The sequence below is a fragment of the Diadema antillarum genome, unplaced genomic scaffold, assembly GCF_040938485.1.
Source record: "Diadema antillarum isolate AM-2024a unplaced genomic scaffold, OU_Dant_1.0 scf00000006, whole genome shotgun sequence".
Lineage (NCBI taxonomy): Eukaryota > Metazoa > Echinodermata > Echinoidea > Diadematoida > Diadematidae > Diadema > Diadema antillarum.
The window spans coordinates 2,655,806-2,727,894 of record NW_027270895.1 but is presented as its reverse complement, the minus strand read 5'-3'; the positions used below and the strand labels follow the sequence as shown (position 1 = coordinate 2,727,894).

Genomic DNA, 72,089 nt, shown 5'->3' with positions numbered 1-72,089 from the left:
TCAAACGAGGACATCATAGCTGAGCTATCAGCATATTTATTGAGGATCCCTATAGAAACCCTTTGCAGGTATTACTTACCACAGATTCTTCCATATCTTCATGAGCATCTTTTCCGCTGTTTCCTCCATTTACTGGGGTTTCCTTAGCCAGAGTGGACTGCAATTCATAAGAAAAAGACATAAAACATTTCATCATTGAAATATAGAACTATATGAGGACATCACAACAGCAAATTCATCCAAGAAATTGTTTATATATAAGAATGAGGACATTACATTGCTTCCTGTGCTATTTCTCTTCTTTTCTCTTCTTTTTCTTTCTCTCTACTGCATTTTGGTGCAGTGTGCTGGAAAATATGTAGACATACCCCCCTACCCCTCACATATACAATAAAGGACACAGCGCTTGTTTGCATAAATGTGTGAAGATATTACACTGCAAATGCAACATTGACCTTGTTTCAATAAATGTATGAGGACATTACACTGCAAATTTACCACAGAAATTGTTTACATATATGAACGAGGACACAACATTGCTCCCTATGCTAATTTCTCTTCTTTTCTCTTCTTATTCTTTCTCTCTATTGCATTTTTGGTGCAGTGTGCTGGCAAGGGTGTAGACATACACCTCCCCCTCCCCCTCCCCCATCCTTATAGACTAAAGAACAAAGTAGTTTCGGAGAGAAATAAATGAGTGAGAATATTACACTGCAAATGCAACATTGAACTTGTTTCAATAAATGTATGAGGACATTACACTGCAAATTTGACACAGAAATTGTTTACATGAATGAGGACATTACATTGCTTCCTATGCTAATTTCTCTTCTTTGTCTTTCTCTCTATTGCATTTTTGGTCCAGTGTGCTGGCAATGGTGTAGACATGCCCCTCCCCCTGATACATTAAAGAACACACAACTTGTTTGCAAAAATGTGTGAGAATATTACACTGCAAATACAACAATGAACTTGTTTCAATAAATGTATGAGGACATAACACTGCAAATTTGACACAGAAATTGTTATCATATTCAAACGAGGACATACCATAGCTGAGCTATCAGCATATTTATTGAGGATCCCTAAAGAAACTCTTTGCAGGTATTACTTACCACAGATTCTTCCATATCTTCATGAGCATCTTTTCCACTGTTTCCTCCATTTACTGGGGTTTCCTTAGCCAGAGTGGACTGCAATTCATAAGAAAAAGACATAAAACATTTCATCATTGAAATATAGAACTATATGAGGACATCACAACAGCAAATTCATCCAAGAAATTGTTTATATATAAGAATGAGGACATTACATTGCTTCCTGTGCTATTTCTCTTCTTTTTCTCTTCTTTTTCTTTTTCTCTACTGCATTATTGGTGCAGTGTGCTGGCAAGGGTGTAGACATACACCTCCCCCCTCCCTTATACACTAAAGAACAAAGTAGTTTAGGAGAGAAATAAATGTGTGAGAATATTACACTGCAAATGCAACATTGAACTTGTTTCAATAAATGTATGAGGACATTACACTGCACAGAAATTGTTTATATATATGAATGAGGACATTACATTGCTTCCTATGCTAATTTCTCTTCTTTTTCTTTCTCTCTATTGCACTTTTAGTGCAGTGTGCTGGCAATGGTGTAGACATGCCCCTCCCCCTGATACATTAAAGAACACACAACTTGTTTGCAAAAATGTGTGAGAATATTACACTGCAAATACAACAATGAACTTGTTTCAATAAATGTATGAGGACATAACACTGCAAATTTGACACAGAAATTGTTATCATATTCAAACGAGGACATACCATAGCTGAGCTATCAGCATATTTATTGAGGATCCCTATAGAAACCCTTTACAGGTATTACTTACCACAGATTCTTCCATATCTTCATGAGCATCTTTTCCGCTGTTTCCTCCATTTACTGGGGTTTCCTTAGCCAGAGTGGACTGCAATTCATAAGAAAAAGACATAAAACATTTCATCATTGAAATATAGAACTATATGAGGACATTACAACAGCAAATTCATCGAAGAAATTGTTTATATATAAGAATGAGGACATTACATTGCTTCCTGTGCTATTTCTCTTCTTTTTCTCTTCTTTTTCTTTCTCTCTACTGCATTTTTGGTGCAGTGTGCTGGCAAGGGTGTAGACATACCCCTCCCCCCCTCCTATACACTAAAGAACAAAGTAGTTTATGAAAGAAATAAATGTGTGAGAATATTACACTGCAAATACAACAATGAACTTGTTTCAATAAATGTATGAGGACATTACACTGCACAGAAATTGTTTATATGAATGAGGACACAACATTGCTTCCTAGGCTAATTTCTCTTCTTTTCTCTCCTTTTTCTTTCTCTCTACTGCATTTTTGGTGCAGTGTGCTGGAAAATATGTAGACATACCCCCCTACCCCTCACATATACAATAAAGGACACAGCGCTTGTTTGCATAAATGTGTGAAGATATTACACTGCAAATGCAACATTGACCTTGTTTCAATAAATGTATGAGGACATTACACTGCAAATTTACCACAGAAATTGTTTACATATATGAACGAGGACACAACATTGCTCCCTATGCTAATTTCTCTTCTTTTCTCTTCTTATTCTTTCTCTCTATTGCATTTTTGGTGCAGTGTGCTGGCAAGGGTGTAGACATACACCTCCCCCTCCCCCTCCCCCATCCTTATAGACTAAAGAACAAAGTAGTTTCGGAGAGAAATAAATGAGTGAGAATATTACACTGCAAATGCAACATTGAACTTGTTTCAATAAATGTATGAGGACATTACACTGCAAATTTGACACAGAAATTGTTTACATGAATGAGGACATTACATTGCTTCCTATGCTAATTTCTCTTCTTTGTCTTTTTCTCTATTTCATTTTTGGTCCAGTGTGCTGGCAATGGTGTAGACATGCCCCTCCCCCTGATACACTAAAGAACACACAACTTGTTTGCAAAAATGTGTGAGAATATTACACTGCAAATACAACAATGAACTTGTTTCAATAAATGTATGAGGACATGACACTGCAAATTTTACACAGAAATTGTTATCATATTCAAACGAGGACATACCATAGCTGAGCTATCAGCATATTTATTGAGGATCCCTATAGAAACCCTTTACAGGTATTACTTACCACAGATTCTTCCATATCTTCATGAGCATCTTTTCCGCTGTTTCCTCCATTTACTGGGGTTTCCTTAGCCAGAGTGGACTGCAATTCATAAGAAAAAGACATAAAACATTTCATCATTGAAATATAGAACTATATGAGGACATCACAACAGCAAATTCATCCAAGAAATTGTTTATATATAAGAATGAGGACATTACATTGCTTCCTGTGCTATTTCTCTTCTTTTTCTCTTCTTTTTCTTTCTCTCTACTGCATTATTGGTGCAGTGTGCTGGCAAGGGTGTAGACATACACCTCCCCCCTCCCTTATACACTAAAGAACAAAGTAGTTTAGGAGAGAAATAAATGTGTGAGAATATTACACTGCAAATACAACAATGAACTTGTTTCAATAAATGTATGAGGACATTACACTGCACAGAAATTGTTTATATATATGAATGAGGACACAACATTGCTTCCTAGGCTAATTTCTCTTCTTTTTCTTTCTCTCTACTGCATTTTTGGTGCAGTGTGCTGGAAAATATGTAGACATACCCCCCTACCCCTCACATATACAATAAAGGACACAGCGCTTGGCATAAATGTGTGAGATATTACACTGCAAATGCAACATTGACCTTGTTTCAATAAATGTATGAGGACATTACACTGCAAATTTACCACAGAAATTGTTTACATATATGAACGAGGACACAACATTGCTCCCTATGCTAATTTCTCTTCTTTTCTCTTCTTATTCTTTCTCTCTATTGCATTTTTGGTGCAGTGTGCTGGCAAGGGTGTAGACATACACCTCCCCCTCCCCCTCCCCCATCCTTATAGACTAAAGAACAAAGTAGTTTCTGAGAGAAATAAATGAGTGAGAATATTACACTGCAAATGCAACATTGAACTTGTTTCAATAAATGTATGAGGACATTACACTGCAAATTTGACACAGAAATTGTTTACATATATGAATGAGGACACTACATTGCTTCCTATGTTAATTTCTCTTCTTTGTCTTTCTCTCTATTTCATTTTTGGTCCAGTGTGCTGGCAATGGTGTAGACATGCCCCTCCCCCTGATACATTAAAGAACACACAACTTGTTTGCAAAAATGTGTGAGAATATTACACTGCAAATACAGCAATGAACTTGTTTCAATAAATGTATGAGGACATAACACTGCAAATTTGACACAGAAATTGTTATCATATTCAAACGAGGACATACCATAGCTGAGCTATCAGCATTTTTATTGAGGATCCCTATAGAAACCCTTTACAGGTATTATTTACCACAGATTCTTCCATATCTTCATGAGCATCTTTTCCGCTGTTTCCTCCATTTACTGGGGTTTCCTTAGCCAGAGTGGACTGCAATTCATAAGAAAAAGACATAAAACATTTCATCATTGAAATATAGAACTATATGAGGACATTACAACAGCAAATTCATCGAAGAAATTGTTTATATATAAGAATGAGGACATTACATTGCTTCCTGTGCTATTTCTCTTCTTTTTCTCTTCTTTTTCTTTCTCTCTACTGCATTTTTGGTGCAGTGTGCTGGCAAGGGTGTAGACATACCCCTCCCCCCCTCCTATACACTAAAGAACAAAGTAGTTTATGAGAGAAATAAATGTGTGAGAATATTACACTGCAAATGCAACATTGAACTTGTTTCAATAAATGTATGAGGACATTACACTGCACAGAAATTGTTTATATATATGAATGAGGACATTACATTGCTTCCTATGCTAATTTCTCTTCTTTTCTCTTCTTTTTCTTTCTCTCTACTGCATTTTTGGTGCAGTGTGCTGGAAAATGTGTAGACATACCCCCCTACCCCTCACATATACAATAAAGGACACAGCGCTTGTTTGCATAAATGTGTGAAGATATTACACTGCAAATGCAACATTGACCTTGTTTCAATAAATGTATGAGGACATTACACTACAAATTCAACACAGAAATTGTTTACATATATGAACGAGGACACAACATTGCTCCCTATGCTAATTTCTCTTCTTTTCTCTTCTTATTCTTTCTCTCTATTGCATTTTTGGTGCAGTGTGCTGGCAAGGGTGTAGACATACACCTCCCCCTCCCCCTCCCCCATCCTATACACTAAAGAACAAAGTAGTTTATGAGAGAAATAAATGAGTGAGAATATTACACTGCAAATGCAACATTGAACTTGTTTCAATAAATGTATGAGGACATTACACTGCAAATTTGACACAGAAATTGTTTACATGAATGAGGACATTACATTGCTTCCTATGCTAATTTCTCTTCTTTGTCTTTTTCTCTATTTCATTTTTGGTCCAGTGTGCTGGCAATGGTGTAGACATGCCCCTCCCCCTGATACATTAAAGAACACACAACTTGTTTGCAAAAATGTGTGAGAATATTACACTGCAAATACAACAATGAACTTGTTTCAATAAATGTATGAGGACATAACACTGCAAATTTGACACAGAAATTGTTATCATATTCAAACGAGGACATACCATAGCTGAGCTATCAGCATATTTATTGAGGATCCCTATAGAAACCCTTTGCAGGTATTACTTACCACAGATTCTTCCATATCTTCATGAGCATCTTTTCCACTGTTTCCTCCATTTACTGGGGTTTCCTTAGCCAGAGTGGACTGCAATTCATAAGAAAAAGACATAAAACATTTCATCATTGAAATATAGAACTATATGAGGACATCACAACAGCAAATTCATCCAAGAAATTGTTTATATATAAGAATGAGGACATTACATTGCTTCCTGTGCTATTTCTCTTCTTTTTCTCTTCTTTTGCTTTCTCTCTACTGCATTATTGGTGCAGTGTGCTGGCAAGGGTGTAGACATACACCTCCCCCTCCCTTATACACTAAAGAACAAAGTAGTTTAGGAGAGAAATAAATGTGTGAGAATATTACACTGCAAATGCAACATTGAACTTGTTTCAATAAATGTATGAGGACATTACACTGCACAGAAATTGTTTATATATATGAATGAGGACATTACATTGCTTCCTATGCTAATTTCTCTTCTTTTCTCTTCTTTTTCTTTCTCTCTACTGCATTTTTGGTGCAGTGTGCTGGAAAATGTGTAGACATACCCCCCTACCCCTCACATATACAATAAAGGACACAGCGCTTGTTTGCATAAATGTGTGAAGATATTACACTGCAAATGCAATATTGACCTTGTTTCAATAAATGTATGAGGACATTACACTGCAAATTCAACACAGAAATTGTTTACATATATGAACGAGGACACAACATTGCTCCCTATGCTAATTTCTCTTCTTTTCTCTTCTTATTCTTTCTCTCTATTGCATTTTTGGTGCAGTGTGCTGGCAAGGGTGTAGACATACACCTCCCCCTCCCCCTCCCCCATCCCTATACACTAAAGAACAAAGTAGTTTATGAGAGAAATAAATGAGTGAGAATATTACACTGCAAATGCAACATTGAACTTGTCGCAATAAATGTATGAGGACATTACACTGCAAATTTGACACAGAAATTGTTTACATGAATGAGGACATTACATTGCTTCCTATGCTAATTTCTCTTCTTTTTCTTTCTCTCTATTGCATTTTTGGTCCAGTGTGCTGGCAATGGTGTAGACATGCCCCTCCCCCTGATACATTAAAGAACACACAACTTGTTTGCAAAAATGTGTGAGAATATTACACTGCAAATACAACAATGAACTTGTTTCAATAAATGTATGAGGACATAACACTGCAAATTTGACACAGAAATTGTTATCATATTCAAACGAGGACATACCATAGCTGAGCTATCAGCATATTTATTGAGGATCCCTATAGAAACCCTTTACAGGTATTACTTACCACAGATTCTTCCATATCTTCATGAGCATCTTTTCCGCTGTTTCCTCCATTTACTGGGGTTTCCTTAGCCAGAGTGGACTGCAATTCATAAGAAAAAGACATAAAACATTTCATCATTGAAATATAGAACTATATGAGGACATCACAACAGCAAATTCATCCAAGAAATTGTTTATATATAAGAATGAGGACATTACATTGCTTCCTGTGCTATTTCTCTTCTTTTTCTCTTCTTTTTCTTTCTCTCTACTGCATTTTTGGTGCAGTGTGCTGGCAAGGGTGGAGACATACCCCTCCCCCCCCCCTCCTATACACTAAAGAACAAAGTAGTTTATGAGAGAAATAAATGTGTGAGAATATTACACTGCAAATGCAACATTGAACTTGTTTCAATAAATGTATGAGGACATTACACTGCGCAGAAATTGTATATATGAATGAGGACATTACATTGCTTCTTATGCTAATTTCTCTTCTTTTCTCTTCTTTTTCTTTCTCTCTACTGCATTTTTGGTGCAGTGTGCTGGAAAATGTGTAGACATACCCCCCTACCCGTCACATATACAATAAAGGACACAGCGCTTGTTTGCATAAATGTGTGAAGATATTACACTGCAAATGCAACATTGACCTTGTTTCAATAAATGTATGAGGACATTACACTGCAAATTTAACACAGATATTGTTTACATATATGAACGAGGACACAACATTGCTCCCTATGCTAATTTCTCTTCTTTTCTCTTCTTATTCTTTCTCTCTATTGCATTTTTGGTGCAGTGTGCTGGCAAGGGTGTAGACATACACCTCCCCCTCCCCCTCCCCCATCCCTATACACTAAAGAACAAAGTAGTTTAGGAGAGAAATAAATGAGTGAGAATATTACACTGCAAATGCAACATTGAACTTATTTCAATAAATGTATGAGGACATTACACAGGTCTGCAAATTTGACACAGAAATTGTTTACATATATGAACGAGGACACAACATTGCTCCCTATGCTAATTTCTCTTCTTTTCTCTTCTTTTTCTTTCTCTCTACTGCATTATTGGTGCAGTGTGCTGGCAAGGGTGTAGACATACCCCTTCTCCCTCCCCCTCCCCCCTCCCCCTCCCCCCTCCCTTTACACTAAAGAACAATGTAGTTTCGGAGAGAAATAAATGAGTGAGAATATTACACTGCAAATGCAACATTGAACTTGTTTCAATAAATGTATGAGGACATTACACTGCAAATTTTACACAGAAATTGTTTACATTTATGAATGAGGACATTACGTTGCTCCCTATGCTAATTTCTCTTCTTTTTCTTTCTCTCCATTGCACTTTTGGTGCAGTGTGCTGGCAATGGTATAGACATGCCCCTTCCCCTGATACACTAAAGAACACACAACTTGTTTGCAAAAATGTGTGAGAATATTACACTGCAAATACAACAATGAACTTGTTCCAATAAATGTAAGAGGACATAACACTGCAAATTTGACACAGAAATAGATATCATATTCAAACGAGGACATACCATAGCTGAGCTATCAGCATATTTATTGAGGATCCCTATAGAAACCCTTTGCAGGTATTACTTACCACAGATTCTTCCATATCTTCATGATCATCTTTTTTGCTGTTTCCTCCATTTACTGGGGTGTCCTTGGCCAGAGTGGACTGCAATTCATAAGAAAAAGACATAAAACATTTCATCAATGAAATACAGAACTATATGAGGACATTACAACAGCAAATTCATCGAAGAAATTGTTTATATATAAGAATGAGGATATTACATTGCTTCCTATGCTAATTTCTCTTCTTTTCTCTTCTTTTTCTTTCTCTCTACTGCATTTTTGGTGCAGTGTGCTGGCAATGGTATAGACATCCCCCTCCCCCTGATACACTACAGAACACACAACTTGTTTGCAAAAATGTGTGAGAATATTACACTGCAAATACAACAATGAACTTGTTTCAATAAATGTATGAGGACATAACACTGCAAATTTGACACAGAAATTATTATCATATTCAAACGAGGACATATCATAGCTGAGCTATCAGCATATTTATTGAGGATCCCTAAAGAAACCCTTTGCAGGTATTACTTACCACAGATTCTTCATGAGCATCTTTTCTGCTGTTTCCTCTATTTACTGGGGTGTCCTTGGCCAGAGTGGACTGCAATTCATGGGAAAAGGCATAAAACATTTCATTATTGTCTTGATAGTTTCATAGTTGCACAAATAAGACGGTCATATTCTTAAATATCAACTGGTCAAATTTATTATTTCTCTTCTAAAATACTTGTACGATTGAGGGCATTATATTGCTGAGTTGCTTATTTCTCTTCCTCTCGCTTTTTTAATTCTCCACTGTTTTATTTATGCAGAAAATTGTCGCCATTTTGTGTTTTTTTTTTTTTTTTGGGGGGGGGGGGACAATTGGGGAGGAAGACTTGAGAATCAAGTTTGGCAAACAATTTTTTTTTCATTAAGCACTCTGGAATTTTTTGAAACAATTGATAAATTACCACTTAACAGAATATTCCTAAAGGACGTTTTCTGAGGGTTTATTCTGAAATGTGGACCTGTCTATCAAAGTGAGATCCTTTTTTTATAGCTAAGTTTAGTCATTTACACACTGTAAGGACCACCTGTATTACGTAAGTTCAGCAGGGTTTTTTTTTTTTTACAATGGAATTACCTTGAATGTCAAAGGTCTACTAATGTTAGGTTACTTTATAAGCAAGTTTTTCACATTTAAGGTCCACCTTTTAACAAGTGCATACACTAGAATAAGCAACAAAAACATATATATTCACTTACCTGTCGCCACGGTAAATTCTCTACTCCATAGTCGTATGTCAGTTCAACACCTTCTTTAAGGTCCACCAAAGCAAACAGGCACAGATGGGGGAAGCTATCATCAAATGTGACCTTTTTCATGATGCTATTTGGACGGATGTGTTCATCGTTGACCCACCTTGCCAGGCAAGAATTGCTATCTGATGCATCAATCCTGGAGAGAGTGAACATACCCAGAACAGGAACTTTATATACAGTACTGGAAGTTTTCAACTCCCCTATCTGTCCCAAATGGTAAATCACTGCACTAAAATGAAAAATTAACTAGAAAAGCTGTGCTGTGTCCATAGGACACGGATGCCCAAGTTAATGTGATTAGTAAGCATTTCTTAGTTCTTTGGTGTGAAAAAGTTCATCAAAAATGTTGATCAATTTGCATATATAGGACTGTGACCTCTGGCCTCAGACCTCTGACCTGCAAACTCTGAATTTAGAAATTGACCTGTTTTAGTGTGCTCTACCTATACTCCAAATTACTTAAATCTGCCCAATATTTTTCAAGTTATTGCATGGAAACAAATTTGCATATATTATGACCTGTGACCTTTGACCTGCCAACTTTGAATTCGAACTTGACCTGTATTTCAGTGTGATATTTTACAAACCAAAAATTACTTAAATCTGTCCAAGATTTGTCAATTTATTGTGTGGAAACCAATGCGCATAAAGAATGAGTTGCGACCTGCCGACTCCAAATTCAAACGACCTGTATTTTAGTGTGATGTACCTACACAACAAAAATTATTCAAATCTGTCCAATATTTTTCAAGTTATCGGGTGGAAACCAATTTGGGGGATGGACGGACTAACAGGTGCAAAAGTTAATTCACTCTCCAGACTTCGTGGGGGGGGGGGGGTCATTATAAAACAACAAGTGATATACATGTACCAAAAAATACTAATATCCATCAATCATTTAATCAGTTTTGTGGATGGAAAACCACATTTGACCAATTTGTAAATATAATGAAGTGTGACCTTTGTATGTTAGTTTCGTCTCCCCCAAACCAACAATTATTGAAATCAGACCGATATCCCATGGAAACCCAATTTGGAGACGGAAGGACAGATGGACAGAAGGATAAAAAGGTGCAATGTTTTAATGCTCCCTCAAGACTTCATCTACAGAGGCCTAAAAAACAACAACATTTAAACAAACAGGACATTCGTTAGCTTTGTACCATATGACAGACAATACACATCAAAATAAAGGGAATAAAGAATAATTCTTCATATCCATATTTCGAGTAATCATAGCACTTTAGGAAACACAGTCTGTATGTCTGAATCAGGAACCTTATCAAAAGTCTCGTCTTGCGTCTTTAATCGTCTTCTTCTTTTACTTACATCGGCTTTCCCGATCCCCTATTGTCTGTCCATAGAGCTTTGGGAGCTTGAGCAAGACGCTGTGCAGGAGAGACACTAACAAAACATGTTCCAAATGGGCTCTGACTTTTGATAAGGTGCTTAACATTTATCCATGAACTAGTGAAAATCTGTTTACAGTGCAATTAAATTAGTAAAATAAATTAGTAAACTATTTCATGGCATCAAATCTTCCCTTTCAGATTGGTGATGGGGGGGGGGGATTTTGCTCTTCTTGTTTTGGGTAGGTAGCTAACGGATTGCATTTATTTGCTCTGTTGAGAATTGACCTATCCAAAACACTAAAAAATGCACTTGCGTCAAAGTTCAAATTTCGCGTGCGCGTCTATGTGCAAATATAGTGAAAAAAACATGTCTTTGTTTATTTCGCCATAGCTCTTTAAAAACGTCAGGTGACCCTATGTTTTTATTGCATATTACAAAAGCATATAAATTGGACATGACGTTTCAAGTATCATTATTTCCATAATTACATTATGACGTCATCATATCGTCATCTGAAATCAAAAAAGTGAATTAATTTTTTTGAGGTACTGTTTCTGACATTCATTTGCTCGTATCTCTGTTGTTTAAGCTCAATATTATCCCAAATTCAGATATGTTGTACTTTGAACATTTGCCTTTCAAGTCCATGTCATGGTTTTGAAATTTGATGACGTCATCATGCTTTAAATTGTGTTTAAAGGTAAAGACGCAAAATCGGACAAGTTTACGTGTTATGTCTATGGGAGGTGATTTTTTTAGAAACCATGCATTGACTTGACAACGTTTAAGCACCTTTATCTCAGCTGATTTTGCTTCATTTCCTCTGAAACTTATTTATGTTGTAGCTGTGACAATAAGCTGCAGTAATCATGCATTTTATTCTTTGAAATCTCCTCATGAGGTTGACAATTTTGCAATTTAAAACTGAAAATGAGAATGGAATGCGGACCAAACGATTCCTGATTCATCTTTCACGTACATAAGCTTACGTTCCTCTAATTTTCTCGTCGAGACGTATGGTCGAGTGGTTAGAGGCGTCGTCTTAGAAACGTGAGGTTGCACACGTACGGGTTCGATCCTCACAAGAGCACGAAAGAAAATAATATATTTTTTTTACTTTTTTTCTTCAATAGAGTACTACACCTTCGTCCATGTAGAAATCACGTTTGCATGTAAACACACCTATACGCACACACTCACACAGTATACCTTTGTTTTGCGTTGGAGACTGCATTACTTCGACTGCTGCAAAAATTATAGTTTTGCAGGTTGGGCTTTTCAAACTGATATAGTATACTGTCACAACATGAAATTTGTTCATATTAATTCAGTAACACAATGTAGTCGTGGTTACTTTGTGCTGATTTATACATGTAACAAGCTATACATTGTAAAAAAGGTATTCAGTCTTCTGTATTGATGATTATTTGTCAATTAGTGGTTTTTGTGGAGTTTCAGATAGTGATAAAAAGTATGGATGATAAGTGCAGCGATAATTCCTATAGTTAGTTCAAAGCTGTGTTACAGATGTTTGATACATACATTTAGCATTGTGTGTGTGTATATACGTGTGTATACAGGTTGGCCATATGACACATGCTAGACAATTACTCTTAATTGATTAGCAAACGTGATCAGCTATGGAACTGAATATGGTACTAATGTATGATGTTAATGATTCTGATTAAACTGTGACGAGTTTAAAGGGATAGCGTAACTGTGTGTAAAAATAAGGCAATTATAAGGATATTTTAGGGCAATTTGATAACCATGCCTATAATAATTTCATACAGGTACTAATGCCTGCCTCATATTCAAATGATAGATCGTCATGTCAATAGCAAACTGACAACGTACGATGAATGTGTGATATATTGAACAACTGTCTTTCAAGTCCATAACGTTCCCCATATTTTCCCGTCGAGACGTGTCGCCGAGTGGTTAAAGGCGACGTCTCAGAGACGTGAGGTTGCGGGTTCGAACCCCACAAGATCACGAAACAAAATAATTAGCTACTTTACTGTTTTTTTTTCTTCAATTTTGTATTACATATTCGTCCATGTAGAAATCACGTTCGTATATAAACGCACCTATACACACACACAGACACACACACACGCCATATCCCTCTTTTTTGTGTGTTGGAGACCACATTGCTTCGACTGCAGCAACATTTTGCAGGTTGACTTTGTCAAACCGATCATAGTATGTAATGACGACGACTGAGGTGTTGTACTTTGAACAATTTTCTTTCAAGACCATGTCATTGTTTTGTAATTTGATGACGTCATTACACTGAAAATTGTGATTAAAGGCAAGGTATCAAAACCAGCCGATTATAGGTTTTATGTCTGCGGGACGTATTTTTCCCAAGTTGCCAGAAATGGCATAGCGACCTCAGTCGTTACAAGGCCGCTTTTCCGTCTAGCAATGCAATAGATGTTCACACGGCCACGTTAGTTGAGTGGGCATTGACTTTCCCCCCGTTATATCTATACATTGTTGTTGTTTTTTTGTCTTACCATTTCCGTGGATGACCCGTGGCCGAGTGGTTACAGAAACGGTTTCGCATGCACGCTCAATATAACTTCAAGGTGCCTATATCACATTCTTTTCTTTGTCGATCACAGATGACTGTCATCTGATGACCACAAGCGTATCACCTAACTCGTCCTCAATGTGACGAGTTTTCATGTCTCGTTATTCTTCTTTCTTTCTGGACAATTTTGTGTCATCAATATCTCAAGAATGACATTACGGAATAACATGACATTTTCAGGGAACATGTCTCATGACAATATCTAGCCACAATAAGGTTTTCATGACAGTAACATATCTATGACGTCGTCTAGGCGCCATTTTGTGATTTTTGGACCATGTTACATGATCGATCATAACTTCATAACTAAAGGTCATTTCTGTATCATTTTTTGTGGACATAAAGTTCAGGTCACGTTCTATCTTACTTCTTTTGATGCTAATTACCTAGGACATCATTAAGTGCGCGTAAGCGCGCGTCAAAATTTTAAAAGGCTCAAAACAACTTTCCAATGGGAAATCTCGAAGTTTCAGACAATTTTATGCGTTTCAAACAATTTTGCGCGTGCGCGTCCGTCCGCGCATTTTCGCGCGCACAGCGCGTCAGCAACATGAAAATACACTTTTTTTGACAGATTTGGATTCCTGATACTTTGAGCAACAATATCCATTGATTTCTAATCGATTCCTACAAATAACAAAGCAATGCACTTGCGTCAAAGTTCAAATTTCGCGTGCGCGTCTATGTGCAAATATAGTGAAAAAACATGTCTTTGTTTATTTCGCCATAGCTCTTTAAAACGTCAGGTGACCCTATGTTTTTATTGCATATTACAAAAGCATATAAATTGGACATGACGTTTCAAGTATCATTATTTCCATAATTACATTATGACGTCATCATATCGTCATCTGAAATCAAAAAAGTGGAATTAATTTTTTTGAGGTACTGTTTCTGACATTCATTTGCTCGTATCTCTGTTGTTTAAGCTCAATATTATCCCAAATTCAGATATGTTGTACTTTGAACATTTGCCTTTCAAGTCCATGTCATGGTTTTGAAATTTGATGACGTCATCATGCTTTAAATTGTGTTTAAAGGTAAAGACGCAAAATCGGACAAGTTTACGTGTTATGTCTATGGGAGGTGATTTTTTTAGAAACCATGCATTGACTTGACAACGTTTAAGCACCTTTATCTCAGCTGATTTTGCTTCATTTCCTCTGAAACTTATTTATGTTGTAGCTGTGACAATAAGCTGCAGTAATCATGCATTTTATTCTTTGAAATCTCCTCATGAGGTTGACAATTTTGCAATTTAAAACTGAAAATGAGAATGGAATGCGGACCAAACGATTCCTGATTCATCTTTCACGTACATAAGCTTACGTTCCTCTAATTTTCTCGTCGAGACGTATGGCCGAGTGGTTAGAGGCGTCGTCTTAGAAACGTGAGGTTGCACACGTACGGGTTCGATCCTCACAAGAGCACGAAAGAAAATTATTTTTTTTTTTAACTTTTTTTCTTCAATGGAGTACTACACCTTCGTCCATGTAGAAATCACGTTTGCAAGTAAACACACCTATACGCACACACTCACACAGTATACCTTTGTTTTGCGTTGGAGACTGCATTACTTCAACTGCTGCAAAATTATAGTTTTGCAGGTTGGGCTTTTCAAACTGATATAGTATACTGTAACAAAATGAAATTTGTTCATATCAATTCAGTAACACAATGTAGTCGTGGTTACTTTGTGCTGATTTATACATGTAACAAGCTATACATTGTAAAAAAGGTATTCAGTCTTCTGTATTGATGATTATTTGTCAATTAGTGGTTTTTGTGGAGTTTCAGATAGTGATAAAAAGTATGGATGATAAGTGCAGCGATAATTCCTATAGTTAGTTCAAAGCTGTATTACAGATGTTTGATACATACATTTAGCATTGTGTGTGTGTGTATATACGTGTGTATACAGGTTGGCCATATGACACATTCTAGACAATTACTCTTAATTGATTAGCAAACGTGATCAGCTATGGAACTGAATATGGTACTAATGTATGATGTTAATGATTCTAATTAAACTGTGACGAGTTTAAAGGGATAGCGTAACTGTGTGTAAAAATAAGGCAATTATAAGGATATTTTAGGGCAATTTGATAACCATGCCTATAATAATTTCATACAGGTACTAATGCCTGCCTCATATTCATGTGGTAGATCGTCATGTCAATAGCAAACTGACAACGTACGATGAATGTGTTATATACTGAACAACTGTCTATCAAGTCCATAACGTTCCCCATATTTTCCCGTCGAGACGTGTCGCCGAGTGGTTAAAGGCGACGTCTCAGAGACTTGAGGTTGCGGGTTCGAACCCCACAAGATCACGAAACAAAATACTTAGCTACTTTACTGTTTTTTTTCTTCAATTTTGTATTACATATTCGTCCATGTAGAAATCACATTCGTATATAAACGCACCTATACACACACACAGACACACACACACGCCATATCCCTCTTTTTTGTGTGTTGGAGACCACATTGCTTCGACTGCAGCAAAATTTTGCAGGTTGACTTTGTCAAACCGATCATAGTATGTAATGACGACGACTGAGGTGTTGTACTTTGAACAATTTTCTTTCAAGACCATGTCATTGTTTTGTAATTTGATGACGTCATTACACTGAAAATTGTGATTAAAGGCAAGGTATCAAAACCAGCCGATTATAGGTTTTATGTCTGCGGGACGTATTTTTCCCAAGTTGCCAGAAATGGCATAGCGACCTCAGTCGTTACAAGGCCGCTTTTCCGTCTAGCAATGCAATAGATGTTCACACGGCCACGTTAGTTGAGTGGGCATTGACTTTCCCCCCGTTATATCAATACATTGTTGTTGTTTTTTTGTCTTACCATTTCCGTGGATGACCCGTGGCCGAGTGGTTACAGAAACGGTTTCGCATGCACGCTCAATATAACTTCAAGGTGCCTATATCACATTCTTTTCTTTGTCGATCACAGATGACTGTCATCTGATGACCACAAGCGTATCACCTAACTCGTCCTCAATGTGACGAGTTTTCATGTCTCGTTTCTTTTTATTCTTCTTTCTTTCTGGACAATTTTGTGTCATCAATATCTCAAGAATGACATTACGGAATAACATGACATTTTCAGGGAACATGTCTCATGACAATATCTAGCCACAATAAGGTTTTCATGACAGTAACATATCTATGACGTCATCTAGGCGCCATTTTGTGATTTTCGGACCATGTTACATGATCGATCATAACTTCATAACTAAAGGTCATTTCTGTATCATTTTCGGTGGACATAAAGTTCAGGTCACGTTCTATCTTTCTTTCTCTGATCCTAATTACCTAGGACGTCATCTAGGACGCGTAAGCGCGCGTCAAACTTTTAAAAGGCTCAAAACAACTTTCCAATGGGAAATCTCGAAGTTTCAGACAAATTTAAGCGTTTCAAACGATTTTGCGCGTGCGCGTCCGTCCGCGCGTTTTCGCGTGCACAGCGCGTCAGTAACATGAAAATGCACTTTTTTTGACTGATTTGGATTCCTGATACTTTGAGTAACAATATCCATTGATTTCTGATCGTTTCTGACAAATAACAAAGCATTGCACTTGCGTCAAAGTTCAAATTTCGCCTGCGCGTCTATGTGCAAATATAGTGAAAAAACATGTCTTTGTTTATTTCGCCATAGCTCTTTAAAACGTCTGGTTACCCTATGTTTTTATTGCATATTACAAAAGCATATAAATTGGACATAACGTTTCAAGTATCATTATTTCCATAAAACATTATGACGTCATCACATCGTCATCTGAAATCAAAAAAGTGGAATTAATTTTTTTAAGGTACTGTTTCTGAGATTCATTTGCTCGTATCTCTGTTGTTTAAGCTAAATATTATCCCAAATTCAGATATGTTGTACTTTGAACATTTGCCTTTCAAGTCCATGTCATAGTTTTGAAATTTGATGACGTCATCATGCTTTAAATTGTGTTTAAAGGTAAAGATGCAAAATCGTACAAGTTTACGTGTTATGTCTATGGGAGGTGATTTTTTTAGAAACCATGCATTGACTTGACAACGTTTAAGCACCTTTATCTCAGCTGATTTTGCTTCATTTCCTTTGAAACTTAAGTATGTTGTAGATGTGACAATAAGCTGCAGTAATCATGCATTTTATTCTTTGAAATCTCCTCATGAGGTTGACAATTTTGCAATTTAAAACTGAAAATGAGAATGGAATGCGGACCAAACGATTCCTGATTCATCTTTCACGTACATAAGTTTACGTTCCTCTAATTTTCTCGTCGAGACGTATGGCCGAGTGGTTAGAGGCGTCGTCTTAGAAACGTGAGGTTGCACACGTACGGGTTCGATCCTCACAAGAGCACGAAAGAATATAATTTTTATTTTTACTTTTTTTCTTCAATGGAGTACCACACCTTCGTCCATGTAGAAATCACGTTTGCATGTAAACACACCTATACGCACACACTCACACAGTATACCTTTGTTTTGCGTTGGAGACTGCATTACTTCGACTGCTGCAAAACTTTGCAGGCTGGGCTTTCAAACTGATATAGTATATTGTAATAAAATGAAATTTGTTCATATCAATTCAGTAACACAATGTAGTCGTGGTTACTTTGTGCTGATTTATACATGTAACAAGCTATACATTGTAAAAAAGGTATTCAGTCTTCTGTATTGATGATTATTTGTCAATTAGTGGTTTTTGTGGAGTTTCAGATAGTGATAAAAAGTATGGATGATAAGTGCAGCGATACTTCCTACAGTTAGTTCAAAGTTGTGTTACAGATGTTTGATACATACATTTAGCATTGTGTGTGTATATATACGTGTGTATACAGGTTGGCCATATGACACATTCTAGACAATTAATCTTAATTGATTAGCAAACGTTATCAGCTATGGAATTGAATATGGTACTAATGTATGATGTTAATGATTCTAATTAAACTGTGACGAGTTTAAAGGGATAGCATAACTGTGTGTAAAAATAAGGCAACTATAAGGAAATTTTAGGGCAATTTGATAACCATGCCTATAATAATTTCATACAGGTACTAATGCCTGCCTCATATTCGTGTGATAGATTGTCATGTCAATAGCAAACTGACAACGTACGATGAATGTGTTATACATTGAACAACTGTCTTTCAAGTCCATAACGTTCCTCATATTTTCCCGTCGAGACGTGTGGCCGAGTAGTTAAAGGCGACGTCTCAGAGACGTGAGGTTGCGGGTTCGAACCCCACAAGATCACGAAACAAAATACTTAGCTACTTTACTGTTTTTTTTCTTCAATTTTGTATTACATATTCGTCCATGTAGAAATCACGTTCGTATATAAACGCACCTATACACACACACAGACACACACACACGCCATATCCCTCTTTTTTTGTGTGTTGGAGACCACATTGCTTCGACTGCAGCAAATTTTGCAGGTTGACTTTGTCAAACCGATCATAGTATGTAATGACGACGACTGAGGTGTTGTACTTTGAACAATTGTCTTTCAAGACGATGTCATTGTTTTGTAATTTGATGACGTCATTACACTGAAAATTGTGATTAAAGGCAAGGTATCAAAACCAGCCGATTATAGGTTTTATGTCTGCGGGACGTATTTTTCCCAAGTTGCCAGAAATGGCATAGCGACCTCAGTCGTTACAAGGCCGCTTTTCCGTCTAGCAATGCAATACATGTTCACGCGGCCACGATTGTTGAGTGGGCATTGACTTTTTCCCCCTGTAATATCTATACATTTCTTTTTTGCCTTACCATTTCCGGGGATGTCCCGTGGCCGAGTGGTTAGAGAAACGGTTTTGCATGCACGCTCAATATAACTTCAAGGTGCCTATATCACATTCTTTTCTTTGTCGATCACAGATGACCGACACCTGATGACCCCAAGCGTATCACCTAACTCGTCAGCGTGACGAGTTTCATATCTCGTTGATTTAGTGCTTATCGATTCATATTTTGACAAACATTCTGAAACAGGCATAATGAATAATTACATATCCAAGTGCACGAAGAGGGTCCAACTGATATACTGGAAAAAAAATAGAATATTTGCTAGGTAATAAGGGGCATGGTCAGTTTCTTGGAATTGTTCTGGTTTTGAGGTTGTCGTTTATATTTGACATTCAAAAAAAAAGGGTGTATTAATTTAATTATTTCACCTCCTGAGCCGTTATATACCGCTCAAAGTCAGTGATCTAATTAAACGTAGAATTAGTGATCGTTGGTGCGTTTTAAAGTGCTGATATGCAGGGTAATGGACGTTGGTGTTAATTAAGGGGACGCAGGTATATGTTCCACAGAATTATTAATTTTCTTCCGCTTATCTGAATCTTAATCTGGCAGAGAAAAAAAGAAAGAAACTACACTGTATTGTTATTTTAACCCGTTCCGCAGCTAGCCTTTCCTGCAACGTGTGTATAGAAATACAATTATCTATTCTGTCAAATACCTTCAGAATATGATTATGTTATAACAATAAGCGGACAATGTAGTTTTCAAATGAACTGTCAATTTTGTAATACTAAATTTCGATTACATGTTTGAAATGTAAGCGCTTATTCAAGTCTGAAGTGGTATAAAAGATAGTTTTCATTGCTTTATCAACTGACCATTTTTCTTTGTCAGTGAAGAACGAAATAAAATATGAAGTGTTTCAGCACTTAACAAAAAAAAATTGTGGGGATCGATTTTATCATTTCTTTCGTACATTCTTTATTCAACCTTTATCATGTGGATTTGGTTTTGTTTTGCTAGTTTTTTTTTCTTGTATAGACGAATGAAAGTAGTGAGTATTCTATTAGAATAATAAGTATGATAAAAAGAGACTGAATACGGGCAGTTGATGGGGTATGAGGAGGGCATGAGATTGTTTCCAGGAGAGAGAGAGCCGGAGAGAGAGAGAGAGAGAAAGTAGACTTAACTGTAAAATAAAGTCTGCATGTGAAGTTATGAGACGTTAATCATAACTGTGAGCATCGTGAAACATAGAATTAAGCAAGAAAAAAGATCAGTATACATTAGAGTAAATGTACAGAAGTGAATAATTCTGATTAGGAATCAGCCCCTTGTCATTATATAAAAACAGAAAGCCCTGAACATAACAGCAACACTACTTGTTTTTTATTACATGCAATTGTTCTTGTGATATATAGCCAAGAAGACATTTGGGGTTTATAATGAAATGGCGAAACTGTCTACATTTTTACTGTAAAGGCTGCACAAATGATTGCAAGTAATTTCGGAAATTGCAACACGCGCGAATACCTCATTGTTGTGAACAAGGCGCACGTACGGTACGTCGTGCGCGCGTGCAATGTGCCACTTCGTGGAATTAATGAAACCTCGATTTGGGCGTGTGATTTCGTTCACGAAGCGGCACAATATGTTTGCAACTTTATGGTGCTAATATATTTTCTCCTCGATTTGAAAAAATCATAGTAGCCGGTGAGAAAAATACCCTTCTTGCTTTTCTGGTCAATAAACCATACATATATCCCCTAAAACCGATCGTAAGAGCAATTTCAAGATAGCATCTCAGAAAACCTCGTATTGTACTCGATAATACACAGGACACAATGGGGCGCGGCCCAATGTGCCACTTCGTGGAAACAATCGGACCGCGGTTTACGCGTATGATTTATTCCACGAACCGGCACAATTGTTTCCTGCCTCGCCGTCGCAATATTTCACCTTCATTATTTAGAATTGGTATGTGACTGTAAAGAAGAAGTTCTCCTCTTTCCGTTCATGTACAATTTATCATGTTTAGTTACAGAAATCCACTCGATTTGACGATTTCAAAAATCGTAAAACTTTAATTGCGTTTTTCTCGAAACGCGGTATTCGTGAACCCCGCGCCAAAGTGCCACTTCGTGGTGTCAACGACGATTTTACAGTCCAAAAACTGCCGTTTGTAGCTATATTCTTCGCTTTGGAAATTAAGGGGGGCACACCGGGCGCAACTGCTTAATCACTGGCAGCAACATCAGGAGAATGGCATAGCGGTTTACTCCCTGATTAATGCGAGCGAACGGAGCGAGCGAGCTTGAAAATTGGCATTTTACAGTCCAAAAACTGCCGTTTGGAACTATACTTTTTCGCTCTGGAAATTAAGGGGGGCCGCACCGGGCGCAACAGCTGTCAATCACTGTCAGCAACATCAGGAGAATGGCATAACGATTAAATGCGAGCGAGCGAAGCGAGTGAGCTTGATAAAAAAATTTGGATATTTTACAGTCCCAAAAACTGTCGTTTGTGGCTGTATTTTTTCGCTTTGGAAATTAAGGGGGCGCACCGGGCGAAAAATGCTGGCAATTACTGGCAGCAACATCAGGAGAATGGCATAATAATTAAATGCGAGCGAGCGAAGCGAGTGACCTTGAAAATTTTTGACATTTAGTCCCCCAAACTGTCGTTTCTGGCTGCATTTTTTCGCTTTTGAAATTAAGGGGGCGAACCGGGCGAAAACTGCTGGCAATTACTGGCAGCAACATCAGGAGAATGGCATAATGGTTAAATGCGAGCGAGTGAAGCGAGCGAGCTTCAAAATTATGACATTTTACAGTCCAAAAACTGCCATTTGTAGCTATATTTTTCGCTTTAGAAATTAAGTGGGGCGCACCGGGCGATCGAAAACTGCTGGTAATTACTGGCAGCAACATCAGGAGAATGGAATAATGATTAAATGCGAGCGAGGGAAGCGAACGAGCTTCAAAAGTTTGACATTTTACAGTACGTCCCAAAACTGCCGTTTGGAGCTAAATTTTTCGCTTTGGAAATTAAGGGGGGCGCCCCGGGCGCATCTGCTGTCAGTTACAGGCAGCAACATCAGGAGAATGGCATAGCGGTTAAATGCGAGCGAGCGCAGCGAGCGAGCTTTAAAATTTTGACATTTTACACTCCAAAACCTGCCGTTTATAGCTATATTTTTCGCTTTTGTTTGTCCCACTTTTATGGGGGAACCATACCCCCCCCCCCCTATCGACGCCTCTGCATATGAGGGTGCTTTTGTTAGTGAAAGATCTGCTGCACACTCTTAAATTAGGGAAATATACGTCAATGTCAAAAGTGTACAAAGTTTATCGAAAGGGATCCTGTATAGCGGAGCTTTTGCATGTTATGATTGCAATACAACGATCTGGTGCATAGTTCTGGCAATATTTGGACAATTTTCCATTAAGAAAGTGCGGGATCTGTCCTCATCTAGGGAATTGCTTGGGGGATAAAATGATTTGTCTGCCTAAACACTCCCGCAGGGGCGGGGCAAATGCCCCTTCCACCCCCCCCCCCCCCCCCCCCCCCCCGGCCCGAGATAGATTCGACGCCCCTGATCTTCCCTGAGTATGCCAATATGTATCCTGACTGAGTCACCAGTCACTGTCGTTTCTGAGGAATGATTCAGGAAATGGAGGGGGTTCAATTATGGCGATATAGTTTCTGTTATTGTTTGTTTATTTGTTTGTTTGTTTGTTTTCGTACATATTTTGCAGATGGTCCCCATGCAGTTACTCGCGTCATAGCATGTTTACATGTAGGTCTAGGGCCTACTATTTTGACGTTGTCAACGTCTGAGCCAGACCTCACAGTGTATGTCGATGTATTCAGTTCAAGATTCTTCTTTTAACCTACAAGGCTTTCAATGGACTCACACCATCATACATCAAAGAACTCATCAAGCCCAAGACGCAGACCACTTCCATCCGGCTCCGTTCATCATCATCAATTCACTTACAGCTAGCGACGGGTCCACGTACTAAGACTCGCTACGGTGACCGTGCTTTCTCTGTGTGTGCCCCCAAGCTTTGGAACGATTTCCCAGTGATAATCCGTGACTATCCTTCTGTTGACACCTTCAAAATCAGACTCTATTCAATGGACTGTAGTTCGATTCACTGATTCCATGTCATCCAATCTATTTCGTTCAATCACTTATTATAATGTCATGTAACATAATGTAATATAACGTAATTTAATGTAATATTATGTAACGTAATGTTATATAATTTATTATGTTTTTCATAATCCTTATACATGTATTAATTTAAGATTTAAATGTTAAGCGCTTAGAAACTACTGTAATAAGCGCTATATAAGTGTACATTATTATTATTATTATTTATCCTAGCCAAACTTCTGAAAACAACAACCCCAATTATGTCGGGTCGTCTAATTTATGTCTTTTTTCTGCCTCTGAGTCAGGGTGATACTGATTTTAGATTTATTTATTCATTTATTTATTTATTTATTTATTAAAGGGGCATTCCAGACGATTTTCATGATTTCACATCATGTAGGCCTAGTACATAAATCGACAGCACTATGTATAAATTCGCGGAATTTATTGTGGTCCTTGAGGAGAGAAACCAATGAAGTGAAAATTTTAAACAAATTACACTGAACAGTGTTGATGACATCAGAGCCTCACATATTTCAGAAATGTAGCAGTGTAGTTCCATTGCAATACCGCTTGCTCAACAAGTTCACCTGTGAAGAATCTATGCATGCCGTCTTCTTTTGTTCTGCTCCCTGAAGCCCTAACTCGTGCATTCTTATGGCGAGGCTGCCATGTCATCATCCTTGTTCATTGCAATTTGTTATAAATTTTGACATTCTCATTCCTCATCCCAATCACTATAAATTCTGAAACTCTGTACTCTATTTAACCAATTTAGAGTTGTTCAAATGTAAAAGTCTGAAAATCATCCGGAGGTGCCCTTTAAGTTTTCTTTTAGCAGGGTAGCCCTTCAGATGTGCACATTTTACATCGGTACACAAAGGCGGTGATGCCACACTCTAATTGCAGTTCTTTCAGTCCTATAACGTATAGTACATCGTCAATTGACATACCTGTATTTCTTACTTGAGAGTAGTTTAGTAAGGCCCCCATCGATCCGGCTTCAGAAAAGATCGCGGTACAGACACTAGGCCTATACTTGCATACATTGCATAGGACCTACTTTTCTGACACCTAACTATATTGCAAGGGTCAATGAATTATGGTCAGTTAACAGGAGTTGTTTTATGGGGAATTTCCCATGGGCCTTTGATAACTATTGGTCAACCATAATCCTCCTTTAGCTGTCGAAGAATGGGGCGATAGAAGCAGAACTGACATGGTTCAACAAGTCTCATTTGCAAAATAGGCTGCTACAAAAGACAACAGTTGAGGACAACAAGGGATCGTGGGATCAGGTACAGGTGCTACAGGTATCAGCCCACTTTGGTTCACGATAATAGGGAGGTTTAGATTTTAGACGCGCGGACGTTCAAAGGGGAAAAAAACATGTTCTGAGCGTGCGCAGAAGCGCGGGTCAAATTGACGCACGCTTCTGCGCACGCTCAGAACATTTTTTTCCCCCTTTGAACGTCCGTGCGTCTAAAATTTAAAGCTCCCTAATAGTGAATGATGACGGGTGGGGGGGGGGGGGGGGCATCCCCGGCTTACAAGTTGGGGGAATGACATGTGGAATGATAGGCCCGCTTTTTCTATAAATAAGAAACTCGTGCAAATATTTCACCCAAACTTTGTACCAGATCAATGAATTTCAATTCTGAAAATGCAAAATCACCCTCTCGCGTGCATGACAGGGGGAATATAATAACACCTCCCACACCTTTCCGTAGGCTTAGTACATTTTGGAAATGGACAATTTCCCAAATATTCCATCAAAAGTGTGCACTGGATCCTCCATTTCAATTCTAAAAGCGCAAGAATTCCCTCACGTGGAAATGTGTGTGTGTGTGTGTGTGTGTGTGTGTGTGCGTGCGTGTGTGTGTGTGTGTGTGTGTGTGTGTGTGTGTGAGGGGGGGGGGGATGAATATCCTCGGCCAAGCACCCAAACCCTCAGCTAGGTCTCCTTCCGGAGATTTTTTTTTTCTACTTCTTCTTGGACAATTTCCCACATATTCCATCAAAAACGTGTATGAGCTCATTTCACATCACTTCTAATTCTAAATATTATGCTAAAGCTTCTTCATATATTATGGGAGGGTATATACTCCCTTCCACCCCCTCCCCAGCCCCCCCCCCCCACTTCCTTCCTCTCCATAGAATTACATTTATTACTAAGTGATTGGTAATTATCAAGCATTTCACCAAAAGACAGATATTCGATTTTTAAATCATTTGGTTTAATGGCAAATGAGAAAGTCACCCAACAATTACAGAATTTTATAGTATGATGTTTGACAAATGTTCACGATGTTTGAGGCTTTTTCTTGCAGCTTAAATGCAAAACTACCATAACTATCGTCTTACTTTTTTCATTGAAACTTCTGCAAATATTCTACCGAAAGTGGGCATCAGATCGATGAATTTCAAATCTAAAAATGGAAAAGCCCTCGTGCAAGATTTTGCGCTAATGCTTCCCCCTCAATGTGATTAGAGAAAGTCGCCGATCGCAAACGCCATCTTTCTGTGCGTTTTGAATCAGCGTTTTGAAACGACGTTTATAGTGTTTGTATTATAATTACTTTTCAAATTGGCCCAAAACAAAGTTATGCGCAAACGCACCCTCACACGTATTTTTTTCTTTTCATCCGTCGGTGGGTGTGTTTCTTCGACGTTCACCGATTGTAAAAGGAAATAGGGCCGAGGTCACAAGTCACCATCTATTTAGCAGTATCCCACTACTTTGCTAAATCAAATAAGCACCCAGACTAGCCAGAGCATTTTGGGCATGGGATTGTGTTTGGAACTTCTTTGGTTTCAATGACGCCCGACATCCATTAATTATAATACTTAGAAATATATCTGTCTCTCTTATTTTGATTGAGCAGTTCAGAATACAGTTATCCCAGTTGAAGTTGAGGGACGCTCAGTGGACATTTTGTTCTGGCATCATGCAGGTTTCTTGGACAGCGAAAGAGAAAATGCGGGTTCACAGGTAGCCTTTTGCAAAGGCAGCTTGCAATAATTCGTGGACATGCACAGTCGCCAGCGAGTGTAGCGAGATGAGAGCAGAGCGAGCATCGCTCCTCTCGCTTTTTGCGAGTCCACAAGCTGCCTTTGCAAAAGACCTGTTCATAGGAAGATGTGAATGTAATAAAAGGGGAAAGAATGACGTTTTGGGTGTGTTTTTTACTCTGCATTAGTGCCACCCCTGAGCAGAGCTAGAGTTTTGTCACTTGGAGCTTAAGAAGGAATTTACTTTTAAAATAGACCCAAAGAATGCAATAAACTTAGAACACATTATTGAAATTTGAGGATAATCGCACAATCCATTCAAACGTTGGGCGTTGTTTAATTTATTACAAATTACACTAGTGGAACGAAATATCAAAAAAACTAAGAAAAGAGAAATCCAAAATCCTTAATATGCTAGAAAATGTATATTGGCCTACATCGTAATTGGCAGAATTACCTATCCCAGGAGGAAGCCAGTGTATTTTCAAGACTCTCGATTTAATACAATAGCTGAACATAACGAGTACTAGCAGGACCGGCGCACTGTTTTCAAAAGTGTGGGGGCCCACTTCCGGGTTTCAAGAGCTAACAAGCAAAAAAAAAAAAAAAAAAAAAGGTCCTCAGCTCATTCTCTCCCCTCCCATTGTAGTGCCTCTTACGTACTTCCGGGTTGAAAAAAAGTGTGGGGGCACAAAGTGATGACACCTTATGTATTCCTTTGTATGGTGCACAAAAAGTGTGGGGGCCCGAGCCCCCACGGCCCCCACAGCTGCGCCGCCCCTGAATAGTAAATAAATGTTCATGTATCGTAAATAGAGTACAGCAAACTCCCTCAGAATTATATGGGCACGAATATAGAATCCAACAATAATATATCAACAACAAGACCACCACCACAAACAACAACAACAACAACCACCATCAAACAACAAAAGTCCCAATTTTTCCCAGGTCAACCCTGTACAAACTCTTCCCCGTATCACCCCCCCCCCCCCCAAAAAAAAAAAGAGAAACAAACAAAAATAGTCGGCTAGATCAAAATTGCTGGAACCATATTTCACATACGGTGAAGGAAAAACCAAGTCCTCTTTATTATTTTGAATTACAAAATTGAACTGAATTTTGAATTATATGATAATCGAATCATGCAAGTTGAACCAGAAACATCATTTTGCCAGATACACTACATTCGCCTAAAATCAACTAGTGACTAGGAATGGCCGTCTTCCCTGTTAGAGGCGTAATTTACTATTTGCAGATGAAACAAAAACCCAGCATTAGTGCTTTACAATAGTTCTAAACCATGAGTTAGGGATAGAAACAACCACGGGATAATTTTGAATCGGTAAAATCGTTGTAAAGTATTGTTAATTATACAAAATGTGAACAAAAGTTATAATAGAAATGTTTCCAGACTAAACCATTCACAGTTACGGTTTATATTGAGAAAAATACAGATATCTCCTTATATTTTAGGCTTTATCATAAAAATTGTATATGACAGGATGTTTGGTGGTACAACAGACCTACAACTATGCATTAAATGTCAAATCTGGAATTTTTTTTAAACTACTGTTACCAAAGGTAAACAGGACATTTAATATGATCGCGCAAACGTGCAGCACACTACTTTGATCACTACACATCACTATCCTTGCTGTTGGTGTTTTTTTTTTTTCACGCTTAGTGTGAAGAATTAGATGGTCTGATTTGATGCAAATCTTGTTGTGAGGATGTTTGCACGTGTGTCACGATATAAGGGAGCAATGTTCATTGACAGGCTAGTGGTGTAATAACGCAAAAGTACTAGTTTCTGTTGTTTGTTGTTGTTGTTTTTTTGTTCCTTGTGTGCCTCCATGTGTGATACTCTGCATATTTTAAAGGCATCATTTACCATTCACAGATGAAACAAAGCCCCAGCTTTAGTGCTTCAAAATACATGTAGTTCTAAAATATGACTTAGGGATAGAAGATAGAAACGACCAGTGTAAAAATGTCAATGTTAAGTATGGTTAAATATCCAAAATGTGAACAATAGTTAGAAGATTTCTTCTAAAATAAACTGTCTACAATTATGGTTCAGTGAGGAAAATATAGATATCTCCATATAATTCAGGCTTTATTGCAAAATTTGATATGGTAGGATGTTTTGTGATACAACTGACCAACACATATGCATCACATATGATAACTTGAACATCTTGTTTAAATCACTGCTCCCAATAGTACACAATACACTTAACCATGAAACAGTGAATTTTAGATGACTGTGGTGACAGTGGTAAGGTGGATGGTAAGGTATAGCTAGATGGGTGTGGTCCAATGGTACATGTTACTTTGCCATGGAAAACAGTAATGATCTGCAAATATACAAATAAAACACATCTGTGAGGTCATTAGTGAAAATTACCCACGCAAGGTACATCTGGAACAGTCAAAAAGGCCTGAGGCGATAGCTGAGGACATTTTGACTGTTTGGAAGGTACCATGTGGGTAATTATACTAATGCCCAAACAAGATAATATGTATTATTTGCTTTATGAAGTGATGAAGCAGATCCTCATCTTTGATAGGTCACGTACATCATGAGTAAATGAATATAACGATGAAATCTCTCCCATACACCATTATGACATGCGAGTGCCAATGACTGGTCATTATACTTTACATATGACCGGTCATAAGCAAAATTATGTGTTAGGCCAAAGAAATGCCTGGTCAATTGCACACTCTCAAAATCATCTCTCTCCCTGGATTTCTCTGGTCCTCTACTTTTCACATCATTTGTGAGGCGGGATGAAGCTTTCCATACAAACAAAAATTTACAAACATAGAGTCTTCTGGAAAATGTCAAAGCTTTATTGTTAAAACTGAAGCAGTTGAGTTCATTTCCTTCTTATTTGGAATACGTACATTTTTACAATTCTTTTTACAAACTGGAAAATATGAATTGTGTTTCATAACCTGATTGGTGTCAGCAAACACTAATTCAACGCGGGACATGATTCTGCTACAATAAACATTTGTCCCTCTTTACAGTCGTCCCGTTTCCTGCTAGTCCTGCTATCAGTCATACTTACTTTCCACTTCCAATAGTACTATCTAGTCAGGCCCTGCTATTATTTCTGTCCATGCCTTACACTGTTCCAATTCCCGCCTTGCCTTTATTTCTGTCCCTGCCTTACCCAGTTCCCATTCGTGCCTTGCCCTGTTCCTATTCCCCTCTTGCCCTGCTCCCATTCCCGCCTTGTTTTGTTCCCATTCCCTCATTGTTCCCACTCCCATTCTCGCCTTGCCCTCATTCTATTCCCGCATTCTTGTCCCTGTCTTACCCCTTTCCCATTCCCGGCTTGCACTTATTCCTGCCCATGGCTTATCTTATTCCCATTCCCGCCATGCCCTCATTTCTACCCTTGCTTAACCCAGTTCCCATTTCCGCCTTGCCGTCATTCCTACTTTGCCCTTAATTCTGTCCCTGACTTACCTTGTTTCAATTCCCACCTTGCCCTCATTCCTATCCCTGCCTTACCCTTTTCCCATTCCCGCCATGCCCTCATTTCTACTCTTGCTCAACCCTGTTCCCATTCTCGCTTTGCCCTCATTTCTGTCCTTGTCTAATCCTTTTCCCCTTCCCGCCTTGCCTTGCTCTTGTTGCCCTCTCCTGCCTGACTGACTTCCATTTCCACAATATCTCACCATGGTCCACATCAGAGCTGGATTTGTCTTGGTCATAAACCATCTACTGAATACTCCTTATATTTTGCGAAGTTTCTATTTTCACAAACTTGGCAAGTTGGGTGCTATTAGTACTCGTGAATTCAACAGCACATGAAAGTATCAACCATGCTCCCGACACGACTTTGACGTACAAACAAACAATTCTTCGTTCACTACTGTACTCCTCAATTGCAAATTGTACTGTTCACCAAATTGTCAGGGAGTCCCGATTCACAAAGAATTTTAGACTTAATAAATAAAAGGTGTATACAGTATCTCTGCCTGACAAAAAATCTGCATCATGACAGTCACTGGATATATATACTATACAGCGACATACACCCACACATAACTCTCACTTTTCAACCATTCCCACTTTAACTTTACCTCCCTCTTTTCCCTCTCTGGCAAGCAGAAGAATGCAGTGTACCAAGCAATAACTATACTGCTAAGATTTGATTGGTTGCTTCCTGATCGCTGCCATGGCAACCACACCTATGGCGGCTTGCAGTACTTGTAAGCCTCTTGAAGCAAGCTGGCCTGAGATTGGTTCCCAGCAAGCACTGTACAATAATAACCATAATTACAATAATAACAACAATAATCATTATCATCATCATCATCATCATCATCATCATCATAATAAGGTCTTCTTCATCCAGGGTAGCCTCTGAAGTGTTGCCACTGCTCTACCAGAGGGCCCTGCCATTATTATTACCCTAGCGTTGCCAGGTACCCACTTCTATACCTGGGTCAAGAGGAACATGGTGGGTAAAACATCTTGTCCAAGGACGTAAAGCACTAGGCGAGAATCGAACTTGGGTCCTCCGATTGGGAGTCGGGATTCTTATCCACTATGCCACAGCGCCCCCACAGCAACCCCACATCTTCCCCTCCTTTCTTGACCCCCCCCCCCCCCCCATCATCCCTCCCTGCCTTCCATCTCCCTCACTCAGAACCAGGGACCTTCCACTTGAGTTTGCGCCCCTCCTCGTACATCTTCTTCAGCTGCCCCTCCCACTCCTTCTCGTCCTGCGCCTGGTTGCGTAGCTCCTGGTACTTCTTGTAGAGCCGCAGTGCTGTGTAGGCATCCTCTATGCTATCGTGGGTCTTGGACTGGATGATGGAACCTGGGAATACCAAAGACAGACGGTCACATGATTACCACAGCTGAGAGGGAGGAGTTGCATCAGTGAAGGAGGGCAGAAATACTGAATGTCCAAAAAAAAAAAATTACAACGGGACTCTCCGCATAATAACTTTAAAAATAGTGAATCAATCCAAATACAATTTTAAGGCATGAAACTGTAACTCATTGCCCACATCATACAGAAAACTCCACTCGCTTTGCTTCAGTGGTCAAAGAGAAATTATGAATTTTGTAGAGCATGTCAGGAATCTGTTCCCTCCAAGTTCTGTCTTTATTGTGTTCACACATGAATGTGCAGTTCCAAGAGCATCCAAGTGCTGAACATGGAAGAATCAGACTAATGACATGCTTTACAAAATTGACATTTCTCTGTGACCGCTCTACCAAATTGAATGGGGTTTTCTGCAAAATAGAGCTAAGATGTTCTGTTTTAAGACCTTGAAGCAGCATTTGGACAGTTTAATCATATTGACGGTCATCAATGCGAAAATCAGATTGTAATTTTTTGGGACGTACTGTAGAATACTTTCCAGAGCAGAGGAAGTTTAGTCTAATCTATCAACAAAAACAATACTGTAAATCCAAAAATATATGCAGCATTTTTGGAATTACAGAACTGTTTTTGTTGATAGATTAGATTAGACTAAGCTTCGTCTGCTCTGGAAAGTATTCTATTTCTACCCTCCATCACTCAAGCATTGGAGACAATGGTCTTTTTCCCAGCATGAAACTATCGCAAATTGTCATGGGCATTTATTGTCTTGTGTAGACAAAACTTATCTCATGCATTTTACTTCTGCGAATCTTTACTCCACACAAAATGTAAAACAGTGTAATGTAAGTATAAATTTCTATGTGTGTGTGGGTTTTTTTTTCAGGTATTTGGCCAATCATTCCACCCTGTAGTGGAATATGATGGCATGTGCTGCCACAGTGTGGTTTTAAAACTTTCAGTTATTTGAATAAATATGTCTTCAGCCTGCATGGTACAACTTCCAGAGAGCAAAAAGAAAAGAGAAAAAAAGTAAGCACACAAAACATGTGACCGTCATTCAAGCAATGCAGAGTATATACAACTGTGACATTATTGTTTATTTTTAGTACCAGACTAATATCATCTTTGTAACCCGCTGAGGACGAGTCCCGAGTATACTCAAGACAGGGGTTTATGGGAAATGCATGTTGAAGCAAAATCAGTCCATCCTCAACGGGTCAAACATGCCAAAAACGACAGCCCTAAAAATAGAAAAATACTAAATTTCCTGCCCAGATATGCAAAAGACACAAAACAATAACATCCTCTTTTATGGCTGATTACTGCTTCTTACCCAGGAAAAACCAGGCAAGGAATTTCAACGAGACGATTCGTTGCTTTGGCAGATTGTAGAGAGCAGCCGTGTCGACTATTTGCCGGTGATCCACCTGACAAGAGAGAGAAAAAAAGAAGAAATGTCAGTTTTCTCTTGTGAAATGAATGACACACACAGCATGATGTGTGATGGACACCGGACAATGAATGATCACAATATCCCACTTGAACCAGTCGGCTCAAGTGAGTTAAAAAAACACACAAACAATGGAACCTTAACACAGCTGCACACTAACCCGCTTTTTCTACTGGTCCAACCTGTCTGTCGGACCAGTAGGTACCCAATTTTTCCATTTCTTACTGGTCATTTCTTGAAAAAGTTACTGGTCCGACAGTGATTTTTACTGGTCGGGGACCGTCGGACAAGTGCCAGTGTGCAGCCTTATCTTACATCTAAATATCACTGACACATAGACTTTACAAATGCTTGAATGGATGGAATGGTATTTGATGGATTAGGAATTCTTGGCAAAAGGATTAAAAAGAATGGCATTCCCCACATTTTTGCTGACAGTTGCCAGAACGTATGAGAAAACTGAAGGGGTAGCCCTCATCAATCTTAAGCCCCAGTCACATATAAACACGGATGCTCAAGGATCTACACGGTGATCCGGGGAGATCCGGGGACGTCCGGGGAGATCCGGGATTTTGGTATGACTGTACACACGGTATCAACACGGCAGCTACACGGATAAGGCCGGAAGAGCGCGGCGTCTACACGGACAAACACGGCATCTACACGGATCAACACGGCAGCTACACGGCAGCCACACGGACCACCCCGGATTGCTCTGCCAACACGGCAATCCCTGGATGACGCCGGATGTTTTTGACCTCCAAAAGTTGCCGTGTTGGCCTCCCGGCGTCAACACGGATCTCTCCCCGGATCAGATCCATGGTGGTCCGGGGTGATCCGGGATGTCTATGTGACTGGGGCATTAACAAATTCTGTCTAAAAGAGGTCACATAAGAATCTTTCTATGAAAAAAATGCCAAAAGACCTCCAGCTTCCAAACTCACCAGAAGATTAATGACGCGGAAGTCTTTCCGCAGACCGTGACCAACGTAGATGGCGCCGACGTCCAGCAGGTATCGCAGCTTGAGGTATGTCGCCTTGAGGGTCGTCAGGTGTTTGGAGGAGATGGTGACGTCCAGGTCCCCAGGCTTGATGCCAGAAAACCTAGTGAGGTAGTCTACCACCTAGACACAGCACAAATACGAGGGCAATCAGGAACATATGAAGATTTTTATAGCGAAATGGGCTAAGCGTCAATGTTAAAGATTCAAAGGCCATCATCATACGGGGCAAAATAAAACCTTACTTTTGTAGCTCCTCAACGATCAAACAAAACCATGTATTCTACAATACATTAAGGTACAACAAAATAGAAAAATGATGGGGTGATGACATCCTCGCCTCAAAATCTACACAAGTGGTTGCAAACATGATCTCTATTCTGTGGCAATGTCGTTTCCTGGTTCTCACCTGTTCCTGTGTTGAGATGTAGTCATCCACGAAGGGCTCTCCCTCGAGGTCACCCTGACCCCGTACACACGTGATCCTAGCAACGGACATCTGGCTGGGCTTGATGGTGGACCGCGTCCCGTCGCTACGGATTTCAGCCTCTTCCTGATCCGAGAAACAGGGGCAGAGATGAGGATATTTATTGTGCACTTCAGCCAGCAGGCAGTGGGAAACAGTATGACATGTTCATAGGTACTTCATGATATTCTCTGGAATGGCTTTATCATTCACAGAGTATGAACAAGTATAAAGGTCACAAAAAACAACACAAATAATATAAATCACAGCACTGTAACAGCAGCTGCCAGTGTCAGATGACTCCTTTATCTCACACAATCACATTTTGTAAACAACTTCAGCGACCTCTGAAGCAAATTACAAAAAGTCACATCTCTACAGTGCAAAGTTTTGGTGAATTTCAAGTCAAGTGAAAGGTACTGAAATTCCTTAGGTACGAGACATTACCGTAAACATAGGAATACATTGATCAAGGTATGGATTTCCTTTGTTTTATCATGTTACAGTTTGTACAGCTTTTCTTGCCTGTGATTGCTTTATCAAAACATTTTAGTCAAACTTATAGGATGCATGAAGGGCACACTGATAGATTTGATAAATATTTCATAAAAACTAGAAGATGACTGATATCAGAAAATGGCATCCATTCCCCTCCCACCTGATTGAGGGAGACAAACTCGGCATCCAGTCCAACCAGATACTTCTCCCCCAAAGACTCCTCTGGACTGAGGGGGGTAAAGGTCACGTGAGGTTTGAATCCCGTTGCCTTGGAGATACCGCTGGGCTGCAGCACCGATGCTGTGATGGGACTCTGGACTGGTAGTAAGAATACAACAGGGCAAAAGTGAAGCATTGGTTTGTATCACAACCACATAAATAATCAGGCTTTTTCTGTACTCTTGAGAGAAATACATTTGCTCTCTTTTGTTCATTTCTGTGACTTGGCACTTGCTGTATTTTGTTCAACGCATCACAAATTACTTTGAAGCAATTGTTGAAAAGGACCAAGTTATTCCAATCATGTTTATCACATAAGATCTGTACTATGATACCACACATATTTCTCAAATATGTTGTTTCTCATATTTTGTAAATATCTCATTTCCGATATTTGTACGGATTTAGCAAGTGTGCACTGTAAAATGGCCAACTGGCTGGGATACTTCCTGGGGAGGGGAATGAAGGCGTGAGATTGATTCCTGTGATTGAGGTATCAAAACATTTGACAACTGCTTCAAGCACCACCTGGCGTGGGGGGGGGGGGGGCTGCTATTGAGAAACAACTATCATATTCCACTGTATCAGGACAACTAACCCCCTCCCCCCTCCCCCATGGACAATAACCCTCCAGCTAAACAATACCAGTTTAGTGATAAGTTTAGGGTGAAAATTAGAGTTTCGGTAAGAGCGAGGGTCAGGGTTGGGTCCAGGATTATGGTTAGGGTTGGATCAGGGGAGGGGGGGGGGGGTGTACTTGTCCAAGGGGTAATTGTCATAGAACCACATCCCGCGATGTGCCACATATGCATTATTTATGCAATACCAGTATAATACTTTGATGTGTAAGGATTCTTACTTGTGATGTCATAGCGGCTGGTGACATCATTTCTCATGTAGTAGAGCACACACGGCACCTTCCAGTCCAGGTTGAACTGAATGGCGTCCATCTTGTCAATTGGCTGGATGGAGAAGTCGTTGAAGATGTACCATTGCATGTGGGTCACACCCTGTGATCATATCAACACATAATATGAAATTGTAAGGCAAAGCTATTCTTCAATTCATGATATGCTACATGGTCAGAGGAAACCACAAAGGCTTGGGAATGATTACTTGACTCAATATGACTCAAACCATGACTTAGCTTCAAACACATTAAACAAAGGTGAACACATTATTTCTCATATATTCAATGCCCCCACCAAAAAAAAAAAAAAAAAAAAAAGAAGAAGAAAGAAAGGCAACATTACATCATGTCCCTCACATATTCTCAGTTTGCACTATTTGTTCTTCGTTAATAATCTTTATACTAACTTTGAAACTCTTAGGCCAAAGTCCATAAGAGCAGTATAAATCAGCCCGCAGACTATGTAAATTTTGTCTGTGTAATATACCTGAAAGATCACCATTTGCCAACAGACATCCTATAATGGACATGCGCTGATACATGCATGTGAAAGGTACATGCATGCTTATTTCACCTTTGTTTGAGTCCATGGACCAGATTTAAACCATGGATTTGATATAAACTTCCTTTGTGAATTTGAGCTTACACTGCAAATCTCATTGACCCTGCACACCCTCCCCTAGAACCAAAGGTGGGGTGGGTGGAAGGTGGGGGAGGGTTGGGGGTGGGGGTGGAAGAAGGGGAGGGGGAGAACAAATCATACCTCTTTCCTCTTGTGGTAAGTCTTGCCAACATTGATGTGAGCTACCAGGTTACCCCCTGTCCTCGGATCTCTCACATGGCCAACGCTGGCATGGAGGTAATAAGTGGCATACCCCTCCTCATCCACATCGTCTACCCTGTCACTCTGTTAGACACAACATGGAAATCAGAATTGAGACGAGGTTGAGCCAAAGAGGTTGAATACTTATTATCGCTAGATGGCAGACAATGTAAAACTTCTGTGATAACACGGAGCACTGTCCAACATTACTGAGCAGGGCACGATCACAGGGTAAGATTGACGCTACAAGAAAAGGTCACGTATATGTAAGCTCTTTGAAGCCACCGCAGTTTGCCCATTTTCAGTCATGCTCACAGAGTTGGCCTACATATAGTCTCAAAATTACTGTTTTTAGCAAGAAAAACAATTATTTGAGAAAGAAAAAAAAAAGAATGCAGCAGCTCAAACGACTCTAAGACTGATCACTCACACACATCTTTGGTTTCTTACAAAATACATAAGTGAAATTATCTAATGCACATAAAGAATTTAAGTTTGTGTGAGTAATCTCTTTAAACCTCCAGACTCCCAGTCAAGTGATCGCAGGACCCACACCTACACGTACCTCTGGCTTCAATTCACGAATGTCCACCTTCTTCTCATCTGAGAGCCGGACTTTGATGTAGAGCGGAAGCCAGGATGTCATCTCTGGCTCGGACCTGGATGAGACAAATGTGATCAAACTATAAAAACTGGAAGGAAGTAAAATTTGAAACTAAAACTACTTAGTCTGCCTACCTTTGCTTTCCTCCAATTAACCTTTTTCTTCTTTGAGTCTGTCTGTCTGTCTGTCTGTCTGTCTGTCTGTCTGTCTGTCTGTCTGTCTGTCTGTCTCTCTGTCTGTCTGTCTGTCTGTCTGTCTGTCTGTCTGTCTCTCTGTCTGTCTGTCTGTCTGTCTGTCTGTCTGTCTGTCTGTCTGTCTGTCTGTCTGTCTGTCCCTCCCTCTCTCTCTCCACTTTTCTGAATCTCACACACAAATTCTCAGCATTATGTAATGCCATGGACTTTCCCAGAGTGTGGGTTGACTGCGATATTCATTTCTGAATTTGGCCGGTTGAAGACTAGTCTGGGGGAACTGTGTGTTATGGCAAAAATCAGCTCATCCTCGACAGGTTGACACTAGTCCTGTAGTCATGATCTCTTTTACATTCGTTTGTCGCTCTATACAGCTGCTACTATACTATCCCTCTAATCGCTAAGAAATGATTCATATAATGATTATCTTAAAGGGATCGTATAGCTTGGGTTGAGCCCTAACTTCAGGTTTCTAACATTTTCTGGTGAGATAATGAGAAACTTCCTATGAAATGTGAAAGAGCATGTAATTTCAAGAGGATTTCAAAGCTTATATTTTGATAAAAAGTGGTTGTGAAATGGTCGAGATATCCAAAACAGAGCGATCCTGATAAAAGGTGGGACCAACTTTTACTATGATCACCTTGTTTTACTTTGGTTTTTTTATGTCTCAGCCATTCCAAAACCGATTGTCATCAAATAAACTTTTAATTCCTCTTAGAATGGTATGCTCTGTACTATTACATAAGAGGTTTCTTGATATCTCGCAAAAAAGTTAAAAGCCCAATCCTTACCTCCACCAATACTATACTAGCCTTTTAACCTATACAAACTCCAACACAAACTGATAGGTCCTCTATAACGTCAATGAAAATTTGAGAATCTCACAGGGATTGGGTTAATTTTTACACGTATGGTCCACGATTTCATAATTTAAATCCCTTTACAATACACATTAGTACCGTAACCCTGAAAAAAGCTTCCATATTTCAATTCACAAAGCATAGTGTCCATTCCTGGACAGCACTTCTTGACTCAGCCATACAGTTACACAACTCTCCTGTGAGATCCAAACCATTCAGGCTGAGGAAAGATGTTGTTTCTACGGTTTTCATGGACAATGGTCAACAATCAAAATTTGCATATTCATGAACCACAAAGTTTTCAAGCATGCGAACTCACTCCGTGCTGCTCTGAACGTCGTGTCTGAATCGACAGTCGGCCCTGGTGCAGTTAGCTCCATAACGACACGGCTTCACCTGGCTCTGGCTTGATTCCTTCACATCGTAGTTCACGCCTGCCAGCTGTGTCACACCAAGACAAAGCAAAAAAAACTTTGCTTTAAAGTTGACGAGTGAGATTCAAAGCTACAGAATGACAGCATCTTGATGTAAATCAAAATAGTAAATTGCTCCATCAGATTTTGTTGTGAACAAAAGGTGGCATAATCCCCCGCAATGTTGCTGGGCAAGGGGGTGGGTCAAGGGGGAAACAGAAAGGTAGAAGAGAAGGACAGGAAAAATTTTCAGGTGAATTCAGGAGGGTCTGAAGGTCTGCATCACTCAACATCATCACTGAATAACAAGTTAACATAAAACATGCACATAGACACAAAAGATTCGACACATGCTGCCAAAATTCAATGGAAAGGAAATTGAGCTGTCAAATTCATTCCTGTGAAACCACTTAAAACTAGAGGAATATGTCTGCGAGACAAATCTACTCTCGTAACACAGCTTGCGACATAGTTAGAGCAATATGACTGCCTGCTGTAGATATGTACTCCTAAAGATGGTCCTCTTGAGTTTGCTTTGTTTCTGAAAGTCTGAATTTAGTCACTCAACCGCTCTCCATCCTACCTCCTCTTGTTTCCTCCAGAAGTTCTCATCGGACTGCGTCTCCAGGTTACAGTTGATGGTGACGACATCGGGCAGTCTGTTGTAACTACGCACCTGCATCTGTATCACCAAAGTACACATATTATGATGCCCATTAACACACACCTTATGCCACATGAACTATGAGAAATAATCTACACCAGTGCCGCATATATTTACTGCAAAAGTGAATATTTTTGCGCAAGTAATCTTTCACGCTCAGCCAAGTACGATGAGTTTCACATGTTTTTAATTCCACGGAATCAAAACATCCATTACTGGAACATATGGCAAGCAAAATATTCGTGCTAGTTTCTGGTTATGCAAAATGTGCAAAAATTTGAACACTGCAAAAATTTCCACTTTTACAGTATGTATATTCCAGCACACGACAGCCAGCGCTTTTTAAAAGGATTGATGACATTAACATGATTAAATTGCAGATTCTCCGCTCATCAAAAATACCAAGTCATTTTCAATTCAACCGTAGCTCGGAACAGATGAATTATATTCCCACAATTACTGTAATTAAACTGAGGAGACCTATATATTAAATGTATTGACAAGCATACCAGGTACTAGAATCTTCGAGGACTGCTTTCATTATCTTTATGGCAGAGTGGAGGCAAAGAAAGGCGCAGAGTCTTCAGTTAATTAAGCAAATCCTTCGCATCATTAAGTAGTCACAAAGTTTTAACATCTTGAATGACATAGTGCCGAATGGCTGAGTCGAGATAAAATTGGAATGATCAATAAAACTCCTTATTCAGGCGATGGTATGAATTGAAAACACCTTAAATATATGACAGTCAAACAACATGAATAATGTTTCAAATTGAAATCATAGTCTACATATTAGGGAATAAAAAGATAATTGAAAGTCAAGATTTCAATCACACACAAATGCACACACTTTTTTCAGCCCAGTTTTCATTTCTTTGGTCAAGTTTAACTGCAGGTCATCAGGCAATACAAATGTGTCATGTGATTCACTACAAAGCTCAACACTAACATCTTTCTCTGGTGGCCTGTTCAGGTCATCAAAATCTTAAAAGCAAAATTTTGGTGGCCCGAATTGAAAGGAAACATAACATTCTGTTTTGAATTTTAAAGGGATGATAGGGTTTTGGTAGAGATGGGGTTTTGGATTTCCAATTCTTTTTTTTTTTTTTTGGTGAGATAATGAGAAACCTCTTATAGAATATGACAGCACGAGTAGGTCTAAGAGGGATTCAAAGGTTTTAGATGAAAATTGGATTTGAAATGGCTTAGATATCCAAAACAAAGGGATCCGAACAAAGGGGGGGGGGACCCACCTTATATTAAGATTGCTTTGTTTCACTGTTTTTTCATGGTTCAGCCATTCCAAAACCAACTTTCATCAAATAAACTTTGAATTCCTCATAGAATTGTATCCTCTGTAACATTCCATAGGTGGCTCCTTAGTTTCTCGCAAAAAGATAAAAGCTCATATCCTCATCTCAACAAATACTATACCATCCCTTTGAGTGCCTGATCGTGCCACCAATGGATAGCTTTTCTTTTTCTTTTTCTTATTCTTTTAGAAATTTTGTGGCCCAGCATCATTTTTTAGTGGCCCCAGATCACCGAGCTACCACTAATGTTGAGCCCTGCACTAGACGTCACACGTTTGGGTAATAAATTGGACACCTGGGTCATACAAATGACGCACAGGTCTGAGTGCGTCAGTCGGAATTGTATGCATAAGGTACTGTAACTATGGAATGCTTAACCCACGAGGCGAAGCCGAGTGGGTTTAGGCTATATTCCATAGTTACCGCATGCACACTATATTCCGACTGACGCACGAAAAAGACATGTGCGTCATCTGATTTATAGAATGGGTAATTTTCTTGTCAAAAACCCATTTTTCTATCATGTTACCCGATGACAAAATTACTGGCTGCATTTCCTTTTGGCTTGCGTAAACGGGCATGCATACCTTGCTGACCGTTTTTACTGGATGCATGGCCAACCATGCATCAGTTTTTACTGGACGCATGGCCAAGCTGAGTGCGCGAACGCTTGCTTTAGTGCGCGAACCTTTGTTACAAGTACGCGTACTCTTGCTAAGTGCGCGATAACATGTTTACCACTGTGACTCAGCGTGCGGCCAGTAAAAATGAACACATAGCTCTCGACCAATCAGACTGCAGGATTCTCGCTACCCATTCTATAATGGCTCCTTACCGATGGCTGATACCTCTGGCAGTCATCGCACCAGGCCTGAGTGGACTGCTCAATGTTCATACTGGCTTGTAGGACTGACACAAAGCTCTGCTGTCTAACCTCCTTACCCTGGGCAGCTGGTGACAAATATGGTATTTAAACACAAGCGAAATATCAAATACTGAATAAGCTGTTATTTTCGCGAATTTAACACATGAAAAAGTCACCATGCACTAAGGTAATAGTGCACCTATGAAGGCCTCTGTGTCAATTAAAAAAAACCCAGCATTTCGCTAAAATGTCCATAACCTCCTCATTCGCCAAAATATCTGTACATAAATATAACAGCGTAGACAGTATAGCAATATAGGCATTTATAACATGCAACATATCCACTACCAAGAGACCGGGACGACAGTATGTTAGACATATAGGATATGTGATTAACATGTCATCATTCTCTGATACTATTTGAGAAGAAAAGAAAAAGCACCACTGAAGTTAATCATTTTCTTGTGCATTCATAGGATTAAAATATTTTTGGTCTTCATTTACGACAAAATTCCTTGCTAAGAGAAAATTCTGTATAAACCTGATATCAGTTTCTACAACTGTAATCAGTGGCGGATCCAGAGGGGGGTGCAACCAGCGCACGCCCCCCTTTATTTTTCGTAAAAAACAAAAGAAATAAAAAGAAAAACAATGAAATAAAACCCGGAAGTGGCACCAGAAATATTAGTCACTCCCCCCCCCCCCCCCCCCCCCTTACAGAATTCCTGGATCCGCCCCTGGTTATTGATAGAAATCAAGTTATTTCAACAGTAGTCTCGCCAAAGTATACATGAATAAATGAAAAGATTTTATCATGTTCATGACAAACAGCTATATAGACGAGACATGAAAACTCGTCACATTGAGGACGAGTTAGGTGATACGCTTGTGGTCATCAGATGACAGTCATCTGTGATCGACAAAGAAAAGAATGTGATATAGGCACCTTGAAGTTATATTGAGCGTGCATGCGAAACCGTTTCTGTAACCACTCGGCCACGGGTCATCCACGGAAATGGTAAGACAAAAAAAAAAAAACAATGTATAGATATAACAGGGGGAAAGTCAATGCCCACTCAACTAACGTGGCCGTGTGAACATCTATTGCATTGCTAGACGGAAAAGCGGCCATGTAACGACTGAGGTCGCTATGCCATTTCTGGCAACTTGGGAAAAATACGTCCCGCAGACATAAAACCTATAATCGGCTGGTTTTGATACCTTGCCTTTAATCACAATTTTCAGTGTAATGACGTCATCAAATTACAAAACAATGACATCGTCTTGAAAGACAATTGTTCAAAGTACAACACCTCAGTCGTCGTCATTACATACTATGATCGGTTTGACAAAGTCAACCTGCAAAATGTTGCTGCAGTCGAAGCAATGTGGTCTCCAACACACAAAAAAGAGGGATATGGCGTGTGTGTGTGTCTGTGTGTGTGTATAGGTGCGTTTATATACGAACGTGATTTCTACATGGACGAATATATAATACAAATTGAAGAAAAAAAAGTAAAATAAAAAAAAATTGTTTCGTGATCTTGTGGGGTTCGAACCCGCAACCTCACGTCTCTGAGACGGCGCCTTTAACCACTCGGCCATACGTCTCGACGAGAAAATATGGGGAACGTAAACTTATGTATATGAAAGATACATGAGGAATCGTTTTGTCCACATTCCATTTTCATTTTCAGTTTTAAACTGCAAAATTGTCAATCTGATGAGGAGATTTCAAAGAATAAAATGCATGATTACTGCAGCTTATTGTCTCAGCTACAACATACTAAAGTTTCAGAGGAAATGAAGCAAAATCAGCTGAGATAAAGGTGCTTAAACGTTGTTAAGTCAATGCATGCTTTTAAAAAAAATCACCTCCCATAGACATAACACGTAAACTTGTCCGATTTTGCATCTTTACTTTTAATCACAATTTAAAGTATGATGACGTCATCAAATTTCAAAACCATGACATGGACTTGAAAGGCAAATGTTTAAAGGACAACATATGTGAATTTGGGATAATATTGAGCTTAAACAACAGAGATACGAGCAAATGAATGTCAGAAACAGTACCTCAAAAAAATCAATTCCACTTTTTTTATTCAAAATGACGATATGATCACTTCATCGCGTTTTCCTGGCAATATTGATACTAGGAATGTTATTTACAATTCATATGCTTTTGTAATATGCAATAGAAATATCGGGTCAACGGACGATTTAAAGAGCTATGGCGAAATAAACAAAGACATGTTTTTTCACTATATTTGCAGAAAGACGCGCGCGCGGAATTTCAACTTTGACGCCAGTGCATTCCTTTGTTATAGGTCAACATCGATCGGAAATCAGTGGATATTGTTACTCAAAGTATCAGGAATCCAAATCAGTCAAAAAAATTGCATTTTCATGTTGGTTACGCCCTCTGCGCGTGAAATTGCGCGGACGGACGCGCACGCGAGAAAATGTTTGAAACGCTTAAAATTGTCTGAAACTTCGAGATTTCCCATTGGGAAGTCGTTTTGAGCCTTTTAAAATTTTGACGCGCGCGTAGGCGCGCGTAATGAAGACCTGGGTAACTAGCGTTAAAAAGTAAGATAGAGCGTGACCTGAACTTTATGTCCACCGAAAATGATGCAGAAATGACATCTAGTTATGAAGTTATGATCGATCATGTGACAAGGTCCGAAAATCACAAAATGGCGCCTAGATGACGTCATAGATATGTTACTGTCATGAAAACCTTATTGTGGCTAGATATTGTTATGAGACATGTTGACTGAAAATTTCATGTCATTCCGTAATGTCATTGTTGAGATATTGACGACACAAAATTGTCCAGAAAGAAAGAAGAATAAAAAAAAATAAAGAGAGATTTTGACAATCACAATAGGTGATACGCTGATAGCGTATCACCTAATAAGTTGGAGATGTGCTTTACATGCACAACAGAAAAAGAAAAAATATTCTTTGTGACATGCTTAAAAGAAGAAAGTAAAGACAAAAAATACTTCTATACTATGTACCACTGTCACCTTTGATACAACGCTTCGTAGGTTCTTGCATGAAGATTACAGGGCACACACAGTGACATAGCACTCCGTGATTTCTACATCAAATATGAATTGGACAGGGTAAAATGTGAAAGGAAAGGAAATGTTGTTAACAGTCTGAAACACAGGCTAGTCCTGATTGGGGTGAATCCCCTTTCTGGCTTACCAGCTGCATGTGCCTCAGGGTAGGAGAGAGTGACCACCATAGTGGACGCCTCCCTGAAGGTCTCCTTGTTGCACATCTTACACATGTTGGCATTGGTCACCTTGGCCTCAAACAGCCGGCTGACCGCCTCGCCCAGGTGGGCAAGAGGAGAGGGCTTTTTCTCCGTCTTCCCTCCTGAGTCATCGTCCTCAGTCTCTGGCTGCCCACTCTCATCATCGTCGTCCGTTGCTGGGTCAGATGTCTCCTGTCAAACAGCCCAGCAAAGTCACAAGAGTCATCACAGATCCAATAATGTCTTTTGGTTCCATAACCACAATTAGATGTCATACACTATACAGTATGTCCCCCCCCCAAAAAAAAATAAAATAAATAAATAAATAAATAAATAAATAAATAAATAAATAAATAAATAAATAAATAAATAAATAAATAAATAATAATAATAATAATAATAAATAAATGAATAAATAAAATAAAAATAAAAACAAATAAATAGATAAAAAATACAATCAGATTTTTGCATTGATAACTTCCAATATAATTAAACTGTCTAAATGCTACTTCAGGGTCTGAAAATATAACATCTTAGCTCTATTTTGCAGAAAACGCCATTCAATTTGGTTAAGTGGTCACAGAGAAATGTAGATTTTTGGAAAGCATGTCATGGGTCTGATTCTTCCAAGTTTAGCACTTGGATGCTCTTGGAACTGCATATAAATGTGTGAACACAATGGACAGAACTTGGAGGGAAGGGATTCCTGGCATGCTCTACAAAAACCCCATTTCTCTTTGACCACTGAAGTAAATTAAATGGGGTTTTCTGTAAGATGTGGGCAATAATTTATAGTTTCATATCCTGAAATTGTATTTGGATTGACACACTGTTTTTGAAGTTATCATTGGGGATGGTCCCATTGTTATTTTTTTTTTTGGACATACGGTATACAGTCAACTATCAGAGATGCCCAGTGCAGAGAGCAGCTAGTAGAAGAGTTTTTGCAGCCCGTAAGTGCCACCTAAGGGCGCAAAGCAACTAAGTGGGGGAAGTAGGCTATAACTCATATGATCTGGTGAATACTAAATGTAATATTTTGGCTTATTCTCATAAAAATAAAGATGTGACTTTTTTTGGTGGTTGGAAAACCATTTTTGAGGGTTTTTATTGCTTTATTGTGACAGCTATTAAGAAAAAAGTCATAATTCATTATAGATTTTAATGATAAAACAATATCAACCAAACATACAAAAGTGTACCAGGAACAAATTATTATGCAAATGTGTGTCACTGATAAAGTGCACGTTCTTGCTATCAATACAAGTAACTTTTATTACTGGTATTTCAAACTTGTTACTTCAAATCCAGGTCACAGCATTTGAAGTCCAGGGGGGCATTTCATGAAGCATTTTGGTCAGATATTCTTCTGACAAACTTTTACCAGCCACTGAAATCCTAGCATCTGATTGGCTGAGAGCAAATCTGTCCGACAACTTTGTCGGACAAAATGCTTCATGAAATGCCCCCCTGATCTGTTATGTGAACTCAAACCAGTATAATACCAGTTATCCTGCCTACAACAGATGTCAAAAGGTTGCTACATTCATACACTTGGCAATTGATTACTATAGTTTATCATCGGACCATACCTGCAGGACCTGGGCCAGAACAAACCGGTTCCAGCTCTGGATGAGTCGAGGAAAGTTTGCTTTGCCTGCAGACTCCTCCGCGTCACCTAGCAACAACTCCAGGGCTGATACCTCTGGGATGGTGCGGAATGCCCTCAAGAAATTACTCGCCTGGAAAGTCAAAACATTTATTCAGGATTATCATCGACTGACATGCACTACATTTTTATGTGAAATATAACATAACATTTTACAAAAACTGCTTTTATGCAACAAATTTAACAATTATTATTTAGCATTATTGGAGTTTGATATGCAATCATTCCTGGGTGGTGATACAGCAATAATTAGCACATGATCAGTGGATGTTATGTCCTCTGGTAAAAGTCTTTACTTTATACCCTTGTCGAATTAAACCATTGCTAAGTTTACTCACATATTCAAATTTTAGGCAAACCTTTGCCTTTACAACGCAATTGTCCTTGACAAGCAGAAATCCTGCCAAAGGCTTGCCAAAATGGCAACAAATTTTGCACGCAAGCTGGATTCAAAGTATTAAAGTGTAGCAAGTAGGAATAAATAATGTGAATAGCCTGTTGCTTCCTCCTGTAAGGGGGGAAAATCCATCTACTTGAAGGACATCACTGAGTCAGCCTATGGGTATACAATGCTACAGTGTAGTTTAAGAACAGGTAGCAAGGTGATTCATAAGGTGGTCCAACTGAATTGATTCTACATGCTAAAACTATAAATCACGTCCATCAGTGAATATGTGTATCAACGCATATTCTCATTGGTAACAGTCAACTCCAGTCAAGATTCTTTGACTGTGTGTGAATGCACATATTAGATATTAGTGATAAAGCGGTATGAAATTTGTTACAGGGATTCTCGAATACCACGCACGTACAGTGCACTCCTGTTATAACGAAATGCTCGGAACCGGCAGTTTTCTTTCGTTATAACGAAATTTCGTTATAACAAATACAATATATAACGAAAACAAGGAAACCATGTATATATATCATATTCTGTTTGCTGAATGCTCATCATACACCGGAAAGCTAGGAAATGTGATGGGATAACTGTATCACAATAATAAATGCAAATTTCCCTCAGAAACTGTGCGTGACACAAAGAGCGAACACTGTGAAGCATTCACCCATGCAGAGACGCTATAAATGCTTGTTCCACTAGGTATTTTCGAAAGCAATTCGCATTTGGTTATAACGGAGCACATTTCTTTTGTTTTTCTTTGTCTGTGGCGCTCGGAAAAGACTTCGTTATAACGGAAATTTTGCTATAACCGTGTTTGTTATAAGCGAATTTTTTACCATAGACTTTAATGGTGATAATTTTGGGACCAGAAGATTTACTTCGTTATAAAGAAATTTCGTTATAACCGTGTTCGTTATAACGGGAGTGCACTGTATAAAACTGAGCTAGGCCAGCCCTCCCACTCTTTGGTATCCCCACGCTATCAGGTCTTTAACCCGTTGAGGGCGGACTGACTTTGCTACAACACGCATTTCCCATAGACCCCTGCCAGTGTATACTCGGGACTCGTCCTCAATGGGTCAAGAGGCCCGTGTAAGCGATCTGGGGGTAGGAAGGGGCGTGTGGTCTCACCTGGCAGGTCTGTCCCTTAGACTGGTCCAACATGTGGAAGAGAAAGCTCATCTCACAGGCCAGACAGAACTCCTTGCTGCAGATGTGAGTCTCCAGAGCACACCTCAAAGGCTCCACAAAGTACAGGACCTAACAACATCAGGAGCAGGTCAGGCATGTGGTGTAAATAAAGGTAATACCAATTTTCAAATGTAAAGTCAAAGTCCAATGCAAATTCAAATTCAAATTCAAATTTATTCCATTCAAATAATTGAAAACAATGGAAAATTCAATTTGATATGCAAACAAAATAATGTACGTGATTGTATGCTGAAATACCTACCTGCAACATTGAATTGCAGTAGGCATTTGGAATGTGAGGTTCGAGTCCTGCAAAGTTTGTCCTGTTGTAGTGCCGGAAGTCAAAGTCATCGATACCCAGCTTGGAGTATTTGATTTCCACCTTGCGATACGGCTTGGGCACCATGAACATGAGTGGGTCTTCCGCTGGGTTACAACAAGACATTATGACACACACAAAAAAAAAAAAAATCAATTGAAAAATACAAACATAATGGACACACATGCAAACAATGGTCACTGTGAATATTTCTTAAAAGGATAATCTTGTTCTTCTTCTTTGCATGGTATTGGTGCCTGGTTGATACCACATTTGCTAACTATTACCAGTCACCTGGGGCGAACCACTTCAACCGGTTACATAAACACAGTACTCTTTGTGAGGCAGTGGGATGTTTTAGGCATAATTTACCATTTGCAGATGAAAACTAGATATATCGCTATGGCTACTGATATGCCTCCGCCATAATGCAAGGTTCTCCTAATAGGTCTATAGTACAATGTCTTGACAATGTGTGATGACAGTTTCACACAATTGGCAAAATATTAAAATGACAGGTTTGACACAAATGTGCTGAATGTTCACTTTCCTAGAACTAGGTTCAATTGGATGAATGATTAAAATGTCAGAGTGCAGGTGTTTGGGGAACTGATGATTTTTACTTGACTTTTGACCCTTTTATAAGTTTATGCATGAGTAATTTTCAAGGTATTGGGAAAATGTATAATTTCAGTATCAAATGGGAAAATAGCATTATCTAAACCTCGCCTTTGACCTTTGACCTCACAGTTCCAAACAGAATCACTATTAGGTTGAACATGCATAAATATGTATGTAAGTTTCATGATGATACCTTGAGTTACTTTCGAGATATGGAGGAAAAAGTGCAATTTAGCACTTTCACTTGACCTTTGACCTTTTGACCTTTGACCTTTTGGCAAGAAACTTCCCCAAAAATATATAATGGGTAATACATGCCATACATCAAGTTAAAAAAAAAAAAACCTTCAGACATATTGCATTTTAAGGAAAGTAATGATATTTTGAGGAGTTGACCTTGACCTTTGACCCCCCTGACCTTTGACCCATGACCCCCAACTTCCCTAGATAATCACTGCCCATCGGTACAAGCATATACACTAAGTTCCATGAAGATACCTTGAACCATTTGCGAGATATGGAGAAAAACATGAAATTTCAAAAAATTTTTTCACAAAATAACCTGTGACCTTTGACCTTTGACCCTGTGACCCTAAAATCCACACAAAGTATTATCCCCCAAGGATATACCCTCATACCAAGTTTGATGTAAAACCACCACACGGTTCTTGAGATATCGACAAAAACAAAACGGGACGGACGGACGTACGGACGGACGGACGGACGGACGACCCGAAAACATAATGCCTCCGGCCACTTCGTTGCGGAGGCATAATAAAAACCCAGCATTAATGCTTCACAATAGTTCTAAAATGTTTGGGATAGAAACAACCAATGTAAAAACTTGAATAAGTATGATCAATGGTAAATATTATTAAATACACAAAATGTGAACAATGGTTATATAATGAAAATTTTCCAGACTAACCCATCTACAGTTACGGTTTATTGAGAAAATAGTGATATATCCTTATATTTAAGGTTCTATCACAAAATTCTCATGTGGTAGGATGTTTTGTGATACAACTGACCTACACATATGCATCAAATGTGATATCTTGAACATTTTTTGAATCACTGCTTCCAAAGGTAACAGGCACTTTGAATGCATGAGCCACAAGTCTCTCACACACAGAACTAACTACAATATATATATATGTATATATATATATATATATATATATATATATATATATAATGTGAGAAATAGTTCCCTGGGTCCCGAACGTACGCGGTGCCGCATTGTTGGATGCATATAGTTGAAAGAAATTGGACTGAGGCGGGACGTTGCTCTCGATCTTAGTCTCCCTTTTATTTGTCAAGCTTTCGGTCTTTCGGCCTTGCATTATATATTATATGACACATCAGGTTATTCATATAATAATCGTTCTGTTGGTAGGTCCTGACGAAGGCCCAATGACGGGCCGAAAGCTTGACAAATAAAAGGGAGACTAAGATCGAGAGCAACCTCCCGACTCAGTCCAATTTCTTTCAACTATATATGTGACCGTGCACCTCAAAACGAACATAAAGTCGCACACACTGATTTTGCTTGAGGACTGAAAACAAGTGAAATGGGTCATTCTAGCCGAACTTGACTTTTTCATATTTTCTGAAAGAGCAGGTCTTCGTTTACATTATGCTAAAATGTGGTATCATAAAACGGGCAGGAAAGTGTGTGTTTTAGCAGTTTATCTCAAACATTTTTGATAGAATACTGTGATAAGGTGTGTCTTCAGAATCCCTTTTTCATTTCTGAAAAACCTTGTCCACACTCTTCACTTTCAACTCTAATAACTTTTGCAAGGATAGTGCTACTGCTTTGAAAGTTGGCATTAATTATGGACAGAATGTGTTAATGAGACATGCTTAATTTCAATTTAATCTGATAATCCCTTCCTTGTTGTTACTCCAGTGGTTTACTTTCTGTTTTTTGTCCCATTCATCGCACAGCCCGCACGGTTTGGTAAAGATTAAGCGCTTGCATAGACACTGTACTTCAGAGCCTCTTTTCTCAGTTCACACTTTTTCTGAGGTTGTGCTTTCTTTCCAATATTTAGATAGGTTAGGAGAGTCCATTTGATTTGAGTTATACATCATTTTAAAGCTTAAAGTCTGCTCTTTCAGAATATGGTCTTAACTAAAAATTCATGTCTGGCGACTTTTTGTTTGTTTTGAGGTGCACTGTCACACATATATATATATATATATATATATATATATATATATATTTATCATGCAGGTTTAATTTGGGACTTACTCCTGCCCGAGGGGCTCTCAGGAATCAAATCTTTCCCAGACTTCTTGCCTCCGCCTATCACCTCCTTGTAGGCGACCTGGTTACGCCTCTTTCCCCCAGGGTTTGGGGCGTAGCCGATGAACTGTACTAGCTTCATGCTGTGGAGGATCTCCTGGTCGATGGGTGGGGGTTGCCTGAAAAAGCAGTCATCCTCTAAATGTTTTAGTTATATGTCTCAACTTAGCAATTCATTTACAATCCACTTTCCAATACCCTGGTTTGAATCACAACCTATCACCTTCAGTATGCTTCATTCCCATGATGATCTCTAGTATCTAACACACTGGTTCTCTTTTACATATGTATATCCTCTTCTTTCTTTTCCTCGCAAAGACAAAGTAAAGAGATAAGCTGTTGATGCCCTCCAGGCAAACATCCATGTGATTGTTTTGTATAACTTTAGATACTTTCATAGTCTTTATTATCAGCTCTTCCTGCACAATACAAGTCCTGATAATTATGATATAGACTCCAGTGACAACTTCAAGAAATTAACACAGGATTTCAAGATGGAGATACACATTTACAGCTCTGCAGTCAGGGCTCTATTTGCATGCAAGATTCAGCGTCATTGTTAACATCTTCCGTGAAAAGAAAATATTTGCAACTGATTGACATATTGCCCAACGTTGACAAAAGTAATATTTGTTATGGTGAGACATAGAGAATGCTGATCATTGGTTGATATACAAATCATTGATCACATCCCATTAATTAAAGAGGACATATCTTTGGGATATCCTCGCATCCTTACCTTAAGTTGACCCGGCACAACTCTGGTGGCCAGTCGGAGAGAAGCTGTTCCTCCTCACAGTACGGCATGGGAATCGTGGCAAAGGACGCCAGCTCATCGGTGAAGGAAATTGGATGAATGGGCTCTACCTGTGTGCGAAGAAAGGCCAAATAAGTCACATGACTTGCCAGTCTCTAATGCATCAATTCTAAAGCATAAAATGAGCAGAAACCAATCATGTTAGTCGTGATGGACACTCACAACTGATGAGAAGTTTGTTTGTTTTTCTTTTATTTGTTTGAGTGGAGAAGATTCAGCACTCTAGTAGGCAAAGGTCCCAAATTTCTCATGCAAAACACAAAAATCAATGTTTCGAATGACCTGGGGCCCATTTCATGAAACTTGTTATCAGTGACAACTGCCACATTTCTATGACAAATTTGCTCTCAGCCAATCAGATGCAAAGATTTCAGTAGCTTGTCACATCTATAACAACTTGTCACTGATAACAAGTTTTATGAAACGGGGCCCTGGTTGCATATTATTGTAAATCAATGGCAAAGATGTTATGCTAGCCTACAAAGTAGAAACAAACTGACTTCACATATTTTGACCGAACAAGGAGTAAATCATCATGTCTTGCTGGGAATTAATGCCTTTTACACATTGAAGAGACAGAGGTACAGGAGTAGAAGGCAAGCACAGATCAGACAGCTAGGCCACACATCAACTCAATCACTATTTTGCAATGCAATCTTCTTTTCATCTCGTCATAATGTGAATGTAACTTACAGAATTGTTACTTGGATGTTATCTCTATGTGAAAACATTGCAACCTGAAATTAAAGGCACAAAGGGGATAACAGAGAAGTGGGGGGGGGGGGGGGGTGGGGATTCAGTAATTCGAGCTAGAACTTACTGGATCGGCAAACTCTGTTTCAGCTGAAAAGTCGTTGAATGTCACCTCTTCCGTACTGGACCACAGGTGGACATAGCCTGGTGGAGACATACAGAAACAATCTCTATAGTCTGATTCAGTTTTAAAATGCTGCAATATACTATCTTATAGCGCGTCTAATTTTTCACGAAGCAGGACTTTCCGACAATTTGTGAGTGGGTTAGATTTGTGATCATAGAGTACAGTAATCAATGAATAAATACACATGTTCATACCATATTTATATCGGGATCAGAAGTAATATTCTCTCTTGTTGTCAAATATAGTACTCTCCGCATAACTGGGTAGGCTCGGGCAGAGCGTTTCTTACCCGATTAAGCGGAGTACCCTATTAACAGAAGAACATGTCTCATTTACTATTGACACACACAATGTGTAAGTACATGCAGTGTAAACTACACCAAACACCTACACTGTATGCTTTAATATCCATGCTTGTATGGCACATTATACATACCTAAAGGCCACCGCACACTACACGATCAGACTGGTCTTAAAGTCTTATGCCAAGCTGGGTCTTAAGACCAGTCGTACAACCAGACACCGCACACTATACGACCCGACTGTAAAGCGCGCGCATGCGCACTGCGTGCGCTTGCATTTTACTGCATTGTGAATGGCTGAAAGCCTACGACCAGTCGTAGAAATTCAACATGTCAAATCACTACGACTGGCGTTAAGACCAAGTCGTACGACTAGAAAATGGCAAGACTGTGACGTCACACGTCTAGTATTAAGGTCTTAAGACCGGTGAATCGGGGCAAAATCGTGTAGTGTGCGGCGGGCTTTACACTTGCTCAGTCATGAGCAATAATTTACACTTTTTTTCATGGACAAATATGTCTTCAGAAAACTTTGTCGTTTGACCATAGACTCCTCGCTAACACACAGGCGTTTTCCGAAACAAACACGTCTCTTTGCGTGCACTAATCACGTAGACATCGATCGGGTTACTTTTTGAAAAGTGACTGGGGTAAAGCAACATTATGGAGCTGGTGCATGGCCTGATTTCCATTGCAAACTTCTCGTATTGTGAATGTTGTTGCAGAGCAAGGGAGGAGAGCAAATGTGTTCAACTCCTGTCTGTCTATGCATTTGTGAGTGCCAGTTACATGTGTAATGTTCGTTTTCGTGTGGCAAGTCGGTACGTGTACATATGTTTTCGTCTTTAATCACTCCAGAAATGATCGGTCTTTGCAAATCAAGCGGAGAATGCGATAAGCCGTGGAAAATTTGACATGCATGATTTCTTAAAGTGTTATATCTGTGATAAAATGTGGGTAGAAATTAGATTAGAAGAAAATTATTTACCCATTCATGCAGAGAGGCAACCCGATTATCAGGTAATTTTAATCTGCATTGGAACTGACTCTGACATTACTACCCAATTAAATGGAGTACCCGTTTAAGCGATACCCGATTACGCGGAGAGTATTGTATGCAATTAGCACCTGCTTTGCTAAATTTGTGAAAATAAAATCAAGCAATATCTATGACATATAGCAAGTGGCAGAATGGTATTTAGGTCAATAATATCTAGAGTTTGTAATCTTTAGTGCACACATAAAGCAACATTGTTGTGCTGTTGTCATGAAATCGGTTTCTGACTTGCCTCCCGAATCTCCAAATGCCAGGCAACTGCAGTTGCTGGACACATCAAAGTCCAGCACCATGTCACCTGCAATGTTGACCTGGTAGAGAAGCATTGTCTCGGGAGTGACCAGTCCACCGGGGTCAAGCAGCTGAAACTGACCACTCTGGAGTAAGAGAATAGAGCAGTCATAAACCCTTCATGTGCCCAGGCACTCAGCTTAAAGGTTCTGTTCACCATTGGGAGCAGTGATTGAAAAAATGTTTGAGTTAACTCATACGATACATGTCGTCGACTGAGAATGATAAGGGCGCTATGGTGCCTCGAACACTATAGATTTAGTGGCAACTTAATGCCCTTATTATTCTCAGCCAACAATGTGTAGGTCAGTTGTATCACAAAAATCCTATCATATAACAATTTTGCAATAAAGCCTAAAACATAAGGATATATCACTGTTTTTCTCAATAAACCGTAACTGCAGACGGTTTAGTTTAGAAACAATTTTATCGTAACTACTGTAAAACATGATATATTCGCGGCATGAAATTTTCGCGAATTGGAGCTGACAGCCTTTTTCTTGGCATGAAATTTTCGCGAAGTGCCACTGGCGTTCAATGCATATAGTGTAAACAAGAACTTTCGTGTGCATTTTAATTTCGCGAATCTTGGCGCTCGCGAAATTCGCGAAATTAAAGTGCACGCGAAAATTCCTCGTTTTACAGTATTGTTAATGTTTTGTATATTTTACAATACTTACAAACACTGATTATACTGATTTACTTATTTACAATGGTTGTTTCTATCCCTAACTCATATTTTAGAACTATTTTGAAGCTCTAATGCTGGGTTTTTGTTTCATCTGCGAATGGTAAATAATGCCTTTAAAACACCAAGCTCTTTAATCAGCATCCAATATAGTACATCATAATTCGACCCAGTTGCAAACTTAGGAAGCCCATTCAGATGTAGCAATGCACCTCGCCCCAACATGAAGGCCATGGTGACACAGTAGGGATTAGGGGGATTAGGTAATCTGTGTTCACTGACAAATAGTTTCCTTGACCTCTGTGCCACTTGGTAAAGAAATCACTCCAGTGCACATGGCAATCAGCAAACAAAGCTCAATTATAGTTGGTTAATGAAGGGTATGATGATTAACAGCACGATATAGATCGAATAGGGAAAATAGACTTCTGATACTTCAGCGTAGGGCGACCCAAGAACATATTTGCAGCATCCAGGAGTCCGTAAACAATGTGCTTGTATGTGCCAATTTCAGTTAATACTTAGAATACTTCATACTCCTTTCAATCCACTGCCATATTTTCTCCGATACAGAAAAAGTTTAAGATTTTACCCAACTATTTATGAGTCAAGTAATTTTTCAAATGAATCAATCTTTTTTTTTTCTTTTTTTTTTAAACTGTCAAAAATTTGTTAAAGTGGCCAGTGTGGTCATGGTCAGAAAACGATTTGTCCATCTTTTTGTTTGAATCTATAACACAGAGATATTACACAAGAAGAGTAAATTTCAGTAGGGGAAAAAGGGGCTTGTCTTGTGCGTGAGATCACGACCTATGACCTTTAGTATTCACCCAAGCCACCCACACTGGTAGTCACCTGATCCATTATGATGATACGATTTGAATACGTTGTGACGTAGCGCAAGAAGATTGGCTCAATTGGGACGTGGAGGGGAGCCACGGGTCGCATGGTTCGAAGGTCAAAGATCATCAGGAATCTATCTACAGTCAGAGTGCCGAGTCTGGGGGAAGAAAGAGGAGAGTCTTCAAGTGAAGTAGGAAAATTAGCTCTGCTGGCTTTGAAGCTTTGGTTCAAATATACTATGAATGATTAAAGGGATAGTCCAGTTCTGGTTGAGACCTAATTTCAGGTTCCTAACTTTTTTTGGTGAGTTAATGAGAAACCTCTTATGAAATATGAAAGAGCATGTAATTCTATGAGGAATTCAACATTTATCTGATGAAAATTGGTTTTGAAATGACTGAGATATCTAAAAAAGGGCAATTCTAATAAGTGTGGGACCCACACTTTATTAAGATCGCTTTGTTTTACTTTGTTTTTGGATGTTTCAGTTATTCCAAACCCGATTTTCATCAAATAAACTTTGAATTCCTCTTAAAATGGTATGCTCTGTACGATTTCATAAGTGTTTTCTTGGTATCTCGCAAAAAGTTAAAAGCCCAATTCTCATCTCCACCAATACTGTACTATCCCTTTAACCAGCATTCATTCACAGCAGGGGGCTGGTGTCCTTCTGTGACTGGTAAATCTTCACATAGAAAATCTATCAACCAACATCTTATGCAAATGTAACATCTTACAGACATTATAGCTTGCATAAATGTAATACCTCACACTCAGATACACATACCATTTTTGCACACTCGATAAATCCACTTTGGAGTGTCGTACCTGGGGAAAACTAAAGCAGCCTTAAAGGATAAAAGGATTTTCATGTAATACAAGTAGTAGAGAAAGACGTGGTTGGAATCATGAAACAGTATGTGTTACTTGGGTGAGTTAAATACAGCATCTAGGAGTAGCTGTTCTGTGCTTGAATCAGCAAGCTTGAAAAAGTCCACAGGGTTGGACCCTGAAGTCAGCCAGTCATATAAAAAGGCTTGTTGAAGCTCAAAAAGCTTATACCGGGTAAGTCAATCTGGTGAGTACAGGGCATCCACAGGCAATAGTGACCAAGTACTAACAAATGTTAAAACAGACACCTGCACTAGCTCACCTCTCTCCAAAGCCACATGTGATGAGTTGGTTGCCGTTGACGTCAAAGTCAGAGAGCGCCCCCCTGTGGGCCTCCAGAGTGTGCTCAATCTTCATGGTGGCTGGGTCTCGCAGCTGCACCTGTAACATGTGTTGGTGTCAAAAGTGAGGCTGAATGACTCAGACTATCTGGAAACACCTGTACACCAGTACAGTTCTCTGCTTTTCTGCATGAAATCTACATGAAGCATGTGCATTGCAAACAGAACAATTTTAGTAGGCCCTATTTATCTAATAGAACAAAAAAAACATACACAAATACACTTTAAGGATTGCACTACATACACACACATAAAAGTATGTACAACATGAATATTTTGAGGTTAGTCACTGAGTACACCGGATATTCAATGGCTCAACAGAAAAGAAGCCAGATATAAATTGGCTCACACACAAAAAAAAAAGGAACAAGGAAAAGTAGAAATTACGCGGTGCGAAATATATGTCCCCGCCGGAAGTAGCATTTTGTAGCAAAATGTACAATACAGGTCACAAATCAAGGTCAAAGGTCAAAGAGGTCAAAGGTCAAAATTCTGTGTAGAAAGTTTTGAAGCCCTCACCTGCTGCCATCACATAAAGCAAACGGAATCGAAATCAGGTTAGAAATGGCGATGGAGTAGCATTTTGTAGCCATTGTACAATATAGGTCAAAAATCAAGGTCAAAGGTCAAAGAAGTCAAAGGTCAAAATTCTGTGTAGAAGTTTTGAAGCCCTCACCTAGTGCCATCACATAAAGCAAACGGAATCGAAATCGGGTTAGAAATGGCAAAGGAGTAGCATTTTGTAGCAAAATGTACAATACAGGTCAAAAATCAAGGTCAAAGGTCAAAGAAGTCAAAGGTCAAAATTCTGTTTAGAACTTTTGAAGCCCTTACCTAGTGCCATCACATAAGGCAAACAGAATCGAAATCAGGTTAGAAATGGTGAAGGAGTAGCATTTTGTAGCCAATGTACAATATAGGTCAAAAATCAAGGTCAAAGGTCAAAAAAGTCAAAGGTCAAAATTCTGTGTAGAAGTTTTGAAGCCCTCACCTAGTGCCATCACACAGAGCAAACGGAATCGAAATCGGGTTAGAAATGGCGAAGGAGTAGCATTTTGTAGCAAAATGTACAATAAAGGTAAAAAAATCAAGGTCAAAGGTCAAAGAAGTCAAAGGTCAAAATCCTGTGTAGAAGTTTTGAAGCCCTTAACTAGTGCCATCACATAAAGCAAACGGAATTGAAATTGGGTTAGAAATGGCAAAGGAGTAGCATTTTGTAGCAAAATGTACAATATAGGTCAAAGGTCAAGGTCAAAGGTCACAACTGAAATTCTGTGTAGAAGTTTCAAAGCTCCCACATAGTGCTATCATATAAAGCAAACAGAATCAAAATTGGCTCATAAATGACAGAGAAGTAGCAAATTGAAGATTTTGATCACACACGGACGCACACACGGACACACGGACGGACACACGGACGGACACACACACGTACGGAGCCCGTTTCATAGTCCCCTGCTCGAACTCGTTCAGCGGGGACAAAAAGAAGAAGTGGTCTTTTCATGAAATCAGCCGGAAGAAAGTTTGGAAGAGAGAAAACTTGAGTCAGATTACCTTTCCCGTTGGCTCCCCGCAGCAGACAAACCTCTGGTTTGGCCTCATGATGGCCACTCCCACTTTGTCGGTTGGGTGGGTGACGGTCTGCGCCCCTGAGGCCAGGTCTACCTCCACCAGCCGGTCCTGATGGCCTCCAAGCAACAAACGGGTGTCACTCAAGACCAGCATGCTCTGCATGTTCTGGAAGTCAGGGCTCCTGGGCGGACATTGAAATATCACAAGCCAAAGGTTAAACTCTGTCCTGTTTTTCCTTTTCACCTGTTATCTTTTTATAGTCAAATCAACCTCAACATTTGAGATCTAAACACAAAATGCTTCACTTGATGCCCATTAAGTTACAAATGAACAAATATGATTCCTCTATCACAAACATATACATACATGTACAAAATTCATACAGTATAAAATACACGATACTGTATACAACAATTTGAGGTAGCTCAAAAAAAAAAAAAAAATCTGATAAAAACACATTGGTTCCAACTGACAAATATTCAGTGGTTGAATTGATAAAAATCGATAAAAAAAGACATAACAACAAGAAGCTCCTTACTTTGTGTTTAATTTTGTAGGGTGCATATCATGCTCAGTTGTTTGTTTGCTTGCTTTTTAGGTCACGCATTATTTTGGGAAGAGAGGTGATTTTGTCATTTATCACAAGGAATGCAAAATCATGCTCTTTTAACTAACATATTTTACACCTATCAATGCATGACCACCCACCCCGATCATTCAACGAAATTGACACTACTGCTTGAAACTGTCACTTCTGTGCAATCAAACCCTGTCACTCACTTGCACTCGAATACCCGCAGGCCTTGCCTGGCATTGCACCGCAGCCCATTACTGTAGAGAGACAGCACCCCTCCAGGAAAGGTGCAAAGCTCACGGATCTCATTGGTAGGGTGCACCTGGAAGGAGGTGTATTTCTGCAGCTGGGGACCGCAGTATGACACCACATGACCCTAGACGAATGGAAAAGGAGCGTAGCAATTGTGTGTTAATTCTTTGAAAGGAAAGTAGACATGAATATAGTTGGATTGGTGTGTTTTTCATTGAATGCGTTGAGGATGAGTCCCAAGTATACTTGAGCAGGTGTCTATGGACAATGCGTGTTGTAGCAAAATCAGTCCGTCCTCATTGGGTTTATAAGAATAACTACTACCAACCTTATTTAATAAGGCTTCCTGCTTTCAGCTATCTATGCTTATAATGCTTATGCTTTCACATTGTATATAAAACCTGTCTAGTCAATGATGATTTACAATGACTTAGATGCACTGTTGCTAAAGACAGGCTGCAACAAAATATCACCTGTTCTTATCATGTGTGTTCTAAGTACAGCATATCTTTGGCAATAGGTTGCATCAAATAAAAACAAATTTGAAAAAAATCTCACTATTAACTGATCTTTGTTTCTGAGAAATGTTTGCAACAGGAACAGCGACAGCATAAAGCTGAGAACAAAATTAAACCAATTAATTAACTAGAAAAGCACTCTGTGAGCACAGACCTCCGCCAAGCAGCTCACTTTCCACCCATACTTGTACACCTATGCTGAAAAATTGCCTAATTTCCCAATGACAAAGAAGCCCTTGATTACCTTATCAGCTTCCTGCATGCTGCACAGTGCCTCAAGCAGAGCATGCGCTTTAGTGCACACACACAAACCTCAAGAACGTGTGTCTTGAACTCCCAAGTTCATTGATCCTATTTGCCAAAAGATTAAAAAATCCCTCAAAAATTCATAAAAATTCCTGGATCATTAACACAATTTAATCAGCAGTTCCTCGTGCCATTATCAACTTTTCCTGCAAGTTTAATCCAAATACATTCACAACTGTTTAAGTTATTTTGCCCACAGACAAACAAACCAACACCAACAAAGACATAGCCTCCTTGGTGGAGGTAAAAGATAAGTAAGAAAGGACTTGGCACTCACCCCTTGGTTGCCAACCCACATGAGTTCCTCCTGTGTGTCAAGGGTGACAGCGGAGGCACCAAACCGATCCCCACCATCAATGAGGACGCTAGTGATGTCATGGTACAACCCACTGTTGCCCAGATGATGTTGTCCGTGGCCTCCTATAAATGGGAATGATGAAGGTAAAATGATGATATTGATGATGATGATGATGATGAGATGATGATGATGATGATGATGATGATGATAAAACTGATAGTCATTATCGTTATTGCTTTCGTTTTCATTATCATCTTCATTATTACTATTGATATTGTTATCAGAAGTAGCAGTAAATGGTATCACTATCACTATTACCATTACCATAGATTACCATTATCATCACTATTACCATTAACTATTACCACTACTACTACTATAACTACTACTACAACTGCTTCTGCTACTACTACTTCTACTACTACTACTACTATTACCAGTACAAGCACTATTGCCATTAACTAGTTTTTATCATTATTATCATTATTGATACCAATTATAATAATCATGATGATATCTTCTGAATAATAGTGAAAATATCAGTCTAAAACAGAGTATGGAAGGTGTGAAGGTGCAGTTAAAACTTCTTTACTGTAAAAGTGGAAATTTTCGCGGTGTTCAAATTTTCGCGCATTTCGCACAACCAGAAACTAGCGCGAAAATAAAAGCAAGCGAATATTTTTGCTTGCCATATGTGCCTGTGCGTGATGTATTGATTCCCCGGAATTAAAAACATGCGAAACTCTTTCGACCCGGCCAAGCGCGAAAAATTAGTCACGCGAAAATATCCACTTTTACAGTATTTGTCTACATGTTCTAGGAAACTTCACATAGACATAAGACTTTGCTATTTGTCAACTTATAGACAATTCAGTAAACTTAGAATAGTAGGATGAACTTTTACAAAAAATAGGGGACAAAATTTTTCACCAAGAGTGACAGCTCCAGATTTACAGTAGCAATACACAAAACATTGCCCTCATTTCTTACAATGAATGTACATGCTAGCATGCAGAATTCCTACCATATATGATCTCTTCAAATCAAATACAGTGGTCCTGAAAAGTGGCTTTACCATTCACATAGTCCTCAACAACAGGAGGAGCAACATCTTCCCGAGGATACTCCATCATCATCTCCGGCCCCACCGCTCCCAGGCCATACTCTGCTACGTATTCATGGGAAGGCCCGTATTCCTCAGCTCTGGGAAAATCCATCCGGCAGGACGGGGGTGAGATCTTTTGGAGTCTTCTTAATAATTCAAAATCATCTGTCACACAGAGATGGATGAAGTATTTGAAAATCCCATTGAAACATTTCCAAGATACAATACTGTACATGTATATGTGACAGTGATTCCACAGAGACTTTTATCAGGGTTGATTGATCCATGATTCTGAACGGACCATCCACTGAGCATCCACTCACACAAATGAACAAAAATCAAACAAGTTATTGTTGAGCGTGCAGTTATAAAAACAAACAATGTTTCTATCATCATTAATTATCATCCACTAAAACTTAAAAAGATAGAACAAATGTACATGTAGTAGTGCTCTAAGTCCAAGAAGTCTACCAGCTAGGCTATGGCTACAAAACTCGAGTTCTTTTCTCATTTCTGTTTCCTCTTCTTCTCTAGTTGTGTAGAGGTCTACTTCTTCTTCAGTGCACCTCCTTCTTCTTCTTCTCCTTCTTCTTCTTTAGTTACTCGTTCTTTAAGTCCGCATTCAGAATCATCCATATAATAGGCCTAGGTATCCATAGATAGACTGCCTTAAACGCCCTTAGTATTTACTATTAAGAACATTAATTGATCAGAGCAGAGCCAAAGGCAAGAGCTGCAGCCGCTCAGTCCCACACGTTATTAAATCTGCCTGCATGTTTTCCGACTTCACTACACAACTCCACGATCCACTACACCTCTTCTCAATTTCTACATGGAGATCTGAACCAAGTCTAATACACACAGAAATCATTTTACATTGCACCGACATACACCGAAAAATTAGTAGATACTTGATAGTCCACTTACCTCTTTCCAGACAGAGCTCAGCTCAGTGTGCAGCACTCACTCAGCTCAGATCAGGCAGAAACTTCAATGCTTGCTTTGGTGCTGCAACATGTAAAAGAAGTGGGTAGTGCTGCCTGCGTAGCTGCCGCCGTATACATGGGGTGCCGCCGCGCCGTACTCGTGTGTACAGCTAGCTGGCCTTTTGATCAGGCAGGTACAATAATATCAAACCGAAGAAAAACAAAGCCAGCTTTTACAGACAATGAATGTCGCCCTCTAACGTTAGTGAGCTTAAAGGGGACCTCCGGATGATTTTCAGATTTTTACACTTGAACAACTATAAACTAGTTAAACTGAGTACAGAGTTTCAGAATTTATAGTGATTGGGATGAGGAATGAGAATGTTTTCCAAATCTATAACGAATCGCAATGAACAAGGATGATGACATGGCAGCCTCACCATAAGAATGTGTGAGTTGGGGCTCAAGGAAGCAGAACAAAAGAAGAAGGCATGCATAGATTTTTCACAGGTGAACTTGTTGAGCAAGCGGTATTGTAATGGAATTACCCTGCTACATTTCTGAAATATATGAGGCTCTGATGTCATCAACACTGTTCAGTGTAATTTGTTTGAAATTTTCAATTTATTGGTTTCTCTGATCGAGGACCACAATAAATTCCAGGAATCTATACACGGAGTTGTTGATTTATGCACTACATGATGTGAACTTATGAAAATCGTCCGGAATACCCCTTTAATTCTCGGATTCTTAGGATCAGGACTGAAGGCCTACTAACACTTCAAAGTGGACAGAAATAAAACACGAATGATGAAAAATATTACTCACATATGAGTATTGATGTACAAAATTATGCAATATGATTCATCTAACAGAAATTGCCTAAACAGAACACAACTGGTGACATGTTGTCTATCCTATAGAACATGCTTAAAATCTGTTGAATTTACTTCTGCATGATGATATTAATTTTTCACAATATGAATGATGTAAGAAAGAGCAAGTTTTTTTTTTTTTTTATACCGTGTCTTCATTTTATGTCACTTTATTTCAAATAAATGCATATTTCTTTTTTCAAATACAAAATGCTGAGACCATTCTTTTCACTTAATTTTCTGCTATAGAAGATCTTGAATGAAAGTTATGAGGATGAACGCAGATATCAAAGGGAGCATGCTGGTAGAGCTATGGTGGACTTTACAGTGGGGACTTTGGTAGGGCGCTCCATGCGTTAAGGAATTTTGTAGTCATCTAATGAATAGATATCCAAAAGAATCCAATATTTTAGTAAGGTAGAAGTATCCTGGAGTGGGCTACTAGCCCTCTTCATTCCCATTTCCTGAGTCATATGATTGCGAATTAAGTATTCTAACTTTTTGTGCGATAAATCAGAAACACTTCTGAAATGTTAAAATCATACTAATAAGGTAATCTAAGAATTCAAAGCTTATTTGATAAAGTTTGGTTATAAAATGGCTGAGATATCCAAAAAAAAAAGTGAAGCAAAGTGGTCCGAATAAAAAGGTGGGTTCCACTTTTTAGGACCTCTTTGTTTTTGGATATATCAGCCATTTCAAAACCAATTTCCATCAAATAAATTCTGAATTCCTCTTAAGAATTGTATGCTCTGTCATGTGTATTTCATAAAAGGGGTTTCTCATTATCTCACAAGAAAGTTAGAAACCTGAGGCCCTCTCTCAACCAAAACTACTAAGCATGCCATCCCTTTAAGGGGTGATTTCCAAACCATGTTCTGGTTACTTTAATATGGAGTGTAATAAAAAAAAAAACACACACAGTTGCAGAGGTTTAATTAAAATCACAAACTATTCAAATCAACACATTTCTAAGTTTTTCACTTCAGATACCGGTAGATATTGACATGTGAAAAAAAAAAATCATCTGATCTTACTCTATTAATTTAATTCAACTTGATTTTCGTTGTACCGTGTGACTGCAGGTAAGTTTTAAGCCAATTGCTTAGCCACCTTCAATCATTAACCCTATTCTAACTGGGCTATTTGAGACCAAGTTTTTACTGGGACCCCCCCCCCTCCCAGATCTCAGCCGCCGATCGCGCAATTGCTGCAAAATTTTGCCAGAAGATAGAGCCAGATGTCAACTACAAGATTACGTGGTCAAACAATAGAAAAATGTTGATTTTATATTTCTTAATAAATTGATTATGCAAATATACGTATGAAATCATATTTTCACCTATAACTCCATCAAAAAGACTGAAGGATTGTTAAATTTTTGTGTCAGAGTTCCTCAAGACACATCAAACAATTTTCTTGTAAAAAACTGGCACAATCATAATCAGTTTCTTTTTTTTATTGTTTAGTTAATTTCTTACGTATTTTATTGTTTTTTTATCTTTTGTTTTCTATTGTTTTTTGCCAAAATTTGTTGCAGGCACTTTTCCAAGCTTATCTACATTAGAATTGATTAATTTTGATGGCTAAAAGTTGAAATAATCTAATTTATATCAATTAAACAAAAAAACATAATTTGCATTGGATTTGCACACGAAATCATGAATTTGAGCCGTTTTCGGGTTGACATGCATATGCAAAACATTGTGTAACTTCAGAACGGTGTACCCGGACGTCGCAAATTTGGTCTCAAAATATGCGGGAGACTTCAATGAAAAAAGTCCTGTAACGACGCGGCAAAATCTTTGCGCGTTGCAGAATCGTGGCGCAAAATGTCGAGAGGGGGTCAAATTGACCCCCCCCCCAGTTAGAATAGGGTTAAAGCATACACAAGAGATTATACAAAAATCACAATTTTACACATGTAGAAGTCATGGTACAAAACTAGATTTTATTATCCACAACAGCCTCTTCTAGCTGCCTGCCTTTGTCATTCATTTAGTATTCCATACATTAGCAATCAAAGTGATATACACTATTTCAATAATCACTACAGACAGTATGATTTGATATAGATCTGTTGGTTGGTTAACATCTTGTGCGAAAGTGAATTTGTTTGTCTGGCATGTGCGACTACTTTGAACACATGAATGAAGAAAAAATAATAATTTCTCGCAGTGCATAGAAGTCCTTGACTGCCAGTCGTGGACACAAAATGTAATTTAGGGGTTCTCAGAAGACCGCAGTAATTGGTTTGCAATACAATACAGTTGTGACCTGTCTCTCATAATCTGTTTCCTCACAGATATATTCCATGTTACTTTTCAGTTCATCATCACTGCTTTCAAGAGATCACCATCATAATGATTAGATCTCTGTGCATATAATTGACATAGATAAAAAGAAATGTAATCGGTGAAGTACTATGCTTTGTCAGAGAAGATGAATACATGAAATACATGCACCGGTACCTTACTTTGGCCTTTGCTGGGTCTAATTTGTTTTATTCACTAGGAATGAAATATCAGAAAACACCTATTGTGTATATTTCTGGAGCAGTGGCAGATCCGGGGGTGGGAACCACCGACCCCCCTTTAATTTTTCAGACAATGAAATCAAGAAAAAGAAAAAGAATTGTAGTGCCACCAGAAAATTGCGCTGAAGCCTTTTTTTTTTTTCTTGTCAGCTTATGACACCTGGAAATGGCACGAGAAATGCACAAAATTGCACAGGAACCTTTTTTTTTCTTTTGCTTGTCAGCTGATTAAACCCAGAAGTGGAACCAGAAATATTTTTTTTTTGCGCCCCCCATTGCAAATTTTCTGGATTTCCCCCCCCCCCCCCCCCCCCCCCCCTGTGGAGCACTCAAATGCCCCATTTTTACAGTGTACAGGGCATTTAGAGTGCTCCAGGAGTGCTCCTGAGCCCCTCTGAGCTCTCAATGAACAGACAGGTGGGACCTGGAGCATTCTAAAGTTATGCCCCTCTTGAGTCTAGGCTCAGGAGCGCTCCTGAAGCACTCTAAACTCTCTATAAAAGTTTCAATGGTCAACAACATTTAGAGCACTCTAGAAGTGGAATGCAGGGCACACTATATATACAGTTTGTATGTAATGGGTAGATCGTTACGTTACTGCGCACTTGATGGTCACAATAACAGTTATGCCCCTCTCAGCCACTTTGGCCCGAATTCACGAAGGTGGTACCAATGAAATCATGGTTTAAAGCATGGACAAAAACCATGGAGCGCCAAGTGTTGCACGGAATATCTTGTTACAAAATAAACATTGGTCATTTCATCGACAAAATGACTGTTTCGTTAATGAAATTATCACTTCGTGGACGAAATGTTCATTCAGTTACAAAATATTGTCATTTCATTACAAAATAATCATTTCATCGACGAAATGACTGATTTCGTAACGAAATATTCCATGCGACACTTGGCGCTCCATGGTTTTTGTCCATGGTTTAAACCATGGTTTCATTTGTACCACCTTTGTGAATTCGGGCCTTTGTGTGGTCTCAGTGTGCAGTGATCTTCTGTATGAACAGACTCAGAGGGGCATAAGTTGAGGCACTTCAGGAGCACTCCTGGGTCCAACTTTGTGCATGAATGGAGTGTGAGTAATCAAGACTGTGTCTACTCAACTTTGTGCATAAATGGAGTATGAATAATCCAGACTGTGTCTACAAGAGTGGGTGTTTGTACAACACAAGGGATACAATCATATGTACCTGCCATAAGGTATGTCCCCAAAAAATTACAATCAGATTTTCACATTGATTACACCCAATATGATTAAACTGTCTAAATGCTACTTCAAGGTCTAAAAATATAACATCTTAGCTCTATTTTGCAGAAAACTCCATTCACTTTGGTTACCGGTAAGCGGTCACAGAGAAATGTGGATTGTTGTAAAGCATGTCATGAGTCTGATTCTTCCAAGTTTAGCACTTAGATGCTCTTGTGTGTGAATACAATAGACAAAACTTGGAGGGAAGAGATTCCTGACATCCTCTACAAAATTCCTCATTTCTTGTTGAGCACTGAAGCAAATCGAATGGGGTTTTCTGTGAAAGATGTGGGCAATGAGTTATAGTTTCATTCCCTGAATTTGTATTTAATAGATTAATTCACTATTTTTAAAGATATCATTGCAGAGCTTCCGTTGTAATTCTTTTTTTTTTTTGACATACAGTATAATATGTACCTGTCATTTGTGCTGGAAGTCGCACCCTGGAGAGCGTGGAGTTGTGCAAAACAAAAATAAAAATAAGATATGTTGGCAAGTACAACATTAGATACAATTTTCATATAAACTTGATAATGACTACTACAAGTGTATTGGTAAGATGTAAGGCTTTCACACTGACAGCAATACCTGTTCCTAGAAAAGGGAATCTACTGTTTGTATGTACAGAAAACACTAGCAAACACATATCAGACAAAAACAAAACACTGTAGAACATGAGATTTCAGAACTGGAGAAAAAACAAATATCAAAGCTGGGTGAAGGAGTCAAAAGAAGGTACATTGTAATTAGAGTTTGTCAAAATAAATATTGAGTTTGTATTAAAAAAAAAAAAAAAAACTTCTTTCTCATTTGTAACCAAGGTTATTAAGACATTGAGTTGTGAATGAACCAAAAGCCAAAAGGATACAGTTGTATATCATATGAAATAGATTGCTTTCCCCTCATTGTGGGCACAGGGGAATACATACAAGTAGTACTGCTAATGTTTAGACAAACCATTCGAGGAAAATTCTTTGCACAGTACACTCCTGCTACAACAAAGCCCTCGGGTCTGGCATTTTTCTTTCATTATATAAAAAGTTTGTTGAAGCCGAACAGTAAAGTACATGAAGATATAAAGCTGATAATTTGGGGACTTGAATCTTTACTTCAAGAATTTTGCTATAACTGTGTTTGCTATAATGGGAGTGCACTGTACCAAAGTTTTTAAAGTTTATTCAATTAATCCTGTACCAAAAACACTTCTTTGTGAACATTTTACAAGTGGATATGTTATTTTCATTGATACCAGAATTGAGGGGATTAGCAAAATAACTTGCTTCAAGTACTCTTAAACTATCTTAACCCATTGAGGATGAGCTGATTTTCCTATAACATACATTTCCAATAGACACCTGCCCGAGTATACTCGGGACTAGTCTTAAATGGGTTAAATGAATTTCAGAGAAGCAGTAACAAAGTGCATGACTGTCAAAAATGGAAGCTCTATTTCACTACATGGAATATGATGTTTGAATGTCTATAAGTTTCACCATTTGGTATTGTAAGGTTAAGAAAAATGAATACAAATACAAAATACTACAACAACAAAACAGCATTCTAGGTGACAAGGGTACAGAGCAATAAGCCTTGAACAGTGCAAATGCTGATTTGCTGATTGTGGGTATTTGGATTTCTTCATTTGAATATCACAGATATAAAAAACTTTAAATACAATTAACCTTTTCTACTACAGCAACAAAAAGCATAATACAGGCAAGATAATTTGTTATTGTCTAAAAGCCAATAAACATACAAATATACGCTCATAATTTTGAAATATCAGAGCCCTGTTTTATCAAAAGATATGATCGATTTTATATAAATTTCCTTTACACACAGGCTGCCATAGACTTATGATAGAAATCAACTTTATAATCAATTTTAACTCTTCATAAAACAGGGCCCAGGTCTTTCACTATAGGTGACTGTTATGGCAATGATAGCACACTAATTTCTAAATGCAGACATTATAAAGATACATTTTAACAGAGGAACATAAGCTCATGTACTTCACATTACTACATCAAAATTATGGCTGTATCCGTTCACTGTGCAGATTCGACATTACTTCAAGCCAATGAAGGGTATGGATGGCTGACCTATTGCTATATATACATGTAGTACTTTCACCTTCTCCATACATGTACAAATAAAAGGATTTATTGTCTGTTAACATTGTATGTGCGGTAAAGTTATCAGGAATGAATGTGTTTAAATACAATGGTCAGTTGTAAAAGTCAATCGGTGGCTCTCCATATCCCCCTATCTTACCAACATACTGGTAATCACTCTTTTGGTTACTGTAAAACCGTAAATTTTCGCATCCAATTTAACTTCAGCAATTTCGTGAGAGCCAAGATTCACGAAATCAAAACGTACATGAGTGTTCTTGTCTGCACTTTATGGCATTGAATGCCAGTGGCAATTCATGAAAATTTTATGCCGCACAAAAGGCCGTCGGCTCCAATTGGCAATAATTTCATGCCACGAATATTTCTTGCTATACAGTCCTATACGTAGTATCCTTTTCATGTCCCCCCCCCCCCCCCCCCAATTTCCTACACCCTTTTCTTTCAATCCACACTCTGGTAAATTCATTAACAGTTAGATATACATGTAGTTCTGTTGGGTGATTAATGTTATACTAGTAGTTGAGATACTATGAGAGAGGAAGAAACAAATATGTGCCTCGCAAATTACAGTTGGGGTTACACAGAATATGAAAATGATAACTAGGAATACAATTTATATAGAAAGGAGGAGTGATACGATCTGTGAGTGATCAGTCACAGAGAGTGCTGAGCCAACCAGTTTTGGTGGTCTGGGGCATTGCATCTTGCTCTGCAGAGATGGGGAGAGGCAATCACAGGTCACTAGAGGAAATCTGCTGATAATTTCCACTGAGTATCAGCAGTGAGGAGACAGCATATCTTACGAGGCCGATAGCTGTTGTGACCTGTTTGGAAGACAAGTGGCATTTGGCTTTGGGGTTTCTTTTTGTTTCTGTTTTGTTACTTCAGTAATTAACCCACATATCACTGCAGATCAACTTTTCAGCTCATTCATTTATGAGTACTCCCTGGGTATCTAAACCAACCCAAACCTGGGAGCTCATCCCAGCCCCCAGCCCCCGTCAAGTGGTGTCACGGACAGGATGGTTGACAGGAGCAGTGATTGAAACCCCGTCGTCGTAGCAGAGAGGTGGACCTCAGACTGATTGGATCTGGGTGCACGACTTGACGGCAAGACAGCATCAGGTCTGGATGGGGCGTTCGACTGATCAGGACTAGGACGTGATCATAGGGCACCAAATGGAACCAGAACAAAATCCAGAAAAAATGAAGCTTGAGGGAAGCCTAGGTCATGGACAAAGCAGAAGCACAAGGACAGGAAAACTTCAGGCAAGAATCAGTCAGCACAGAAAGATGGGTGTAGAAACTGTGGTGGCGTGGTGGCAACCACGATAGAGGTCGTGAAAGACCTGTAGAAAATGTGGAAAATCAAATCATTTTCAAAATGTCTGCACTGCCAGAGTCCAGAAGGGAAAACCTTCAGTGCATATGATGGAAGGTATGGCAAGTAGTGATGAAGAGATATTCTCCACGGAAGAAGTTGGGTCACTGAACGTACATGGTGGTGGGAAGAAATTACCACTACCCATTGACGTAGTCGTGGAAGAAAACAAGCATGTGCCAGTTGAGTGTCAGATAGATACTGGGGCAACCTGCAATGAGTTGTCCTACTGGCAGCTGTGTGAGCTGGAGAACTCGGTGAAACCAAACATCAAACCAAGCAAGGCAAGGATCAGACTTTATGATGGCAGCATCATTCCAGTGAGAGGGGAGAAAACGTTCACATGCATGCATGATGACAAGAAACAGAGTCTGTCCCTTCTCTCAGTCAAACCTTTCACAATAGATATCAGCTGGATGGTGAGACGCTGGCAGATTACAGCCATGTACTCATGCGGATGTACGACAGGATGGTAAAGGCAGCAACTGAAGAGGATGACCGGAAAGCGTT

The 72,089-nt window shown here is 39.0% G+C and overlaps 1 protein-coding gene across 1 annotated transcript; it reads right to left on the bottom strand.

Annotated features, from left to right (window-relative positions):
• Positions 1-31,468: 31,468 nt before the first annotated feature.
• LOC139715462 (PAN2-PAN3 deadenylation complex catalytic subunit PAN2-like) lies at positions 31,469-63,471 on the bottom strand. Its single transcript, XM_071627038.1, has 26 exons — positions 63,393-63,471; positions 62,436-62,630; positions 61,340-61,482; positions 60,193-60,362; positions 59,395-59,593; positions 57,762-57,880; positions 56,621-56,765; positions 55,019-55,163; positions 53,368-53,444; positions 52,470-52,597; positions 51,677-51,849; positions 48,739-48,902; positions 48,417-48,545; positions 46,809-46,958; positions 45,165-45,408; positions 41,916-42,031; positions 39,687-39,785; positions 39,010-39,131; positions 37,598-37,691; positions 36,973-37,116; positions 36,159-36,309; positions 35,241-35,398; positions 34,526-34,669; positions 34,060-34,239; positions 32,999-33,092; positions 31,469-31,650 (listed from the first exon to the last, which is right to left on the bottom strand). The coding sequence occupies exons 2-26, from the start codon at positions 62,575-62,577 to the stop codon at positions 31,469-31,471; spliced, it is 3,612 nt and encodes a 1,203-aa protein (XP_071483139.1). The 5' UTR covers positions 62,578-62,630; positions 63,393-63,471.
• Between the last annotated feature and the right edge of the window lie 8,618 nt (positions 63,472-72,089).

Bases quoted from the DNA above. Each gene is read 5' to 3' on its own strand.
- LOC139715462 (XM_071627038.1), bottom strand. From the start codon at position 62,577: ATGGATTTTCCCAGAGCTGAGGAATACGGGCCTTCCCATGAATACGTA. The intron at 48,903-51,676 runs GTAAGTCCCAAA...GTTGTAACCCAG, and splicing joins TGAGAGCCCCTCGGGCAGGA to CGGAAGACCCACTCATGTTC. The intron at 34,240-34,525 runs GTGAGAACCAGG...TGCTGTGTCTAG, and splicing joins ACATCTCAACACAGGAACAG to GTGGTAGACTACCTCACTAG.